Genomic DNA, 72,089 nt, shown 5'->3' on the forward strand with positions numbered 1-72,089 from the left:
TACAGACCACTGGTCCCTAAAGTTGAGTGCATCTTACAATCACTTGGGGGTTCATTTCTTTTTTATTAAAACATAAAAATAAATAAAACCATATCCACATCATAGCCACAACAATTTTTTATTTAATTGATAGGAAGTTTGGCCTGCATTTTTCCTGATGTTTAAGAGTTCACTAATGTGCAATTACTGTGGAGAACCAGTTTTTGGCCAAGCATCTGCCACGAGTTTCGAGCTCACTCGTGCAACGGCCTACAAAAACCCCCCCTCAATTTCCCACATGCATTTCAATGAGCGCTAACTAAACATGTCCTTTCCCCTCAAATAGATTTCCACCGTTCATTCGTTTTTTTTCTTCGTACACTACTATCCAGCTGGACGTTCACAATAGAAACGTCGATCCACCCAGGAACGACCCACGAGTTGTTCACAGTTTTCTGCACTCACCATGGTCTTTCTTTACTCCGTTAGCTGTACTGCTCTTTCCTTTGTAGCAATAAACTACTCTGCCCTTAAAATGTACCCTTAAAATGTGACGGTCACCTCCAGATGGTCACAACTGCTCTTTCATTACAGCTCTTAAAGTGCCTTCAAATTTTGGCCTCAACATTTTTATATACAAAGGATGTACCTAAGGGTTCAATTAAATATATCATGTATGCCCCAAGTGAGTTATAAACCACGTGTTAGCACATTCAAAATCACCGGTGGCACAGCTGGGTGAGTGTCCAACTCGTGATTTTGGCTCAGCCCATGATCTCACGGTTTGTGAGCTTCGGGCTCTGGGCTGACAGTGGGAGCCTGCTGGGGATTCTCTCTCTCTCCCCCTCTCTCTGCCCCTCCCCCACTCAGTCTCTCACTCTCTCTCTCTCTCTCTCCTGAAATAAAGAAATGAACAATAATCACTGGCATTAATTTCAATTGATATTGATTGTGAAGTTAACTTTATAAATCTAAAGTTGTAAAAATATAAAGCAGACACTGTTTTTACCTGTCTTTAACTATGTGACAATGTAATTACGAGTATGATTTCTGCTTTAGGTGGAAAAAAAGGTTTTGCGGCCAAAACCGTCGAAACACCACCGATCGCATTGTGACATCAGGGAAAAGCAGTGAAGAGATGCTGTGGGACAAAGGAGTGGGGGAGGGATCCACTGGATTCTTTTTTCTGGTTTAATCTGCCCCACATCAAACATGAATCAAGCCCGTGATACATTTACTGAGTAACAGACTTCAGAAAGAGATGAGAACAGGAAGGTACAGGAGAACATGGCAGTTCTCGATTCACACTGAAATGGTAGCCAATCATCCAATTTCTCCCCCAAACCCAACACAGCATAAACCAAGACCTCAAAACTCTAAATGATAGCGTCATTGAGAGTATGGATCGATGGGAAGTAAAACCTCTTGTCACTCTTCTGAATTTTAAAAAAATATTGATCAACTTATTTGAGGCATCTAAAGTAATCAAATTCAGAGAAACAGAAAGTAGACTGGTGGGTGACAGGGGCTGGGGGAGGAGGAATGGGAAGTTGTTACAAGGGGCATAGAGTGTCAGTGTTGCAAGATGAAAATTTCTGCCTGTCTGTTGCACAACAAGTGAATATAGTTAGTATCACTGAACTGGAAACTTAAAAATGATGAGGATGGTAAATTTTGTGTTACGTGTTACCACAGTAATCAATCACACAGTCTTGAACAAAAAGACATCTCAGCCCATGGATTCTTTCTTAAATACCCCGAAACCGGTTAAGTATCATTTAGTGGTCAAAAGTTTCTGAGATTGGGGGCACCTGGGTGGCTCAGTCGGTTGAGGATCCGACTTTGGCTCAGGTCACGATCTTGCAGTCTATGAGTTCAAGCCCCGCATGGGGGGCTCTGTGCTGATGCCTCAGACCCTGGAGCCTGCTTCCGACTCTGTGTCTCCCTCTCTCTCTGCCCCTCCCCTGCTCATGCTCTGTCTCTCTGTCAAAAATAAACCTTTTTAAAAAATATTTGGTTTTTTTTTTTTTTTTAAAGTTTCTGAGATTGGGACGTGTGGATGGCTCTGTTGGCTGAGCATCCGACCCTTGATTTCAGCTCAGGTCATGATCTCACGGTTTGTGGGACTGAACCCTGGGTAGGGCTCTGTGCTGACAGTGCGGAGCCTGCTTGGGATTCTCTCTTCTCATGCTCTCTGCCCCCCCCACACTCTCTGTTAAAAAAGAAAAAAAGTTTCTGAGATTATCTTAGTTGCTCTTTTATAAATTTTGCAAGAGCACATGTTTTTATCTGACTCTGTTGCCTCTTCCAGGACTTCACATAGGCACCCATAGTTCCTTCCTTTTTTTATTGCCTTGTAGAATTCCATTCGATTGACATACCGTAATTCATCATTCTACTGTTAATGGACATTTGGACTATTTCCCATTTAGGGTATCCCAAATAATGCTGCCATGGACATTTTACACATGTCATGTAGTGCACATATTTAATCTTGCTGCTCTATAAATACCCTGGAGTAAAAGCATTGGGTTGTAGGAAATCTTACATTTTACTTCAAATATTTTTACTCAATTTCAGGGCTTTTTGACAAGTCTATGCATATCCTTAGGTTTTACTACAGCCCTCAGGCATAACTAAATATTTTATCCATTTATTCACTTATAAATGCATCTAACTATTCAGTGTGTGTGTCAGAGAGAGAGCTAGGAGAGAGATGGAAATGAAAGAGTTCATTACGTAGAAAGCACAATGGATGTCCTAGGGCAGAATAATAAAACCATCTGAACCTGTTCCTTACCTTCATGAAGCTTCACAATCCAGTAGCTTGATTCAGTGTGGCTAACCAAGAGGCAAAAAATAAATTTAAAAAAAGAAGAACAGATTCAGCATTTCTAAATTTCCTGTCATTCACAGAGTCAATTACACTAGCTTAAACAAAGTGAAATGACAAAAATTTTTTTTGATCACTTCAGACTTTCTTTTTATTTAAAAAAAAAAAATTAACATTTACTTATTTCTGAGAGACAGAGAAAGACAGAGCATGAGCAAGGGAGGGCAGAGAGAGAGGGAGACAAAGAATTTGAAGCAGGCTCCAGGCTCTGAGCTGTCAGCACAGAGCCCGATGTGGCACTTGAACTCACAGACCACGAGATCATGACCTGAGCAGAAGTCGGTGGCTTAACCGACTGAGCCACCCAGGCACCCCCATGTCAGACTTTCTTACCTTTTATATAAACTGAACCATTTATTCCATTTGCTCTCTGTAGTTAAGCCCAAGAGAACCTTCATGTCTGAGGGGCTCCCTGGGATAAATTCCCCTCAATACTGGGAGATCAATACCAAGAAACTGGGTATTACACATCGCCAAAGATTCAAAGATTTTCATCATCTTAAAGACATAGTAAAACATATACAGTAGAAGGACCAGTAAACGGTGGGTCCAAAGAATTACAACCATCTGATTTGGTCATGGCTCTGTCACAACCACGATGTGTGACCCTTTATTACCCACTGGAATTTTCTGGGGCTCTGTTCCACACGTAAGAGAAAGAACACTCGAGTTATGTCTAGATCATATACTTCACGCTCGCGTTTACAGCTTGCACTTCTTGGATTGTCCGACTTAGAGTGCAAAAATTCCACTCAGAGAAACTATTTACAATACCCTGGACTAACATGGTCCTTTAACAGAAAATCTGATTGGGTTCACTTTAGAAAATACTGCATAATATTTTAAAAATGAAGTAAACTTCTGATAGTTTCCATTAGTAGGTAAGAATCCATATGTACCTGTTAGCGCATCTCATTTAATACAGGTTATGAAGGTCTAGTGAGCAATTAATTCCCAGGATGTCTTTTTTTTTTTTTACTTAGTATTTAATTATTTCATCATCTTTGAGAATAAATGTCTCCACCAAGGCTATACATTTTACGCAGACAACAAAGAAGGACCTAAAACTTGAACATCAATTATAGCACGCACACAAAAATAGTACATCCCCTTCCATATCTTCGGCTCTCATAAAGATGATTTTTCCTTATGTATCTTTTTCTGGATGCCATCTTCATTCAATAAAAAGCACATTTCTGAAGCATTAGTGTGAGTTGATCTTTATGCCAGTCAGTAATTCACATCATCTGCAAAAAACATGTTTGTATCCTTTCGACACCCTTTAGAGATGAAAGGAAGGAATTTGTGTGCTAAAAGGGTTTCATGTGCCCGAATCATGCAAATTCGCCCTGCCACTTCCTAAGATTTGCAGATGTGTATATTGGTTCCGCTTTTTTGTTGTTGTTGTTTTTTGTTTTTTTTAAGAGTAGGTATACAACGGTACGAATCTCAAATCAGCTTTTGTCCCACCTCCCAGTTCTGCATTCCGGGCCTTCGAAAATGATGAGAACGGATTTATTACTGAGGCATTGTGAAATTCTGAATGGAGTCTAATCTTTCATTTTAATCTTTTATGAGGCGACTGGGTAAAAATAAATCACAAATGCAAAAGATGTGTGTCAGAGTATGTCTGCACACATGTTTACATAACATATGCATATATGACACACTAATGGGCATCAGACCTCTCGGAGCACCGAAGTGACTTGAAAAAAAACCCTGGGATTTGGCAAAGACTAGGGAAGAAATTGTGTTTAATCAAATCTGGGCAACGTCACAGGGTTCTACAAAGTGCCTGGTACATAGAAGATGATTAAATGTTTTCTTATTATCACAAAATCCTGGAACCACTCTCTCCGTAAGCATATGAAATCAAGAGGGACTGTTCTAAGGTTTACATTTTCTTATGCCTGTTTTGCTGTATTTCTTTCTTATAACCACTTCACCCATTTGAGAGCAAATCACCTTTCTAAGGCACCAGAGAAGCATTTAATTCTATGGAAGAAATGTTGTTTCAGAAGATATCCACGTCTTGGAAATAAGCTGTCACTGTTTCCCAGTGGGTCTATGGTGGCCCTTCAAACTACAGAATTTCCTTCACAACTACAAAATGACAGAAAGTTGTGGGGTTTAAGAGCTACACCAGTGAAAAATAGTAAGACCACTGCGCTTGAGTAGAAGCATGATAAACATTGTGCATGACGGCAATAAATGCAGGGACTTATCATGAGAATGGATGTGGATAAATTCTGGCTTCCCAGGAGCCATCATGTCCAGAGCGAAAGATTGTATCTCCTTTGTGTGTCTCTCCCAAAGTAAGAACTAAAAGACAACAGAATCCCTCTGAGCCCTTTTCAGATTTTCTGAGTAGATCCTTTCCTGTCTTCTCCTGCCTAGCCATTCACACTGTTCAGCCCCTTTCTGGGTCATGAATAAAATCCACAAAACTGATAGGAGCACCACATTGCACTATTTGTAACTGGACAAGGTGTTGGTGGAACACAGAACAGGGAAAGAACACGGCATGGCTCGTATTGGATGACGGTTTTCTCTCTGGCCTGGTGCATAATTATGCTCCAGTTTTCTGAAGGAATCTCCCAGTGTCCCCATGGTGGCCCTTGACTGGGGACCAGCAAGTAGAAGCCATAAATAAGCAAAGGAAAGAGCTGGGGTCAGTAGTCCTTTCTCCAAATGCCTTCCCTCTCGACTTGTGAGAAACTATGCATTACCTATGGATAGTCACTGAAGCTACCTTGCGGCAGCTGAGTCCCCAGAACTGGGGAAGGTTGGAGGAGGTGGTGGAGAGTGGAAGGGAAGGAGAGGGAGAGAAAAAGGGGAAGGCAGGGTATGAAGTTACATCCACTAGGTATGCTCCCTTTCCAACAGTGGTTCTTGAACCGCTCTGCTGGGGTTGTTTGTGTTTTGTTTTTTGTTTTATTTTAGAGAGAATGCGAGCATGTGCATAAGCAGGGAAGAGGGGCAGGGGACAGAGAGAGAGAGAGAGAGAGAGAGAGAGAGAGAGAGAGAGAGATTGAATCCCAAGCAGGCTCCAAGCTCAGCGCAGAGGCTGATAATGGGGCTCAATCCCATGGCCCTGGGATCACAACCCAAGCCAAAACTGAGAGTCAGACACTCGACTGAGCCACCCAGGTGCCCCTTGAGCAGCTCTGTTGTTAAATAGGGTTTGACGGGGTGCCTGGGTGGCTCGGTCGGTTGGGCGTCCGACTTCGGCTCAGGTCATGATCTCGCTGTCTGTGAGTTCGAGCCCCGCATCCGGCTCTGTGCTGACAGCTCAGAGCCTGGAGCCTGCTTCGGATTCTGTGTCTCCCTCTCTCTCTGACCCTCCCCCATTCATGCTCTGTCTCTCTCTGTCTCAAAAATAAATAAATAAACATTAAAAAAATTTTTAAAAAAATAAATAGGGTTTGAGCTGGAAGGTATGTAAGAAGAAATATCAGGAATGAACTGAATTACTTAAACCCACTATTTTCCCTCATTATTATTTACTGAGATCTGTAATGCCCTCTACACGTACTTTACAGGATGGACTCACTTAATCCTATGTTGAAAACTGTGAGTCCTAATGTCACTTACGCCATCTTTTCTAATGGTGCCACCAGCGATGATCTCATCCATTCATTGTTAAATATTCAATAATAAAATAATCCACATTACTCCAGACTTTTCCACTCTAAGAATATTATAAACACAAGCAACTGCAGGAAAAAGAAAAAAAGTTGTAATTTGGAGTGCTTCTTCAAATTCAGTGGGAATTTGACAAACACTATTTTGAGGCTAAATATTGCTATTGAATATTTTTGGTCTCCTAAAGCTAAATCTTTCTTTGCCAAAAATGTCAACCACCTCATTTAAACATCCTTTTAAAAATCCATCTTCCTTTCTAGCATGTCCTCAAAGACTTCTGGCCTAAAATAAAAATGTACAGAAATCCCTTCCAAGAATTCTTTCTCAGAAGTACAAGTCTTACCTGCTATTTCCCTCTGAGCCCTAGGCTGTCTTGATTTCTATGGATCTGATTCATTCTTTCAGCTGCTTGTAGATCACTAATGACCACCTGAGCACCAAGCCAAGGGCCGCCTTGAGGCCATTATTACCCGTGGGCCTCTGTGGCCGCTCCGATGGCTGAGTAACATCTGCCTCTTACAAATCTTACCTACAGTGGCCTCCATGGATCTTAAATTGCTCAGTTTCTCTTCTCATTTTTTTTAACTTCCTCTTATAGACTTTCTACCCTCAAATATGGGAGCAGGCTCCAGGCTCTGAGCTGTCAGCACAGAGCCCGACGCAGGGATCGAACTCACAAACCGTGAGATCATGGCCTGAGCCGAAGTTGGGACGCTCAACCGACTGAGCCACCCAGACACCCCATAAGTAAATAAATTTTAGAAAGTGTACCGATGGCTTTACATTTATGTGTCTGTTATTCCTGGCCCATCTAACTGTCCAAATGGAAATCCCCTTGCATAACTGATTGTCATGCCAAATTCAATGTGTTCCAATGTGAACTCATCATCTTCCTCCAAAACCTGGCTTCCCTTTAAAATTAACAATCTAGGGGCGCCTGGGTGGCGCAGTCGGTTAAGCGTCCGACTTCAGCCAGGTCAGGATCTCGCGGTCCGTGAGTTCGAGCCCCGCGTCAGGCTCTGGGCTGATGGCTCGGAGCCTGGAGCCTGTTTCCGATTCTGTGTCTCCCTCTCTCTCTGCCCCTCCCCCGTTCATGCTCTGTCTCTCTCTGTCCCAAAAATAAATAAAAAACGTTGAAAAAAATTTTTTTTTAAATAAAAAAAAATAAAATAAAATAAAATTAACAATCTATTTCTGTCTATGGAATGGGGTCCTTGCTCTTATAAGTTCATTTTTACATCATCATTCTTCATCTACTTTTTCTCCCAATAATCTCATCCCAACCCGTTCATATATTTTTCTTTAAAAAAAAAAAAAAAAGATTTGTGTTGAATCACTTCTCTCCATTCCTATCGCTACACCTTCATAATAGATTACCATAGTTCTATAATTCTACATTTACATTATTACATGATTCTCCTGCCAAAACCACTTTGCCTTCCAAAATTTACCAGTCATCCTTCAACAGCCTGGCAAGGCTTCCTAGATCCTAGATCCTGCTCCAAAGCTAAATCCACTCTTGCGCGAATCAAACATGCTCTCAGCTAAGGTCGTTCTGATTCTGTGCGGTTAAAAATTGTCACGTTGGAAATAAACACAGTAGAGTCTTTATTATATGTCTTTACGCATGTTATTTTTTAGAAACTTTTTTTTTTTTGGGCTGAGAGATAATTTCATCTGCTTCTGTATAAAAATGATTTATTACCATAAATTTAATTTGTATTTTAACAACCCAAACATTGTATCTTTTAGCAGTTTCACAGCTGCTTCCTGTGAAGAGGAAAACCAGCCTCTTCATCTATACCTGTTCATCATTTTTATTTCACTGTCATCGTGACCCTTGCACTGAAACAGACACGAAACCTGGAGCATTCCCCCCATTCTTTCTAACATTCAAATGCTAGGCAAAAATGTAATTCGGGAGCCACCAACATATTATAATGCTTTTAAATTTTTTCTCTTACCACAGTATGATCTGGATTTCACGCTATTTACCAATCGGTCCGTCTTCATCTTCCTGGTCTCATTTCCACGTCCACTAACACCAGCCCTCCATTTCCCCAATTTCTCTCACACACCTTTCTCTCAGTCCTCAACCTGCCCACTGAAGCAGCTCTTCTCTCCTATCAGGATGTTTTCACACGTTGCCTCCTGAGCTGACTTCATTCTACCCTCATTGCGTCAATTACCCGGCATTACCTAACTCAGATCCAGATGGACTGACTTACAGGCTCTTACATTGCCATCCAGCCCATTCCTTTGTTGGCCCCTCCATATCTAAAACCCCTTGAATAAAGGTTCTCTGGCAATTAATTAGTAGTGAGTTAAAGTAAAGGAGGTTCATTAGTTTATTTCATCCAGTACACAATATCAGAGCATATTATTATTCAATGAATACCATATGAATCTGGAAATAACCTCAGGTTAATAGTATTCTAGAAGATCAGAGATATGATGTAGTCAAATAAGTATATCCTTAGGTCAACAAAGATAAGATATGCAAATGTAAGGAACACTGCCCAAAGCTTATTTTGTCCAAAGACAGATAAGCAAATATGTTTCACAGAAGGTTGCTCCTCCCTCTGGATCTCTAATTCATACCCCTACGCCATAGCCCCAACCCAGCAGGTTTCAGGCAGCATATCTACTAATGAAACACACTGTCCTAAGGCTCATGGTATTTCCTGTTGGCAGTCAAAACATTTTTGTAAACCAAATGCTCTAGACGGGTAGGTTAAATACAACCTCAGTATAAGCATGGCTACAGAGAAGACCCACTACAAAAACCTCTAAATTTATAACAGAATATAGTTTCTACTTGGAAAATCTGGCTCACTATGAAATGACAGCCAATTTGAATATTTCTTCCTAGATGTGATGTATCCGTGTTCCTCCATGTTCCCACAAAGCACACTGCATTACTATTCTGGGGAATTTAACTCCTTGCATTATAATGAGATCTGGATACAATGGGTCTTGCCTACCAGCTCTTAGATGTGGTACCTTGAATGATTCACCTAAGTTTTTCCGAACACCTTAGGTGTTCATTGCATGCTTCATAAATGAAAGAGAAAGGATGAGTGTTTGTAGCTGACGTTTCTTTTATGAAAACTTCTGAATTACTACTCATTTTTATCCCATTTAAAAAAAAAGATATCAGATAGCCATGCAAGGATATCACTCTCCAAAGCACATCAACATAAGATTCATTGCCATGACTTCAATCCCTAATCATTCTCAGACACTCTCCAAAAATCAGTGATCAGTGTCATGGCTACCTAACTACTGCTCTTCAAAGAGCCAAGCAGGAAATAAATATGTATTTTCATTTTTATACAACCTTTTGTTTTTCTTGGAATTTCTAATTGCCTGCCATTGTTTCCTTCTATCCTTCCTTTATTCCGTCCTTCCTTTTTTATTTTCTCTTTTAACTTTTTCTTTTTTTTTAATTTTAGTAGGCTCCACGCACAGCATGAGGGCTCAAACTCAAAGAGATTAAGAATCACGTACTCTACGGACTGAACCAAACAGGTGTTCCTCCCTTTTTACATTATTACCTTTTATTGTATCAATTATTTGTAATTGTATTTTGTATTTGTAATTGTATTGTAATTGTAATTGTATTTGTAATTGTAATTGTATCAATTATCACTATATAATCACGTTATCTTATACAACTATTTTCCTTGGGGCACCTGGGTGGCTCAATCAGTTGAGCAACCAACTCTTGATTTCAGCTCACCAGGGTTGTGGAACTGACCCCTGTGTCAGGCTCCACACTGAGTGTAGAGCTTCCTTAAGATTCTCTGTCTCTCCCATTCACACTCTCTTTTTTTTTATTTTTTTATTTTTTTACATTTATTTATTTTTGAGAAACAGAGTGAGACAAAGCGTGAGCAGGGGAAGGGCAGAGAGAAAAGAAGACACAGAATCTGAAGCAGGCTCCAGGCTCTGAGCAAGCAGTCAGCACAGAGCCTGATGCGGGGCTTGAACCCACAAACTGTGAGATCATGACCCGAGCTGAAGTCGGACACTCAACTGACTGAGCCACCCAGGCACCCCCGCACTCTGTCTATAAAATGAAAAAATAAAAATAAATTTTTAAAAAAAAGTAAACAAGATTATTTTTCTTTAATTTTTTTAGACGCCTCACTCCTGCGGGCCTTTACCTTCTCCTTCAATCTACACGGATTTCCCTACTGCTAGTATTATGGGATTCCCCTTTATGATTTTCCTAATTGGCTTCCACTTTTTTCGATATCCCATATCCTACTTTTTCTTAGTTTGTGCCGCTGTTCTGTTGTACCATTCTAAACTCATTATCTAAGAAAATGTTGGTGGTGGGGTGCCTGGGTGGCGCAGTCGGTTAAGCGTCCGACTTCAGCCAGGTCACGATCTCGCGGTCCGTGAGTTCGAGCCCCGCGTCGGGCTCTGGGCTGACAGCTCAGAGCCTGGAGCCTGCTTCCGATTCTGTGTCTCCCTCTCTCTCTCTCTGTCCCTCCCCTGCTCACACTCTGTCTCCCTCTCTCAAAAATAAATAAATATTTTTTTAAAATTTTTTTAAAGAAACACCAACACTGGGGCGCCTGGGTGGCGCAGTCGGTTAAGCGTCCGACTTCAGCCAGGTCACGATCTCGCGGTCCGTGAGTTCGAGCCCCGCGTCGGGCTCTGGGCTGATGGCTCAGAGCCTGGAGCCTGTTTCCGATTCTGTGTCTCCCTCTCTCTCTGCCCCTCCCCCGTTCATGCTCTGTCTCTCTCTGTCCCAAAAATAAATAAATTGTTGAAAAAAAAAAATTAAAAAAAAAAAAAAAAAGAAAATGTTGGTGGAAAGTAAATTTCCAAAATGTTTCCATGTTATGAAGATATCATGATTTGACCCTCACACTGGATTGATAATGGGACTATAGGATGAAAATCAATTTCTCTCCAAAACTTTGAAGACACTCCTCTATTGTCTTTGAGCGTCCAGCGTTTCTGATAAGAACTTCTAAGTTTTTATATGGAAATAGTATTCGGTTTACAAAATAGTTCCAAAGGTAGTACAAGTGTTCCTATATACCCTTTTCCCCAATTTTTCCTAATCTTATCATCTTACATAACAACGTTGCATTCGTCACAACTCAAACATCAACACTGGTGCAACACTATTAACTAAAACACAGACTTTGTTCAGATTTTGGTGGCTGTTCCACTGATGTCCTTTTTTCCTTGTTCTAGGATCCCATCCAGGACACCGCATCGCATTTAGTCCTCATCTCTCTTTAGTCTCCTCCACGGGAGACAGTTCCCCAGTCTTCCCTTGTTTTTCAGAGCCTGGACATTTTTGAAGAGTACTGGCAAGGTATTTGGTAAAACACTGCCATGTTGCCTTGGCGGATGTTTTCTCATGATTAGACTTGGGTTATAGATTTGTGGGGAGAAGGCCATAGAGGCCAAATGTGCCTCTCTTCCAGGAAGAATGTTTATGGAAGTCTGATTCTTACCCCTCGCAGACAACCAGATTTCCCGTTCTGGGGTATTTTCTGTGATTGCAAGTGATGTTTCCATGCGGCCGTCTTTATATTCTTGGTGCCAAGTCCTCAGTGAATCCTCTTTGATGTGACTGTTTGTATTTTTAAGCTTTGGAAAATTGCTTTATTTCTTCTTTGGGACTTCCTCCTTTATCTTTATCCTTACTTAATCTTATTTATAGGAGCATTTATTAGTTGTTTGCTTATACCGTATCTTCAGTTGCTTTCCTCTGTGAGTGAATTCATCTTGAGGACAATTTACTAACAGGGATGGTCTCTTACATGTCTTTACCCAAAGTTTACGGAGTGACACAAACAGATTTTTTTTTCTTTCTGATCTCCACACATTCGGAAATGAAATGTACGGAGGCACAATTTTGGCTTCGTTTTCTTCTTCTCTGTATAATTATATTGAGAAAGTTCTCTGTCCTATTTTGGCCTCTGAGTACTTGAAAGCAATGACTCATAATCTTCAGCATTCCTCATCTGCTTCTGCCCCGCAGCTGACAGGGTGGGCATACTGTATGTATGCCTTGGCTTTCTCTCCACAGCCTTAAAGGGATGGGAGCCAAGAGTGTGGTCTTTCTGACACCAGACCCCGGGAGCAAAGTGTGGCTGTGTTTGCACTGGCGAACGGGAAGATGGAGTACAGTTGACATTGACAAGATGAGTTTCGGTTACCAGCTGCTCAGCTGAGTCATTCCGGTCCCCGCAAGGTTCCCCGCCGCCGACGTGAGGTAATGTTTCCTTTGTCATCAACAACACTTCTCACAACCGAGTTTTAGGCCATTAGATAAAAGCTAATTTTATGATTTTCGTTTCCTCATTAAAATAGGTCATATGCAGAAAATGTAAATTGGAGACTGTCTTCCAGATTTTCATGTTGTGGTTTACTCTGGCTTCCCTAGTCCATATTGAGTTGCTTCAAAAAACATTTTTAACTGAAATTCTAGAGTCCCTTTCAAAAATCAGTCCATCAAATACATACAACTTGCTAAGCAAATTAAGGATTGGGAGTCTAATATAAATCTTAGGGCTTATAACTGGAGCCAACAACAGATTTTTACAGCTAATTCTAGATAACTGGGAGGCTATTTACCCAAGTTACACAATGAACCTACATGGTTCCTTTCTCCCTCAAACTACCATCCAGCTTTATCTTTATCACTATTAGTACTAACGTTGTAATAGGGAAAAGGTATCAATTTTCCTCCTTCTGGAAGCACTGTTTAAAAAAATTAATAAATGAGAGAGCTCAAACAAATGGCTGAAATTACATTTTAGATTATTCATGGATTACAGTAACTGCTTGTCAAATATTAATGACTACAGATGAAGCTGTGCTATATTTTTTTGGTGCAATAAATTTCCTTTTGGATAAACACATGGAAAGATTATTTTGTTAGTTAAAATGACACGCCACAAAGTTGCAGAAACAATGGCAATATTCTAGTACTAGGAACACTTGCTGCCAATATAGCATTTTTTTTTCAAAGTGTGACTTATCCTAAGCTATAAAGATGCAAAACTTCAGGGGCGTTTGGGGAGCTCAGTCGGTTAAGCGTCCAACTTCAGCTCAGGTCATGATCTCGCGGTCCGTGAGTTCAAGCCCTGCATCAGACTCTGTGCTGACAGCTCAGAGCCTGGAGCCTGCTTCGGATTCCATGTCTCCCCCTCTCTCTGACCCTCTCCTGTTCATGCTCTGTCTCTGTCTCAAAAATAAATAAACATTAAATTTTTTTTTTAAAAAAAAGATGCAAAACTTCCTAACTAGATACAAAGGCGCAGGCACCTGAATGTCTCAAGGAAGACTTCCTCTTATACCTCAGAAGCCAAACGTGTTACTGGGGTATTCACTCTCAAACTTGTCCCTACTCCTTATCCACTAGCTGACTGAATGAGATCAACATATGCACAGCCTCCAGAATATCAGGCTATACTCACTGAATCTTCAAGCCTCTAGGAAATTTTCAGTTCTTCAGAGACAAAAATAAACATGTAAACACCTGATTTATTTAGTCTATGGTGAATCTAGAATGTAAGTCCTTTAAAAGTAAAATGTAGACATTTTGGGGCACCTGGGTGGCTCAGTTGGTTGGGGATCTGAGTCTCGACTTCAGACCAGGTCTTGATTTCATGGTTCATGAGATCGAGCCCCGTGTTGGGCTCTGTGCTGACAGCACAAAGTCTGTGGGATTCTGTCTCTCTCTCTCTCTCTCTCTCTCTGCCCCTTCCCTGCTCATGCATGCTCTTACTCTCTCTCAAAACAAATAACTTAAAAGAAAAGTAAAATTCAGTTGTTTGATTTTTTTAAGAAATATGTGGCTTCTGTGTCCACAAATGTGCAGTGTTACACATGGTGCAGAAAAACATATGTTTGGAAATCAGTTAGATCTGTAATCAGCCTTTGCTCTTTTATAGATATTGGAAGCACTCTGGAAAAGCTGCATAATTTCAAATATCTCTTCCCAAGGATAAATGAGATGATTTGTATGTAATCAAATGTTTGCTGAGGACATTTATTAATGATCTATAAAATTAAGTGTCTTGTGCCATCTGGCATTTAGAAGTGCTCAATAATCACAGCTATTGTTTCCAAACATAAGAATAAAAAGGAGTATGTCTCTCTATCCTTGATAACATAAATGATAAAACACACACACACACACACACACACACACACAAATTTATCTCCCAGAGTGTTACTAAATTCTAAGAGTAGATTTGAAATAAAATTATCTAACAAAGAAATAGGAGTATGAAGTGAAATTGTGTTACGTGTTCACTCTCTGATAGAGCAGGCTTCTGAGGAGCTAGAGGAGATTCTTAGGCCTCATACATAACATCTGTCTTCTGCAAGTATTAAGGCTCTCGGCACTTGGCTCCCTTTGTCGGAGACAATCCGCTTGGTAAACACTCCCATTTCCCTTCATGCCTTCCTTGCTCCCCTTCATTCTCACAATGACCTGAAACTATAACAGAAATACTGTCAGGTAAAAGCCATTTTAATAGATGCTGCCATGAAAATTATAATTACTTTTAAAGCAGCAAAACTGTAATCCTAACAAGTAGTACTCAGAATGTTCTTCCTCAACTCCTTTAACTCCTCGGTGATCTTTTCTGAAGCTCTGAAAGGTTTCCCCTTTTAAAGAACTGACATATAAAATACATCCACTCTCCCACTGCAGATAAGAGCCACTTGAATCCCATCTTTTATTATTGTAGCGATAGATAAATGGAAAGATAAATGATGTCAAGCACTCACATGATCAGACCTATAAGGGGCTAGATATGGGAAGTCATAATTTTCCAGACCTCTCCAACATGTGGCCTGTTAAACATTCTACAGAACGAAACGCAAACACACAACTCTAGGAATTAAGGTAAAAGACGACAACAACAACAACAACAACAACTACAACAACAAACTATTTCAGTTCAGTGGACACACAGCTGTGGCCTCACAGCCCGCTCTCACTATACTCTGCTGATACTGGATTTGTCTAGGTGACATTTAATATTCAGCTCCTGGAGCCCTGGAAAGGTACATTGCTAAATTGTGTGGAGCTAATACTTCCATAAAAATAAGAGTTAACATTTTATTTTAAAATTACGTGTGTGCCAGCTGTGCTAATTGCTCGACGTAGATCATTTAATTCAATCCGTTCAACAGCTTAATGTTTTATGTATTATTATCCCTCTCATTTTGCATATGGAATCCAAGGTTTAAAAAGGCTGGGTTATTTGCACACCCATGTTCATAACAGCATTCACCACGGCTAGAATGTGGAAGCCAAGCCCCCCTTGTGTCCACTGATGGATGAATGGATAGGCCAAATGCTATACATGCATACAAGGGAATATTATCCGGCCTTGAAAAGTAAGAACATTCTGACACATGCTACATGGTGGATGAACTCTGAAGACTTCTAAGTGAAATAAGCCAGTCACAAAAAGACAAATACTGTATGATCTACTTATATGAGGTACTTAGAGTCATCAAAATCATAAAGACAGAGAGTAGAAGAAGGGTGGTTTCCAGAGGCCAGAGTCCGGGGACCACTGAGCTGTTGTTTCATGGATGCGGAGTCGCATTTTTGCAAAATGAAGAGTTCCGGAGATGGATGGAGGTGATGGATGTACAAAGAGTATGGAGGTCCTGAATACCAGTGAATTACACACTTACAAATAATTAATATAGTATCTTCCATGTTATGTGTATTTTATCAAACCTTTAAAAATTGGGGGGAAAAAGGGCTAACCTAAGGGTACACAATTAGCACTTGGGCAGTCTAAACCTCGGACCCACCTCAACATCACGGCCTTATGCTGCCCTTCTGCAGATAACGCACCGCCCCGAGCTTGAGAGGCTCCTCTCTCAGGTGTCTGGAAGTAAACCATTTCCCTGGAAAGGAAGGAGCCTTTGCAAGAAAATCTGGCTCTCCAGTAAGCCAAAGAGTTTTCTGAAAATACTTAGAATGTTGCTTTTTGAATTTTGTGGTGCCTATGTAAATTGCATACCAAAGGTTGCCTGTGTATCAGTGAATTTTTACAATTTATGATACAGAAGATCATACTGCGTTATTTAGGTTTTGAAAACTATGCTCCGTATTTGATCATCTGAAACACTATCTATTTTACTTCGATCCAATAAATGCTTACTGAGTGCCTACTGTGCGCCAGGCACAGATGCCAACATAAGGTATCAACAACCCTTAGGGTCTAATGGGGTAGTAGAGACCATGATGTGTGTGCTTTATTAGTAAGTACACTGAAAAAAGGAACCCAAAAGGACAATCACCTCACCCTGGTGGGAGAGGAGAAGTGCTCTAGGTCTGCTGACACCAGAAGGACACGTCTTCAAGGATGAGTAGGGGTGAACCACAAGGACAGGGAAGTTAAACACATGCCAGAGTGAGACGTCTGCGTGAGCAAAGGCGTGGGCCAGTCCTCATACATTTCTGGACGTGTCAGGAATGCAGTATGGTAGCAGGAAAGGCTGCCATGAAGGCCATGAAGGCTATGGGAAGGCTAGAAAGGTAGGAAGTTAAAAGTATGCTGAGCTATGCTAAGAAGTTAGGCTCTGTAATAGACAGAAACTGCGTACTTACTTGTTTAACGTTTATTTATTTCTGAGAGAGAGAGAGAGAGACAGAGAGAGAGAGAGAGAGAGAGAGAAAGAGAAAGAGAACAAGCAGGGGAGGGGGGGGCAGGAGGCAGAGAGAGAGGGAGACAGAATCCAAAGCAGGCTCCAGGCTCTGAGCTGTAAGCACAAAGCCCGACATGGGGCTCGAATTCACAAACCGTGAGATCATGACCTGAGCTGAGGTCAGATGCTTGACCGACGGAGCCACCCAGATGCCCTGAGACTGCATACTTTTAAATGAGAAAGTGCCCTGATAATTTTAAAGTCGACGAAATATCCCTGGGGAGAATGTGTGCACGAATCTGAAAGGAAGGTTAATGCAGCTCTCCTTTGCTTTATTCCTGAGTATGTGTGTCTGGCCAAAGAGAGCTGTATAAAATGGGAGACTGATGGAATGATTTCAATGCAGGGAAATTCAACTTAAAGGACATAATGGAATGGACCAATGGGAGAGGGAATGCGGCATGGGCATCTTGTGTTCACCTCAGAAGGGATAAGGCAGAGGGGGAGGGTGCACAGATGGCTCTTCAATTAGGCCATCTCTCATGACCTATAACCACACCCCACAAAGTACAAGCAATCTTCTATCAACTGGACCACCCAATTGTGCCCACCCACGTCATTGAACAATTCAGAGAAGATTCCTTTAACATATGCAGTCACTGTTGAACCCTCGCTAACATTTTTAAACACCGAACCTTTGTAAAAAGACTTCTAAAAAAATAAGCATGAAACTAAATCCCCCCGATACCTCACGTGACATACAACGTGCATAAATCTAGAAGGTGCATCTAGGCAGATGCAAAACAAATTATGGCGGCCACAGGCTCCAGGACCTTGATATAAGCCTTGGTTATATTCAACACTCCATTTCTCTTCTCTTATATTTCTCTCCTGTGAATATGCAGGTCTGTGATCTCTATCATCCGTATTCTGTGTATTGCACAGATGGAGGATATTCCGGAGTATTTTGGCATTTCTCATCCGGTGCCTAGAACGGTGTTCTCTGCACACAGTTGTAGGTCTAGGAATTTTTACTAGTAAAAGCAGAGCCTTACACCTCATCCAAATTCCTCAACCAAATTCCCATAGTAAATGTGAATTTCTCCCTGTAATTTACAGTTTACAGCTAGAAACTGCTGAATGGACTTCATCGTGGTTTGTGGGGTCAGCAAGGTGAGAAAAGGAAGGCACACACTGAGGACAGAAAGAAGGTGTGGAGGCCAGGAGGAAGTCTAGTGTGGGGGACTTTTTATGGGAAGTCTGTATTTGGTTTTTGTTCTTGTTTTCCTTTTTTTTTTCTGTTTTTTTTTGTTTTTTAAGAGAAGGTGGCTATCTCCTCACATATAATCAACTTCCAAATCTCCAATTTTTTGGCGTATACCCTAAAGCCGGTAATTTAATTATTTACTGCCAATTCATTCTTCCTTTATTAAAAAAAATTATACTGAACAGAAAGGAAAAATTAATGACATATAAAGGCAAATATGGAATTCGGACCTCAATTTTTTCTTTCTCAGTTTTTTCTTTCCTCTTCTTCCCATCAATTTATCCAGCCTTATTTTCATATGGCCTGTAAACATATGCTTGCAGACTGCTTTCAATCAGCTTTCAAAGTTTTCCCATTCACAGAGCATTCTGGACATTCACCTTTCCCCTAAGCATAATCCTCCATACACACACACACACACACACTCACACACACACACACACACACACACACTGTTCTATCTTTAAGTTCCCATGCTATTCATATGACTATTCATATTTCATATGACTGATTGCTCTCGTTTATTAACGACGTGCTACTTTACTGAGTATGTGGTCTGTATTAAGTTCTGTATTATGTACTTTACAAAACATCATTCAACTTAATTATTTAAAATAATTTAGTTAATTGCCTTATCTTGTGGCTTTTTTTTTCTGTATGAGGGCATGAAGACAGAATTTCTATCTGATTTTTCTTTCCCAAACATGATAATGTCTTCATATACATCCTTTCAGACACCAAGCACACAATTAAATATTTGATATGTGCCTAAGTGAACAAAACAAGACCTTAAAAGAGCTTTTGGTTTTTATTCTTAAACCAAATATTCTATTGATAAAGTTTTGGTTATACAGAGAGATGCACGTTCTTTATTAGATACAGAAATTGGCAAATATTTCCCCCAATCTGTGGCTTGCCTTTTTTTTTACTCAGTACCTTTTGAAGAGAAGTTTAATTTTGATGACCTCCAATTTACTTTTTTTTTTTTTTATCTTGCTTTTGGTGCAGCAAGGCATCTGTATCTAACCCATTATCAAAGTCACAAGGCATTCTTCTCTTAGAAGTTTTATGGGTTTTAGTTTTACGTATAAATTCATGATAAATTTTGAGTTAATATTTTATATTGAGCAAGGTACAGATTGGAGATCTTTTTTTTTTTTTTAGATCCAATTATTTCTACATTATTTGCTTAAAGGACTATCCTTTCTACACTGAACTGATTTGTAAAAACTCAGTTGTCTACACGTGTAGGGGTCTATTTCTGGAATATGTAGTCCCTTGATCTATTTGTCTATCTCTATGCCAATACATAACTATCTCCATTACTATAGCTTTATAGCAAGTCATAGAATCAGAAATTGTTAGTGCTCCAGCTTTGTTCTTCTTTATCCAAGTTATTTTGACTATTTAGATCCTTTGGATTTCAAAATTTATTTTAGAATGTAATTTCTACAAAAAAAGAAAGAAAGAAAAGAAAAGAAAAGAAAAGAAAAGAAAAGAAAAGAAAAGAAAAGAAAAGAAAAGAAAAGAAAAGAAAAGGAAAAGAGAAGAAAAAAGCCTGGAGTTCTGATCAATAAACAGAGTTGTGTTTCTTTCCTAACCTTGATGTTTTTTTTTTTCCCCCTTTTTCTTTCCTGATTCCATTGACTAGAAAGTCCAGTAAAAATGCTGAGGAGATGTAGGTAAGAGTGGATCCTTATGTTGCTCCTCATTTGGGTAAGAAAAGATTCAACCTTTTACCACTGAGTATGTTAACTATAGGGCTGCTTTTGTTTTTGATGACATGTATCAGATGAAGACATTTCTAACTTTGCTAAGAGTATTTTTCAAGAATACCTTCAGTTTATTAGTACGAAAAATTGTGCTGGTTTTCAAATATTAAACTGAGCGTTATCTCCTAAGATAAATGTTTCCTGTTCATTATGTATTATGTTTTGTATATAATTGGGTTTGATTTGCTAAAATTTTGTTTAGAATTTTTGCCTGTTCGCTTTTAAATGACATTATTCTTGTTTTCTTTTCTGGCAATATCCTCAGTTATGGTATCATGGTAAAGCTGGGCTCACAGAAATGTGTTGGGAAGCATTTTTCCCTTTTAAAGTTTCTGGAAAAATTTAAACATAATTATTATTTTTTTATTTTTTTATAATTTTATTTTTTAATTTATATCCAAATTAGTTAGCATATAGTGCAACAATGATTTCAAGAGTAGATTCCTTAATGCCTCTTACCCATTTAGCCCATTCCCCCTCCCACAACCCCTCCAGTAACTCGTTTGTTCTCCATATTTACGAGTCTCTTATGTTTTGTCCCCCTCCCTGCTTTTATATTATTTTTGCTTCCCTTCCCTTATGTTCATCTGTTCTGTGTCTTAAAGTCCTCATATGAGTGAAGTCATACAATATTTGTCTTTCTGTGACTAATTTTGCTTAGCATCATAAATATTCTTTAAATCTGTGATAGAGAGTTACACTGAAGCTATCTGAGCTGGAATTTGTCTTTGTGGGAAGATTTTTAACTATGTTGTAAAGCACTTTTGAGTGAATATTGACAATTTATGTTTTTCAAGACATTTGCCCATTATTCCTCCTAAGGTATCAAATTTCTTAGCACTCAGTTGTTCATGATATTCTGTTTTGGGGGTTTTGGTGGTGGTGGTGGTGGTTGCTTTTTATCTCTTAGTATCTATGGTATCTGTACTGATGTCACCTCTTCTTTGATCTGTTGTTTTGTTTTGTATTTTGGTTCTTCCTTTTTTTTCAAATCATTATAGCTAGATATTTATCAATTTTATTGATCTTCTTAAATAACCACATTTAGCTTGTATTTTTTCTATTTTTTTTGTTTTCTATTTTGTTACTATTTTGACTTTCATTATTTTCTTCCTACTATTTACTTTGTGATTAATTTGCAAATATTTTTCCAATTTCTTAAGTTGGAAAGTGGAATGACTAATTTGAGGCCTTTCCTTTTTTTAATATAGTGGTTGAGTATGATTCATTCCTAGACCACTGTTTTAGTAGTATCCCACTTCTTATTCTGATATGTTGCATTTATATTAAATTGAAAATATTTTCTAATTTCTGTTTTGGTTTCTCACTTGACACACAAGTTATTCAGAAGTATGTTATTTACTTTCCAAACAATTCAGTAATTTCCAGAAATCTTTGTCATTTACTCCTCACTTAATTTTATATTCATCAGACAACGTATTTTATATATGAATTATACTAAATATACAAAGACTTGTTTGCTGTCCAGAGTATGGTTGACCTTGGTAAATGTTACATGTGAAATTAAGAATAATGTGAATTCTGCAGGTGTTGAGAGGAGTGTTAAATATTAAAATATCAAAGCATAATTGTAAAATTATCTAATTCTCCTTTTATCAATTTTTACTTAATGAATCTTTTTTATCATGGTAAAAACACAACATAAAATTACCATCTTACCCCTTTTTTAGGTGTACACTTCAGGAGTGTTAAGTATATTCACATTGTGGCAAAACACATCTCCAGAATTTTTTAATCTTGCATATACCCACCAACTCTACTTTCTGTTTCTGTAGTATTGGCTATTCTATGTACCTCATATAAATGGAATCATACAGGATCTCTCCTTTTGTGACTAGATTATATCACTTGGCAGAATGTTCTCAAGGTTCATCCATGTTGTAGCAGGTGACAAGACTTCCTTACTTTTTTTTCCTGAATATTTATTTTTGGGAGAGCACAAGTAGGGGAGGGGCAGAGAGAGAGGGACAGAGGATCCATTTTTTTTTTAATTTTTTTAATGTTTTATTTATTTTTGAGAGAGAGAGAGAGAAAGAGACAAAGCATGAATAGTGGGGGGCACAGAGAAAGAGGGAGACACAGAATTTGAAGCAGGATCCAGGCCCTGAGATTCAGCACAGAGCCTGACGTGGGACTTAAACTCACAAGCTGTGAGATCATGACCTGAGCCAAAGTCAAAAGCTTAACTGACTGGGCCACCGAGGCACCCTGAGGGACAGAGGATCCAAAGTGGGCTCTGTGCTGACAACAGCAAGCCCAAATGTGGGATTCAAACTCATGAACCGTGAGATCATGACCTGAGCCAAAGTTGGACGCTCAGGTGCCCAGGACGTCCTTCCTTTTTAGGAGTGAATAATATTCTATTGTATATGTGCACCACATTTTTGTTTATCCATTCATCCCTCAATAGACATCTGGGTGGCTATTAAACTTTTCTCTCTTGTGACTAGTGCTCCTCCGGGTGTACATGTATCTCTTTAAGACCTTGCTTACAATTATTTTGGATATATGCCCAGGAATGGAATTGCTGGATCATATGGTAGTTCTGTTTTTAATTTTTTGAGAAATTTCCATACTGTCTTCCACAGAAGCCGCACCATTTTACAATTCCATTAACAGTGCAGAAGGGTCCCAATTTCTTCATGTCCTCACCAAAACTTGTTATTTTGTTTTTGTTGCTATTGTGTTTGTTTTCTATACGGGCATGAGGTGATACCCCACTGTGGTTCTGACAGGCATTTTTCTAATGATGTTGAGCATCTTTTCATAGGCTTGTTGGCCATTTGTATATTTTCATTGGAGAAATGTCTCTAAGTCCTTTGCTCATTTTTAAAAATCAGTTTATTTCCATTTTTGTTGTTGAGTAGTAGAAGTTCTTTATATATTCTGAATATATACTCTGGATTATCTCCTTATTAGATAATATGATTTGCAATTTTTTCCCCACTGTAGATTGCCTTTTCATTTTGTTGATTGTACTCTTGGATGCATAAAGGTTTCTCACTTCAATGTAGTCCCATTAGTCTATTTTTGCTTTTGTTGCCCGTAGTTTTCAGCTTGTCTCTAGAGTTCTCACGGAAGTATTCTGATATCATTGTAAACCCAGGGCCGCAGTGGGAGAAGGAGGGCCTGTAGTTTCCTCATCCACCATCACACTGATGTCACTCCATCCTTAGTGAATTTTGAAGTCCTGTTATTAGGAGTATGAACATTTGAAATACATCTGTTTGATGAATTCAATCCGTTATCATTATGGTAAAATTCCTTTATCCCTGACTATATGTGTTCCTCTGAAATCTGCTTTCTTTTGATATTAACATGCTGCTGCAGATTTATTTTGATTAATATCAGTGTGGTATATTTTCTTCTTTAATTTTTTTAATGTTTATTTATGTTGACAGAGAGAGAGAGAGCATGAGTGTGGGACAGGCAGAGAGGGAGGGAGACACAGAATCCAAAGTAGGCTCCAGGCTCCGAGCTGGAGCCTGATGTGGGACTCAAACTCAAGGACCGCAAGATCATGACCTGAGCCAAAGTCAGACACTGAACTGACTGAGCCACCCAGGGGCCCCAGTGTGGTATATTTTCAATTCTTTCCTTTTTAATATGTTTGTCTTCATATATAATAGCATATTTTATTGGCAGGATGTGGTTGGTTCTTGCTTACTTTAATCTGGGTATTTAGACCATATACATTTAATGGTATTATTCATATGCTTTTAACTCTTTTATCTGATTTTCATTTGTCCCATGTATTGTTGTTAACTTTACTCCTTTTTTTGCTTCCTTTAGATTAACTGTAAATAATTTTTTATGATTACATGTTATCTTACTTGGTGGGTTGATAAAACGTTGTGTTATATGATTTCAGGTGGTTACCTTAGGGCTTATAACACATAATGCTAACTCATCACAGTCTACTTTCAGGCGCTATTATATCACTTTCTCTATAGTCTAAGAGCTTATAGTAGTGGGCTTCCTTTTCTCCTCTCTAAAACTTCATGCTAATGCCACCATGTTTTTATCATTTCTAGTGTTCTTAATACGTTTACGGAGATTCGGAGTTTCATCTGGTTTTATTTTTCTTCTACCTAGGCTTCTTTTTTATATTCCTTTTGGCGTAGGCCTGGTGGTGATGAATTCTTTTGGTTTTTGTGTGTCCAAATAAGTCTTTATTCCACTTTAATTTCTACAAGACAAATATTGCTAGATATAGAATTCTTGCGGGATAGGGGTTTTTCTGTCAGTACATTAAAGAAGTCAATCCGCTCTTTTCTCACTTGTAACAATGCCAATGATAAATCCGAGATCATGATTACGTTAGTTTCTTTTTCTCTCTGGTTTCACTTAAGATTTTTCCTTTTTCACTATTTTTAGCAAGTTGATGATGATGTTTTTGGTATTTTCTTTTGCTTTGGGTTCTTAAACTTCTTTGGTCTACAGGTTTATAGTTTTCATTAAATTTTGAAAAATTCTAACCATTATTTCATCAACATTTTTTCCTCCCATTTTTCCTTCCCCACCTCCCCTTTGCCCTCTCCTTTACAAACTCCAGCTGTACACATAGTTGGCCACTTGAAGCTGTTCCATAGTTCACTGATATTCTTTTAACTTTATGAAATTGACTTCTTATGTCTTTGTTTCATTTTAGATGGCTACTATTGCTATGTCTTCAAGTTTACATTCCCTTTTGGCAATGACTGACATAATGTTAACACCATCAGTACATTTTTCATCTCAATCATGGGTAATCTTTATTTCCAGGAGTGGAAGACTGGATTTTGGTCTTGCATCCTCCATATTTCTATCTACTTTAACACATGAAATACAGTTATAATAATTGTTTTAAGGTCCTTGATGACTAATTCTAACATCTGTGATTTTTGGTTTCTTTTCAAATGCTAGATTTTATTATGGGTCATATACACCTGCTTTTCTCCATGCCCAGTAATTTTCATTAGATGCCAGACATTGTGAATGTTTCCTAGAGTTGATGTTAAATACTTTGTATTCTTATAAGTATTCTTGATCTTTGTCTTCAAACCTATCTATTTATTAAAGTTTATTTATTTATTTGAGAAAGAGAGAGCATGGGGGAGGGGTGTGCTGGGAGAGAGAGAATCCCAAGCAGGCTCCATGCAGCCAGCAGGGAGCCGGACAGAAGGCTCAATCTCACGAACCATGAGATCATGACCTGAGCCTAAATCAAGAATTGGATACTTCACCAACTGAGCCACCCAGGCACCCCTGTTTTCAAATTTAATTAAATTACTTGGAGACGCTTTTTAACATACTTTGGTCTTGCCTTTATGGTCTGTCAGGGAATTTGAAGAAGTACTCAATCCACGATAAATTGTTTATGCCCAGTGAGGCAAGACCTTTCTAAGTACTCTATCCAACAGGTAGTAAATTATGAAGTTTCCCAGTATAGCTCATGGCCATAAGTGCTATTCCTTTCTCTGTGTGACTGTCAAACGATTTATCTCTAATATTTTCAGATGATTCTTCCTCCTGCCTTGATGGTTTCCTCTCATGCAAGTGCTGATTGATACTCAACTGAACACCAAGGAAGAGTCTCATAAAATCTCAAGAGTTTCCTGCCTCTCTCACTCCTCTCTCTCCTTGACCTCCCTTACACTCCCTCTCTCAATTTCTCATCTGTCTGGAATAGTGTCTTGAAAAGTCTAGCTGCCTTGGTCTCCTTCTTCTCCACTCAAGGATGACACTGGATTCTGGCTGGGTTCTTTTCCCATGTGCCATGACCTAGAAACTCTCTTACAGTTTTAATCTGGGGAAACTGTAAAACCATATTGTTTATATTTAATCTCTCAGGGATCACTGTCCTTTGTACCCTGATGTAAAGTGTCTCACAAAGCACTGTTTTATATATTTTGTTTACGTCCTTAGATGTTTATAGTGAGAGGGTAACTCACTCCTGTTATTCTATCTTCTGGAAAGCTTTTTCTTATATGAGTGTTTTTGTTTTTGTTTTTCCATTCCTGATTAAATAGTCTAGTATATAGATAACACCATGTACAACCATGATATTTTCTTTTATTGTTAAATATTTCACTACTTTCTTGATTAGATAATGAATCTGCATCCCATTTGGGTGAAAAAATATTTGTGACTTTTAAGATTATTTCATTTTAAAGATAACACCAAACGAATAATGGCAGGTGTCTCGGAATTTAATTTCATTGCATTGCTAAGGACCGATGGGATGCCATTTGCAAATAAGAAAACTAAAAAATAGCCTTCTTTTCTAGCTCTTTAAGGCAATGAATTGGTGACAATTAAATAGACTTGTTTTGCCAAATAAATAAACATAAATAAGAAATCAATGCCCATTGACACTGGTGAGAAAAGAATAATTCGTCAAAAAATTATCTCGGTACAATCTTTCTTTTGTTCTCTAAAATATTCATGCCAGCAAAAACATACAAGGGGCTGATGAAGAAACACAGTTTATTTTTTTCTCTTTTAAGAATATTAAATATATTTAACAGTCTGGGAATGTGTAATTATTGACAAATATGCATCTACTTATTAGCAAGTTTAGATAACTTCAAGAATGACCATTGTGAGTAAAAGACTTAGGTCATAGATTTTAGGATCACGTATTTCCAAAGATTCTTTGGAAAATCACCCAATAAAACAAGCTCTTCCTGAAGGGGATTAGCTTTGGTATTTTGACTTCTTTTTTGGTCCTTTATGATGAATTGGGAGACAAAGGTGGGAAATGGGATTCTTTTCTGTTGATATAAGTTGTTTTAACTGATGATAAAATATCAAGAGGTTTTTCTGTGCTTATATTAGAAATGAGCAATGTACGATGTTTTCTGAGACCTTAAATACTTTCTACTGCAAGAACCCTAACTGCATGCAATTTTGCTGGGAAACTTTTCCAGTGTTGTCTGAAAGTACCATGATGTCTGGATCTTGGTTTGTTTGGATGAAAGACAAAAGGAATGATGTAAGAGATGCTATTGTGAGAAAAGGCCATTATTAACATTTCAATGAAACTGGGTAGGCTGAAAAGGTTCCCATCTATGTTGAAACAGTTAGCAGAGTGACCTTACTGTTTTCCACCGGAAAATTTTATGTGGTCTTTAATTTATTGCATATAATTTCTTCTATAATTCCAACAAATGATTATAAGAATTAATTAAAAAGGAACAACCCCAGTTATATCACTGCTATTGTCTAACATAGAAGCCAATAGCATAGATACAGAACAAAGATTCCATGTTCACGAATCACATGCATTGAAAGGGCTGTTATTACATATCATCGGAAGAATTGCTCAATGACAAGTGAGGGAGAGTATTATTAGTGAGATTTCGTGCAGCAGAGCCATGACAAAGGATGTAAATGAATGGTATCATGTGTTCCCATGTGTTTATATCACCAATGTTTTTAGAGAGAGAGTAAAATTTAAAGAAGAAAACGAAGATCCAATTTCTGTCTGCTATAAAGGAGAAAAGTCTTGACACTGACTTTCCAACTGAAGAACAAGTATATGAGGGGAAAGGGAGACAACATTGAATGACATATTCTTCATTAAAACTTGTCACAGTTTAACATCTGTGTTTATTTTTATGTAACATCCTGCATCAAAATACACTAACGCTAAAAAAACAAAAAACAAAACAAAACAAAACAGAATGCTCCAGGGGCGACACTTTAATAAAATTCAACTTTCCTTATTTTCCATCTTTACTTCGTTTGCTTTGTTCATTTTCCTGCTCGAACAACTAAAATTTAATAATTACTCTTTAATTTTTCTTTGAAGATTAAGCTTCTGAGCTTCCATTCGGAATTTCAAGATTCACTGTAGACTCAAGGCAACAAAATTAAATGGCCCTGTTTTGCTCTGTTTTTTTTTTAATATTTTATATGAGTTTGTGTATGTGTGTGATATGATATATACACACGTGTGTGTGTGCACGTACGTGTTGGATGATGTAACAATTATGACTAAGACTTTTGGCTAAGAGAGCACTATAGAAAAACAGTTCTAACTAAATGTTTTTTTGAATTCTGGCTACGTATTGTTCAGTATTCAAGAAAGAAATTAAATTAAGTGTGATTTCCTTATGCTCCAAAATAACTCTAGCATTTTGGAAAGCAGAGGAGTCACAGCCTTCCTAGGCCTAGCTACTATTCAATGCTTAGCTAAGGGGAACATTTCAAATACAAAAAGTCCCATCAAGAGGACAAAGGCAGGAGGCAAAATGGCAGCACCACTGTTTTACATAGGCCTTTCACAGAATTATTTTTGAGCCAAGTAATTTCATGTCAGCCAAATACTAACTGGTGGTACAACAGAATTGTAACATGATATATTTTCTCCTCAAGAAATGCAGAATGTCTTTCGTGGTTTATCTTTCAGGACTTTGAACTGGGGATTGCAAGGGGAACACAGCACCAGTGAGAATGGAAGTTGGGAGCCTGCCTTGTCCGTAGCCCTCTGAGCACTGGCTGCTTTTCTCAAACAGGTGCATTCCTGAGCCTGGAGACGTGCTTAATCTCCTCACTTCTCATCCCCACTTCCAGACAATTTCCCCTCCCTCCAAGTCTAGCTGGGAATAATATTGCTGACTCTGCCTTATAGTCCTTGTTGCTGTCATTTACCAGGTCTCTCTTGCCTTCACACGTAGAGATTTTAATACTTGTGTAGATGATCCTTGCAATAACTGGACACTCAACTCTTAAGAAGCCTTTCCTCCAAAGAACTTGTCCTCATGCAACTCACCACTCCCCCGTAGCCATTTCTAGATCTGGTCATGACCGAGGGTCAAACATTCTTCTCTACTAGAACCCTGGGTCCCACAATCCTTTGACTTTAAATAAAACTACCACTCATTAGTGTGTGTGTGTGTGTGTGTGTGTGTGTGTGTGTGTGTGTGTATACATATAGTACCACTCTACATTCCTATTCCTATTCAGAATAATTTCCATGGCCAAGAGATACAATCAGTGCCTTCTATATATTCTCAACATCCATTTTCCCCTCTCTCTATTGCAGGTACTTGTAAGCCACATTCTAGCCTGGATTTTATCCAATTTCTATCTCCTCCATGCCTCACTCATACAACAACTTGTGGAACTAACCATGACTGGAAAAACACAAACATTGGTACTGATGAGTCACACTTCCAATCCATGTTGGTAACCCTAAACAGACCCTCACACTGCCTGGCAGGCATAACCATACTGTATCTCCTTAGTGCCTTCACTTTCCTTCTCCCTCAAGTTTCTTTCTTTTTTTTTTTTAATTTTTTAAAGTTTATTTATTTATTTTGAGAGAGACAGAGACAGTGTGAGCAGGTGAGGAGCAGAGACAGAGGGAGAGAGAAAGAATCCCAAGCAGGCTCTGCACTGTCGGCGCAGAGCCCCACACAGGGCTTGAACTCATGAAACCTTGAGATCATGACCCAAGGCGAAACCAGAGTCAGATGCTTAACCGACTGAGTCGCCCAGAGACCCCTCAAGTTTCTCTTTCATACATTTTCTTCTGTCCTCAAACTTCCGGCACCTTCTCTCCTATTCTCACTCATCATTGGTTTTCTTGATTCTTACTTCAGTTAGAAAACAGAAGCAGTTAGAAGGTATTCCTACAGATCCCGCCACCTGGTGAATGTGAGTCTGTACATTCTGCCTTCCCCCCCCTTTTACGGTGGCAGCCCAGCCACGTTCCTGGTAGAGGCTCCCCCATCATGCCCTCGATGCTGTCTTCTTCGACACTTAAGGGCATCACTCAAGTTATTGTCTCCTTTCTCCTCTACATCAAGCGCAATTTCCTTCACTAGTAAATCATTCTCATCAGAGTATAAACACGCCATTGTTTCTTGCATCATAAAAGAAAAAAAAAATCTTACCCTGTCTCTCACATTCTCACCCTCCAAATAGTAGATTGCCTCAAAAGCGTTGTTTGTACTGGATTTTCTAGGCTTCACCTAGTTTCATTCTAAACAGATTCACCTCCATGCTATGATCACATCTACTACTATGAATGCACTCAATGACCTCTACATTACTGAAACCTAAGATCAAAATCCACATCTGCGCTGTCGGAAGAACGGGACACAGGTGGGTATTTTTAGAAAAGAGGAATGGTCCTCAAGTGGTAGAAATTAGGAACAAGAACACCTATTCCAGGGCGCCTGGATGGCTTAGTTGGTAGAGCATATGAGTCTTGATCTCAAGGTCATGAGTTCAAGCCCCATGTTGGGCATGGAGCCTACTCAAGTTAAAAAAAAAAAAACAATAATAATTAAAAAAAGAACACATACTCTACTTCTCTCTCCTTCAAACACACTCTTTAGTTAGGCCCCAAGATACTACCATGCCCTGGTTCTCCTCTCACCTTTACCAGCTTATCATCTCTGTTTCCTTCCTCCTTTACATCTTTATAGGAAGTATATCCTTATAATACGGGGACCCTAAAGGCTCTGTCTTTGGACCTCGTTTCTCTATGCACTCACCCTCATGTTTATAGTTTCTAATGCTTTCATATTAATGTTGTGAAACTTGTGCCCCCCCGTCCTGACTTTTCCTTAGAATTCCAGACCCACATGTCTAACTCTGTATCAAAATTCCTTTTATTCAAAGATCCATTCTCAGCGCTAGTTAGTTCTTTGGCTCAATGCCTGGATGTTCAGTTTGCCCTTCTCCTTTCACCTCCATACTCTGGCATCTCTGTGCCCACCTTGGATAGTGTGGTAGGAAGAAGAGTTGGTCACATCTGTGCAGTGCCCTCAGAATCATCACAGGTTTCTGCTGAAGAGTAGTTGGTCTATTTGGCCCTGGACTAGTAAATCTCTAGCATGTGTTTGGAAAGGTAGATTAAGGCCAGTATCCCCTGATACAATCATTCCCTACCACCTGCCCCCCCCCAAGAAGTATTTCATGTCTGCTATTTTAAAAACAGATCTGCAATGGTTCTATTACAGTTTTACAATGCTCTAGACACAATGCACCCCCTTATCATCCACACATGATATTCTACTTTACCATCGCAGTCACCAAACTCACTGATTTTTAAATTTTTTTTATCATTATTTATTTTTGAGAAAGAGAGAGAGACAGAGTATGAGCGGGGGAAGAACAGAGAGGGAAGGAGACACAGAATCCGAAGCAGGCTCCAGGCTCTGAGCTGTCAGCACAGAGCCCAGTGCGGGGCTTGAACTCACGAACCGTGAGATCATGACCAGAACTGAAGTCGGCCGCTTAACTGACTGAGCCATCCAGGTGCCCCTAAATTCACTGTTTTAAAATACCCTCAACTTTATAGTCCTAAGACATCTGCATCGCCCCACTGGAGGTAGACAGTGGAGGGAAGGGAGAGGAAAGATGACCAGAGCAAGCGAGTTCCTCACAGAACTCACTGTAACTCACTTAGCCTAGAATGCCTACCCCACAGGTTTTCAACTCTTTTGGTATCTTCAAGGCACTGTCCTTACTTTGGTTCTGGTGTCCCCACCCCTAGCAAATGTCACTTCTCACACAAATCTCTCCCTTGCAAACAGCCATAGTTTGTCTTTCCCTTCTGCCTCTGGTGGGTGAGCTTGGCCAAACACCACCTCGGTTAGATGAGAGCAGGTAAATATAGCTACACAAAAATGCCTGACCATTCTGACAGATCACACTTGAGATCTCTTGTCAGAAAAATCAAAGCATGCCCTTGGCTGTGCTGAACAACCCCACGTTTCATTACACTCACTAAAGAACTACTTCCTGACTTTTTCCCACTTCTCCTGTCTCCAACAGCTTTCCTTTGTTCTCGCATTGAGCTAAGGGCTCAGCCTCTTACTTCATTGAGGAATTATTAGCATTCAGAATAGATTCAGGTTATAACCTGAATAACACCTTCACCAGCCTACTTGGGTCTGAACCATATACATACTCTACCTTTGCTCTCAAAATTGCAGGTGCACTGCATGTATTTCTATCCAGTAGTCCTGGAGAAGCGGACCTCAAACCCCTTGTACAAGGTCAAGACCTTTACATTTGAAGTTTGCATTCTTTCTGCTACTTCATCAAGTATTCCATTTGATATTTTATATACTCATTTTTATACATTGTTAAATCTTTCATCATAAAAAACAATAACAAACTATACTTCCCTGGACACAAGCCATCTCCCATTTCACAACTTAGCAACACCCTCCAAGAGCTGTCCGTATCTGTTGTTCTACTTCTCTCTGTTGTTTATGCATCAGGGAGGTAACACCCGCCAATGCCTCCACTTGGAACACATTTCCCTTTGAACCACACCCAGCCCATCACATCACTTCTTTGTCCAGCTCTCTGATCAGAATACTGTTTCTTTAGAGAAGCACTTTGATCATCTTTTTTTTCCCAAGTATTTATTTCTTTATTTTTGAGAGAGAGAAAGAATATGAGTAGGGGAGGGGCAGAGAGAGAGAGGAAGAGAGAAAATCCCAAGCAGGCTCTGCACTATCACCACAGAGCCCAACTCAGGGCTCGAACTCACAAACCATGAGATCATGACGTGAGCCCAAATCAAGAGTCAGATGCTCAACCGACTGAGCCACCCAGGGGCCCCGGTCATCTTTTTAATAAGCCATCCCCATATCCCAAGGGACTCTCCATTACTCTTGAATTCTTCTTATCATTTACCACCTCCTAAAATCAATCTCTCTCTCTCTCTCTCTCTCTCTCTCTCTCTCTCACTCCTAAAATCAATCTATTCCTCTCTTTCTCTCTCTCTCTCTCTCTCTCTCTCTCACACACACACACACACACACACACACACACCTTGTATGTTCTTTTTTTCTATATCTCCTTTAGAATATAAACCTCCTGAAGGCCAGTGACTTGGATTACTATGTTCAGGACTAGAGGAGGACCTGTCATCATTTCAGCCTATACTATGTTTGGTAAGTGAATGAATGAACCAAAAAAATTCTTATATTTATTTTTTGCATTGAGATGCTACCAACAATTTCATTTGTAACAGGGTGTTGACAACCCAAAAGTTTGAAAACTTCTGTACCAGATGATAAACTCCCCTCTTCACTCTTTTTCTATCAATATCTTTTGGTCTTGGCCACATTGCATTCCAGCTTTTTGGTTATAATTCTATCAAAGAACTTGTCCAAAATACATAATTAAATCCATTGTATAACAAAGAAATTTTTTTTTAAAATCTGAGTACTCCTAGCATATTGATACTACAGCCTCAATAATCTGCACTTGGAAGAATTATTTTTAAAAAAATTTTTTAGCATTTATTCATTTTTGAGAGACAGAGCACAAGCAGTGTGGGGGGCAGGGGGTTGGCGGGGGGCAGAGAGAGGGGGAGACACAGAACCCAAAGCAGGCTCCAGGCTCTGAGCTGTCAGCACAGAGCCCAATGCAGAGCTCATGAACTGTGAGATCATGATGTGAGCCAAAGTTGGATGCTTAACCAACCAAACCACCCAGGTGCCCTACTTCGAAGAATTCGAAGAAGAGTTCGAAGAACTCTAAAGAGTGAAGAGTTATTTTGTTATTTGGGAGGACATTAACTGTTTTAAATGAGTTGTTATCCAAAGTCATCCGCACCCGACATTACAGGTGAGATCTACTGGAGGCAGTCCTGGAGACCAGTATTCATATTCAGGCTTATCCTTTCGCATGTGAATTTGGGCAAGTCTATTTCAGAAACTTCTATAAAATGGAAGAGTAGACATCATAGTGGACAGACTGCAGGGTGGCCCTCATGTTTTATGCTCTGTCTCTTGCCTTCCCCTTGAGTGTAAGGGGGACTTTTGACTTGCTCCTGACACTGCACAAATCATGGGATGTCACTCCTGTGATTTGGTTTTATGCTACATTACATAAGACTTCCATCTTAGCAGATTGGAGGGAGGTAAATCTGGCTGGCTTGATGAAGCTTGCAGCCAGGTTCGGAACACTCACATGACAAGAAACTGTGGGCTGCCTTTAGGACCTGAGGGCAGCCCCTGGCCAACAAGCAGCACAAGTCTGGGCCCTCAGTCACACAGCTTCAGGCAAAAAATTCTGCCAACAACCTGAAACAGAGTGGAGAGAGATTCTTTCCTAATCGAGCCTCCAGATGAGAACACAGCCCAGCTGACAGCCTGACTGTGCAGAGAATGCAGTTAAGTCATACCTGTACTCTTGATTTATAGAAACTATGAGATGACTGACATCTATGTTTTAAGCCACTAAGTTGCGGTACTGCTTTATGAGACCAAAAGGGCCACCATACTTAGAGTTATAATAACAGATAAGATAAAGGAATGAAGAATAACGTTGATCACCATGAAGATACCCATCGTGGTCTATGGAAAGTCAGTGGAGAAAGATCTCCCTTTCCACTCACTGAGGCTACAAGGTAGAAATGGTTGCAGGGCCCCAGGGTGGAAACTAAACTTCATTACTTGAATCACCAGCGCAATAACATTAAAGGAAACAGTAACAAGCCCTTGTCTTATTTCTAGTTAACATTTACATCAGAAAAAAAATTGTTTTTTACCTTACCTGATTCCGAAAATAGTATTTTTTGCTCCCCTGCAGGATTTGTAAGCACTTCTTACAATCATAAGAAATTATTTGTGTATTTATATGCAGAATGACCATTTTCCTTTGAGATGGGGACAAAAACAGCATCTGCTGTTTTGATAACTGCTTAAAATTAGTGATTTCTCATGGCCCCTGGGTGGCTTAGTCAGTTGAACATCCAACTCTTGATCTCAGCTCAGGTCATGACCCCATAGTTAGGATCAAGCCCCGCATCGGGCTCTGTGCTGACAGTGTGGAGCTTGCTTGGGATTTTCTCTCTCTCCTCTCTCCCTGCCCCTCCGATGATTACTCTCCATCTCTCAAAGCAAATAAATTAAAAAAACAAAAAACAAAAAACAAAAACCTTAGCGATTTCTCAATAAATGTCTGTAGAACTGAGAAAGACCAGTTGAATGCTCTTGAATGCTCACAGGGTAATTCAATGACCCCATTTCCAGCTCTCTGCTCAATCCTCTATGGATCCTATGGAGAAGTTTTGCAAAGCATCATCTCTATTTCTGGTCCATGAAAGCGTGCTCAGCACATTTTTTGGTGTACAGGATGGCAGTGATTCCAATTAGCAATAAAGGTGATCCTGTAGATAATATACAAGGGGGGATGTGAGGCTACGACTGTGCTCAGGTCCCTGAGCCACTGGGTACTGTTTTTTGTCCCCAGAAAGCTTTAGACAAAAAGCTACAGACTTATTCAGAACCTCTGGCCTGATAAGGGCTGCTGGAAATTCTACACAATAAGAACAGTCTATACATAGATCTTTTTTTTTTTTTTTCTTAAGCCACTGTTCCCTTCTACCACCATGACAGATATTATCTTTGATGTCTGGGAGTTATACTTACTTATTTTTATGTTACGGGAAGTCTAAATATAATCCTAGAAATCAGGGGGAGAGATTAAGAGTTTATTTTATTCCCCTCAAGAAAAATGTCCAAATTTGTAAGTAGAGATAGCAAATGTTGTTACTGTCCTTGTTCACTAAAACATCCTGGAAGACTTGTCAACACATCCTAGTTTTGTTTTGTTGTGTTGGGTTTTGTCTTACTACCCTCATCGAAGGAAGGCCTTTATGCTCATCCCAAGCCTTCTGATGCAGGAATGCTTGCGATGGGTGGTAGGGGAATACATATCCCATTATTAGTAACAGCTATAACCAAGGAATGACTTGTAAAATTGGATAATTAGCCTCTTTCATCTTGGCGAGATTAACAATATACCATCCCAGAAATGGGGGTCAGGAGATAAGCCCCTGCTTTGCTTGAACCAATGTGACCCACCAGTGGGGAAACCTCAGCAGGATAAACCATTAAAGGTACCTGCTTTCATGGATATTGAACTTTACCAGGACATTAAATCTAAGGCTTCCCATTTTTCAGTTTATTAATAGATTCTACTTAACATCCCTGACAAAAACAGTGCTAAATCATCTATGCTTTTCTTCAGAGCACCCAATGATTACCTCCAAGAGAAGACTTCTGAACCTTGGCGTTACCATGGAAATATGAAGCGGAGTCTCAGAATCCGTTCACTTTTCCAAACCATCCAAATGTTCCTGTTTTAAAATGTCATCACTAGTAAATCTACTTTGTTTCATTTTAAAATGTGCACAGCAGTAATCCAGGGAAGTAGTAAGCCTTTTATTAGCCTCCAGTATTGCAATCCTAAAAGTACTTATATATAATAAATATATATTATGTTTATACATTTTGTCCTAACAGAAATGTCTATACAAAGCAATTTTCATAGTTTTTGTGATAAATTTCTATTCTACCACATTAAGAGCTGGAAATGATTTTTTCTTGGAAAGTTGACAGGAGCTGAACAAAATAATGCATATATTATTAAATATATTTTTATATATTATTAAATATATATTATATATTATTTAAAACATATATATGTGTGTGTGTGTGTGTGTATATATATATATATATATATATATATATATATACACACTATATATTTAATTGTTTTCCCAAGTCCATTTACTCTGAAAACAAAATGGGTCAATATATATTTGAAGTAAATGAATATATACAACATTTTTACTTTTATTACTCCCCATGTCTTCTCTGCATTTTTATGATGCCTGATTAGAAAGACAGAAAATAAATAAATAAAGGAAAATGATTTTAGTCCCCATTCTCTACAGCTTATAAACTTCTTCAACAATGTTGAACTCCCATAAGAATGAGGATCATTTTTACTAAGGATACAATAGCTATATTCCCCAGAGCTATTGTGAATAATTTTATAGATCATAAATAAAAAAATATTTTTAATGTATGCAAAATATGGCACAGGAAGAACTACAGCCATATGTACAATTCACAAAAATAAATCACGTCATTTCTGGCTGTTAATTAAGTCTGTTTAAAAGCTTTTCTCTCATATTTAATGCATCTTTGAGAACAGCAGAAAAAAATCTCATTGACCAAAATGTGCTAATATGCAGTTAATTTAAAAGAAAGATGGAAATTTTTGAATCACGATCTAAAATTAATTACTGATGGGGCAAGGTCTTTTTTCAGTTTGACAGAAATAGCCAATTATAATTTTGTACTTTAAATGCTGTTTCTTTGAAGCACACAGGCTTCAAAATTCGTCCAAAGCAACCTTATTTCTCAAAAGCAAATTTACCTTGGAAAACATGTCTTCCCTTTGTTAGCTTACCAATGGATTAAATCCTCTATAAAACAGTCTGTGGTGGGTGAAAGAAAAATAATTCCTTTTGATTGATTTTGAAACATATTTCAGGACTTGACGAAGACATGTTCTCTAGAAAACCCAGAAACCTTAACTCGCCGTGATTTTCCTGAAGCTCCTGTCAACTTCCCCAGAAAACGTATTTTGAGTTCTTCATGTGATAGAACAGAAACTTTCTCTCTAAGATTTATGAAAAGAGAGGGACATAGACACTTGTGTTAGGACAGAAGGAAAAACTTCTCACATACTGACAGCTTATCAAGCATCCTAACAAAAGGTGTGGTTTCTCTCTTCAACTGGTTGTCCACAGTTATCCTGATGGGGAATCTCCAACCATGTGCAATCTGGAGGTGGCCCAGGAGCCTGTCTCTACTCAGCTCAGTGAGTCATAGGAGGGAAGACAAGAAATAATCCACAATTCAGAGACTGTGGCTGTTGAAACCAATAGAACGTCCTGCTGTCCAGCTGGTTCGGCTGCAGGGCGTCCCAGCTACAGAGTCACAGACCCCAACATCTAAAATGCTCAGACCAATGTGGCTATTCCAGCATAAGAAACCTCACAGGGCTGCTGTTTTTCAGATTTTTCACTGTGCACAATTGTCAAATTCTGTACTACTTAATATTTTAGCTTGTAAACGGAAAGGTTAGAAAGGCATCCAACTGAAGGCAGGAGGAAAAGAGAGTTTGGGATTTTTTTGTTTTTGTTTTTAAGATGACTATGTCTGAATATTAGGCTTATTATGCTTATTAGGCAACATTGTTCTAAGTAGCTCACATATTTTTACTAATTCACCCCTGCAACTAAATGACAGATGAGGAAATGAAGGCAACAGAGAGAGGCCGATAATTAGCCCAAGGACACATCTAAATAGGAGAGCATTTAAACCCAGCATCCCAGGCTTGGGGACAATGTGGTCCACAAATCCATTACACTTTCCTTCCGTGGTCAAATAAACTAATTTAATTTAAAAAAAAATTTTAACATTTATTTAGTTTTGAGAGACAGAGCACAAGTGGGGGAGGGTCAGAGAGAGAGGGAGACACGGAATCTGAAGCAGGCTCCAGGCTCCGAGCTCTCAGCACAGAGCCCAATGCGGGGATCCAACCCTTGAAGCGTGAGATCATGACCTGAGTCAAAGTTGAACCCTTAACCAACTGAGCCACCCAGGCACCCCTAATTATTATTATTATTATTTTTAATTTCACTTAATTGAGTAGGTCTGGCATTATTCAGGTCCAACTTCAAAACTGGTTCCACAACCTATTTTATAATATAGTAATTGGGTATTGAGCAATTACCTAGGCTTTCTCTAAATTCATTCATTCATTCATTTGAGCATTCAAAATGATGTCAGACCCTCTGCTGAATCTGGGGCTATTTTCTGCACCCAGACAAGTATGATTCCTGCTCTGAACTCTGCACTCACATTCTAAGGGGAGAATAAGAACCAGCTGTCATACATGGGATGAACATAGCAAAAGGGGAAGCACATATTGATGTAATGCCAAGAAGCATGTGGGGGTGGGAGGAGGGCTGAGAAGCAGAGGAAGGGTCAACAGCAGTGAATGGGGATTATGCTGAGATTTGAAGGCAGGGAGAAGTTAACTAGTCAATGTTGTGGGGAGTGGCTGTATCCCAGGACTTAAAGACCAAAGTGGCTGAGTGAATAGGACCAAAAGGGACCCAAAATTGGGCTGGCAAGAAGGCCAGGATGGCTTATTCCGGGCCCTGCAGCTGAACTGAGGACTGGGGACTTCATCAGGTGGGCAATGGGAAGCGATTCAAGGCTTAAGACCTGGGGAGGGTCCTGTGCCAATTATAGGTCTTAAAAGATGTCTCCGGTTCCAGCAGCAGGTGAGAAGAACAAATCCATACACCTGCCGGGAGACTATGACGGTTGAGGAAGTTCAAGATGGTGGTGGCTCATCCCCAAGGGGGAAGGATTAGACAGACGCTCAGTGTGTACAGTGAACAGGGCAGGTAGAAAAGCAATCAAATCAGCTGGGGGAGGGAAAGACAGAAAGAAGCCAGTGACACTTTCCTTGTGGACAGCATTCACGTATTACTCTGTTCCTTTCTGGATTAAGTCTCAAAACATGATACAGGCCAAAGGACTTATAAAACCACTTCCTTGACTTCTGCAAATATTTCTAATATCAAGTGTTTTTAACGTTCAACGGATGTTGGACATTCCACATTCAACATCAACGGATGTTCAACATTCAAACGGATCTAGGTTTGTGTTCCCCTTTCTGTAAGTAAAGGCCTCGTGGAAGAAAAGTAAAATACTTTTGATTGTTGTCAGAAGACCCTCACGACGCACACAATTAGACTAGTTTTACATTCTCTTGCATTCCAATATTTACATTTATATTTAACTTTGTAGGGATGAGTCAGAGCCTCACACGTGGTTGTACCGACTACACCACACAGCCACGCTCTGCCAGGACAACAGCTCTGGAAAGGGCATCACTGATTTACTTTCGTGGTTGTTTAAATTAACTGTAAAAGATGATATGGTTCTTCAGCACTATTGAGTAATGTTGCTCAGACTTTGCTTGGGTGTCACTCAACTTCTACAGTAACATCACTAGACAAATGACTTACTTCTAGCCTAAATAATGGCTAATACGATGAAAATGTCATTTCCTCAGTCATATAGACAAAATATTCAAGATTGAATAAATATTAATTGAGTCTTTGAGTGCACTGAGATCAAGTTGTTCGTGCAAAGGTAAGAATGGCCAACCTAAGTGGAGCGATTCCTTAATGCCGGGCACCAAACTAAGAATGTCACACATGTTAACTCATTTACTTCTCACAAAAATGTAGATGGTATTTTTTTTAATATTTTTAATTTGACAGAGAGAGAGAGAGAGAGAGAGAGAGAGAGAGAGAGAGAGAATCCGAAGCAGGCTCCAGGCTCTGAGCTGTCAGCACAGAGCCCAACACGGGGCTCGAACTCATGAACCATGAGATCATAACCAGAGCTGAAGTCAGACGCTTAACCAACTGAGCCACCCAGGTGCCCCTGGGCAATAATATTTAGATCTTTATTTTGTGGATGAGAAGTGAAGATCTAGAATTTAATTGTCCTGCCCAAAGTCAAAAGCTAGGAAGCTACGGAGAGAGCATTCAGAGCAACCATCCTGCTTTGACAGCCTACATTCCCAGAAAAACACAAAGCTTCTCCATGGAGAATCACTCCTCTGCCCAGACAGGGAAAGCAAAGTTCCAAATGTATATCTGAATGAGCACACCTTAAAATAATCCCATTTAATGTACATATACCATGTCTCTTCCCTGGGAACGTGAATACGATAAAGAAGATCATCTAAAATAGAGTAGCTGCCGCGACTCGAATTAAGTCTATTGCCATTTGGTAGATAACCTTCTTATCATGCAGAAAAATACCAGGGCAGACAAATGGAGCACACAGGAAATGAGACCATCAGCAAAGAAGATAAAGAAGTTTGCACAAAGCACCTTTTTATAAATGGATGGCTGTCAGTTAAAAATCAATTTCCCGTGGACAAGACTAAGAGCAAGCAAGAGGAAAGTAAACATGTTTAAACTATTGGAGAGTCCATAATTTAAATATAGACTCTTCTGTTGAGTGGTAGTGTGTATTGAATCAGTTCCACGGTGGCGATAACAAACGTCACGCTGCATTTCAGGAGGCACGAGAGACAGGAAGCACGGGGAAGAAGAACGAATGCATCATTGATGCTGAATATTTTGGGTTGCCTAGAGCAAAGGCGGTTGGGGCTGCATAAAAACAGATCTTTGAAGATTTAATAGATTCCTCATTCTCTGTCCGTTGGTCCTTTCAGATTTGTCAAGAGTGAGCTCTGTTTTTCCTTACACTTAGTTTTTTTAACTATGGCTTTTAGGGCAAGAAAAAAAAAAAGATCGGGTCGAACTTAAACTAATGGGCAATAAAACTTGAAGATTAGAGATGCTGTTTTATTCAGCAGCTAGGTGAGGATCTGCAATGAATTCGAACTTTAAAAATGGATGTTTTTCTAATGACACAAGCTGTATCACCATGACATGTTCTTAGAAGGGAAAGATTTGAAATTGTTGACATTTGCATGATAAATTGGAATGTGTGGAATAGGCAAGGGAAAGAAAATAAAGGCATAACTCAAAATTAAAGGTTACTTGTTAATACTAAAGGCAAAGTTCTAGCTGAATTGGAAGGGGCGGGGAGCGGGGGAAAGGGTTGCTAATTATTTTTTTTGCCTAGAGATGGAATGTGAAACCCAGTGTAAAAAGTTCATGAATGAGGCCCAAGGATTGGCATTACAGCAAATTCAATGATTTCTGAAATGCATGCTTCTACAAAGAACACACTATTATTCTGTCTAGACTTCATGGCACAGTAGAATAAACAAAGACTGACAGCATCAATATATTTCATAAATACATTACTGGAATTTACATTATTTCTGACTATTAATATTTTCTGAGCTACCTTAGTAAAGCAATATGCACATCTTATAAAATAAAATCTATTGGTAATGTCATTTGTTAGCAAAGAAATAGTAATGGCATTTATTTCTGAATATATTCATCTTCTTAAGTAAACCTAGGAAATCTGAACTTGGACCCATAGATAATTCATTAGGTTCAGTCCATAGGTTTGCTTTCTTAGAGTCTTCTCATACGTATAATATCCTAACACAGTTTTTGTAAGATTGCTTCAAGGGATTTTTTTTGTCCTGAAAGGGAAGGGTATATCTCATATAAAATAAACTATGATGGGTAACTTGTAAAGCTATCGATCGACACGGAGCTGAAATAACTTCTAAAACATTTCTTCTGGAGATACACACATTTTTGTAACGAAACCACTAGCAACATATGGAAATCCACCAACAGGCCTCAATTTTTTCAGTCTAACATTTCCTAGAGCTGTGGATACAGAGAAGACAACTAAAAATATAATTTTTGAGGACCATTAGTCACTCTCAGGAAATCTATAAATACCAATGGAAAGCAATGTGGCATAAACATTCTGCCCCACAGAAAAGATGAGCCATGTTATATTATATCATGTCATGATTTGCAATGTTGTGTGATATAGACATGCTTCACCGGGTTTTTTTTTTTCTTTTACTTTTGTTTTTAGGAATCACTAAAAAGCAAATAGTCCTTTGGCTGAAAGGTCTGTGGAGGATGTAGGAATGCCCCTCGCCCCTCCTGCCCTGCATGGGGGAATCTCCCGGGAAGGTTCCTTCCTGTTCTCACTGGAGGATGAGGATTTTGACTGCTCACACCTATGAAGTTCTTCCACAAATACGCCTTCCTATGAAAACAAACCAAAAAAAACCAAAAAAAACAAAAAAAAAACAACCACAAAAAAAAAAGCTGAGCAAAACAAACAAAATAAAAAAAATAAAAGGAGCTGAACAAAACAAACCAACCAACAAAACAAAAACAAAACAAATAAAAAAGGAGCTGAGCACATGGAGTGTGCTTCTTTTGAAAAAGAAAAGAAAAGAACTAGCTTGATTTCTCAGAGAATTGGGGATACTGAGGAAGCTAAAGTTCACAGATACGATAAAATCACGTATGCATCTATGCGTGAGTGTGGCTAGTCATGAACCAGGTTATTTGTTACCTCAGAACATGGTGTTGCTCTAGTTTCTTGCATATAGAAACTATAATAAAAATATTTAGTCTAAAATAATTAGTGATGTGTTGTGCCATAGGATATTGCCAATATTTCTTCACAGAACAGCAAGCCCATACAGTTCTTAATATTAGTTATTTAGAGGTGTGGTAGGTACAATAATATACTGTGTTTAGTTTTTCAATTTGTGCTCATACATGCTGTTTCTTTTATTACTCCTCAGGAATTAGTTTTTAGAATACGCTCTCCAAACTCCATTCATGATTTAATAAGTGTTTATACTCTTGGGTTCAAATCTATCCTGATTCTCTTCCTGAAAACCATAGCCCCAAATTCATATTGTGCATATAACAAGATACAGGTATGAGAAGAAAATTGTTATTGATCATTAAAATACAAACCAAAGGACTTAGGGAATTGATTTCCGACTCATCAATTAAAACAGCAGTCCCAAACCATAGCCTAGTGACAAAATCCAACCCAATGCCTGTTTATATAAATAAAGTGTTATTGGAACACAGACACATTCATTCTTTTTCATTGGGTCTATGGCTGCTTTTGGGCTACACAGAGCTGAATAGTTGCAACAGAAACTCTAGCCCTCAAAGCGTAAAACGTTTACTGCCTGGTTCTTCACAGAAAATGTTTGCTGCACCCTGATTTAACACATTGGTAACATTTGATAACTGGAAACCAAACTCTAATACTTATATATCATGTCAGGGTAGACTAGGTGATACTGAAGTGACACGAAACCCGAATGATCATGGTTTAGAACAGCTGGTTTCCTGCTCATACTGATGCCCATCACTGGAGTCCGGGGCTTTGCCCCATGCAGTCATCAACCTCACTGGAGGGTCACATAGCAGGCGTGGATGGAACAGCTATCTGGAACCGTGCCAGTAACCTTGGCGGAGGAAACAGGAAACACAGTGTCTCAAAAACACACACTGGTCCTTGAAGCTTGTGATGGAAAATGACATAGGTCACTCACACATTCTTGATCTAAGTCTGTCACATGGTCTGGTAGCACCTGAATTCAACAACGTAACAAAGGGGACGTCCTCCAAGGAGGAGACGTGGGTACTGAATCACAGCCCTGTCAACGACTATAACTTCCTAGAGGATGTTATGCCGGCCTCGAGTCTTCAAAAGGCACAGTAACCAGTTCGGCCAAGAGGGACGGGGACACTTCTACTCCAGACGCTGCACGTGTTACAGTCTGATGGGAGAGAGGAGAAAGAGAAGCAAGAGAGAAGACTGGATGTGTGTCCAGGGCGGACCCTGGAGGGCCTTGATACAATATCAAGGAACTTCACCTTGACGCTAATCATCATGGGAAGCCAAGAACGATTTTCTTTTTTCTTTTATGCCACAGACCTACTTGGCGATAGCTGATACAGCAACAGAACTCTTTGTAAAACTGCATGAAAAATATTCACGACTTGGTTTGTACCCACCTGAGAATGTTTATTTTTTAAAAGCTCTACAGTGAGACTTTGATAGGAACCCTAGATTGAAAATGATGACTGAAAAGGATGCATCCAGCATTTACTGCGATCATAGGTGCTTTCAAACGTACTCAGATGGAAGACAGATCTATGCCCTTCATTGCACACTCTCCATGGTCGGGCCCTTTTACTTCTCAACAGAACGTTCATTGCAAGAGGCCCGTCTCCTCAGTTAAAAATTCATTGATGTATGTCTTCTTCATATTCAGTCCTAATTTTATTTCTAATTAGAAACCAGAGTGGAAGTAAGATAAAGAATATATGATAGATCTTGGGGTATCTGGGTGGCTCAGCCGCGATATCTCAGCCGGTGAGTTCCAGCCCCATTATTGTGCTCTGTGCTGACAGCTCAGAGCCTGGAGCCTGCTTCGGATTCTGTGTCTCCCTCTCTCTCTGTTCGCCCTCTGTCTCTCTCTCAAAAATAAATAAACACTAACAATATTTTTTAAAAAGAATATATGATAGATCTTAAAAAGTCGAAAGTATGCTTAAAATATCCTTCCATTCACTCTCAAGTAATCTAAGCGTTGTTTTTTTTTTTAAACCCCAAACTCTGCTCAAACCAGACTTTTTTGGGAAAATCTTACCTCTTGTGAACCTGTGGGTCTGCCCTCCCCGGGACTCTGGCTCTGGTCTTCCGTCTGTTTCTGCTTGGCGCCTAGTGACCCATCTTCTTAACAGCCCATCTTGGGCCGGGTCGGGCTCCTGGCCCTCCGCCCTGCAGCCCTGTCTTCGGGACACCCTTGGCCAGCGGCTGGAGCCTGGGCCCGGCGGCGTCGAGTTTCCCAAAAGGCCAACAGGGCACCCCTGGAGCCGCAGGGTGCTGCTAGGTGGCGTTGGGTGGGCGGGGGCAGTAGGTGCAGGTCCGCATGGAGGTGCCAGAGGTTGGGCTCCGATGAGCTGAGCCGCAGGCGGGGCTCAAGAAAGGGCGGAATCCGGCAGGAGGCGCTGCTCTGCACGCACCCTTCCCCGGAGGAGCCGGGTCTCCAGGGACCTCGGGAGTTACACCTGCTGCCAGAGGGTCCTAGGAGCAGAAACACCTGCTGCCCTGCTGCCGCGGCCCCTCCTCGCAGGCTCATCTGTAAGGACTCTGGCTCCTGCCACTTGTCACGTCCCCAGTCCTTGTGGGCGCCCGGCCCACACTGCGCAAAGTCACAGGCAAGGCCCGCTCAGGTGCAGGAGTGCCGCTCTGTGGCGAAGACGGTGCCAGGACCGGCCCTCTGCGGCGGGGCAGTGAAGTGCGGGGCAGTGAAGTGCGCATGCGCGGGCCGCCCAGGGGGCAGGCGCCCAGGAGGGGGTGGGCGGAGGATGCTGGGAGCGGGGGCAGCGCTGGCGCAGAACCAGGGGTGCCGGAGGCGTCCAAGGCCAGCCAGGCGCACGTGCTGGCCCATTGCACAGCCTTGGCGCCGCTGGTTCCTCCCGTCAGCTTGGAGCTTTCTAGAATTCATCCCAGAAGATCCTCGCTGACTGTTTCTCCAGCCTTTCTTCTCCAAAACCGCCTCCGGAATGGAGGGCTACCGACCCTATGCTACATACGGGGTCGGATAGAGGGTCCATCAGTAATCCCACTGCCTTGTCAGGGTTTTACCTCAAATGGGCATGCAAATCAGTTCTGGTCAAATAACCATATAGGTAGGACTATTTGTATGCTTCTAGAATGCCCTGGCTCTTAAGAAGATAGGTAGGTAGGTAGATAGATGATAGATAATAGGTGATGGATAGGTAAATGATAGATAAATATTTCTTTTTATTTATTTCTTCCTACCTTTCTTCCAGTCCTTTCTTTCTCTCTTTTATTTGTTTTTGCTAAATTCAATGCTACCCAATAGATTCCCCAGGAAGAGGTAGATGTTCTGTATCCGTGCTGTCCCATGTCATGACTAATAGTAGCCACATGTGGTTCTTGAGTCCTGAAATGTGGCTAGTGCCACTGAGGAACGGAACTTGGAATTTTATTTGATTTTGATTCAATGTAAGTAGCCACATATGTCTAATGGTTGCCCCGCTGAAAAGCACAGCTCTGGATGGTATCATGCCTACATGTAAGGCCGCGGTCGTATTACAAGCCTGTGAAATGGGACAATACTGATGGTAAAAAGGAGCAACAGAGGAAAATCCACATCCTTGATGCATCATTGGAGCCCCAGGGGCCGCCCTAATTCTGATTCTTTGTTAGATATTTATAAAGGTCTTAGATTTAGGTTTGGATTCTTATTGCATGATCTAAAATATCCTAGCTAATACAGATGGGCCTTAATTTTATACCATCCTATATTCTCCAGCCTTGTGCTAACGTGTAAGCAATTTCACTATAGGAGTCTTACTCTACCTTTGCGTATCCCACAATGCTTGTGATACACAACGCCTACACTGCACGTATTTGTTGGGAAGCACACAGACCAGGTTGAGGCCCTTTTCTGGCATTTTCAGCAGTGGGCTCTAAGGTGCGAATTGCCTTGTGAGAGTAGCCAGTATATCTGGTAACCAATCGTGAGGAAATACAGAGTTCTCCCCAATATTGCTCTCAACTGCTCTCCCGTAAGTTAAATGTGATTGCTGTCGAACAGTCTTCCCATCGTTTACAGTAGTGATTTCTTGCACTATTTTGACATGGTTTTCTCCTAAATAAAAATTTACATAGAAATTCACTGTAAAAGAGCAGATGAACGGATAGCTGCTCGGCGTAGAGGTGGTGGTCAGAAGCTCCACATCATTCCTCTCTCTGGCTTGACTTGACCCCCTTCTGCAGACCTGGAGGTACCTTCTAACAAGCCCAGGGCTGCTGTGCAGAGAGCTCAGTCTGAAGAACTGAGATCTATATGTAAATTTCTACCTTGGTAAAATGCAAAACTATAAATAAGGGTAATTAAGTTCTGTAAGGCAGTAAGCCTTTGGTTATGAAATGAGCTAGCCAATGTTTTCGTAATATGTAAAAAAAAAAAAATTACAATGTATGTTCAACATTTAAAAGAGTAACAGGGGCGCCTGGGTGGCGCAGTCGGTTAAGCGTCCGACTTCAGCCAGGTCACGATCTCGCAGTCCGTGAGTTCGAGCCCCGCGTCGGGCTCTGGGCTAATGGCTCGGAGCCTGGAGCCTGTTTCCAATTCTGTGTCTCCCTCTCTCTCTGCCCCTCCCCCGTTCATGCTCTGTCTCTCTCTGTCCCAAAAATAAATAAACGTTGGAAAAAAAAAAAAAAAAATTTAAAAAAAAAAATAAAAGAGTAACACTTCCCTTGCTTTGTTTTTCATGCTGGAAGCATTGACATGAGGCCATTGGGAAATTGCTGTGTGTGAGCCTAAATTTGTAACACTTGGTTTCCTAAAACACACATTTGTTTTGTCCCCACTTGCCTCCTTTCAAATACTTTTTTAAGCTGCCAGCGTAAAAATGATGTATACTTGACAAAATATGGAAAGGTGAACAAATTTTTCACCTAAAACTCTATTGCTAACAAGTGCAACACTGTCAATATTTCTGTATATTTTTTTCCAATCTTATTCTATATCTATATTTTTGCAGTTGTAACCAAATATGTTATATTCTTCTAAACACATAATTAAGAACAGTTTTTCTGAACTATATTAGCTAAGAAGACATGTTTCAAGTATGTTTAGATATAGCTAGCTATATCTAAACATACATTTACATACATACATATGTGTGGGTGTGTCTCTTTTAATGGTTACTTCCCTTGGAAATAACAAAAATCGGGAAAAGAATAGGAGAAAAACAGAAGACTTTGAAAAGAATGATAATTCCATTATCTTCTCAGCAATAAATGGATTGAACTTTGAAATACATGTAAGTTGATTGATTTAAATATAAATAGCCATACAATGAGAAAGAATGAAATATGGCCTTCTGTAGCAACGTGGATGGAACTGGAGACTGTTATGCTAAGTGAAATAAGTCATACAGAGAAGGACAGATTCCATATGTTTTCACTCCTATGTGGATCCTGAGAAACTTAACAGAAGACCATGGGGAGGGGAAGGAAAAAAAAAATGTTAGAGAGGGAGGGAGCCAAAACATAAGAGACTCCTAAAAACTGAGAACAAACTGAGGGTTTATGGGGGTGGGAGGGCGGGGTGGGTGGGTGATGGGTATTAAGAAGGGCACTTGTTGGGATGAGCACTGGGTGTTGTATGGAAACCAGTTTGACAATAAATTTCATATTAAATAAATGAATAAATAAATATAAATAGCCATATGTGGCTAATGGCTACCATATTGAAGAGCGTCATTCTAGAGAGTGGTGTCATACTTGGATACAAGGTCACTGTCATGCTACAAGCCTGTAGAAGACAACACTATGATGGTAAAAAAAAAAAAAAAAAAGAGCAATGGAGGGACGCCTGGGTGGTTCAGTTGGTTAAGTGTCTGATTCTTGGTTTTTGGCTCAGGTCCTGATCTCACCTGATTGAGGTGATGCATGAGATCGAAGCCTGAGTTGGGCTCTGCGCTGTCAGCACAGAACCTGCTTGGGATTCTCTCTCTCCCCCTCTCTCTCTGCTCCTTGCCCTCGTGTGTGCTTTCTCTCTCTTTCTAAAGTAAATAAATAAAATAAACTTAAAAAAAAAAAAGGAGCAATGGAGAAAACCCATGTCTTTTGCGCATCACTGAAGCTCTATATAAACCAAGCCCAATGGCTACCCTAACTCTAGATTCCGTGTGAGGTGTTTATAAGGTTCTGTATTATTCAATCAGGATTTCAATCACATGAACCTGAAAAGCATCCTAAATAACACAAATTCCCCTCTTAACTGTATCGATTGTGCCCTATCCTTAGGGCCTTATCGTCCTATATTTATCAGCACTAAACATTAGCATTCAAAAAAAAAATCTGCAAAAGTTGACTAACAAAAATAACGGAAAACTAAAAGCTGTGTGTTTGCTGCATGCAAGATATTATAAATCACTTTTTCTTACTATCTCCCTTCATCCTCACAGCAATCAAGACTTGGGATTCCCACTACCCCTAATTTGCAAATGAGGAAATATTAACACAGTACCTGCTGGGGCTATGGTCTCCAACACAATCAGACTCAAAGCCCAGCATTTCTTGCATTTCCCACCAATGTTATGCAATAAAACACGATTTCAGGTCTTTGCTCGTTTGTCTCCTTCTGGGGGAGGCTTTCTTTGTATGCCCGACTTAGAATTCCTACTGCTGCCACTCACAATGTCCTCTTTTGTGCACCGCCCTGCTTTTTTTCTCTCTTCCGTACTTCATAATATCTCACATAGAATGATATGTATTGTTTTCTATATTTCCATCATCGTCTACAGGAAGATGGGCTTCATGAAGACAGAGATTTCCTTTCTTCTATTTTGTTTACTGTTATCTTCCCAGTCCCTGCCTATAGACAACATTCAAAACGCATGTGTTTAAGGCATGAACGAATGTTCTACTTTGCTCTTCTTGGATTAATAGTGCTATAAACTTTTAAAATGATGATCAATCACTTTTCTTTTTTTCTTTTGAGTGATGTCTATTTCTCCTCTGAATCTGGCTCAGTCATGGAACTTAAGGCCCAGTTGCTAAAGACCAGGTGTGGCAAATGATCGCTTATCTGTACTATCTTCCAGAGATTTCTTCTCGTGCCCAGCTGAACTAAATTTCCGGTACCTCTTTCTCTGGATTCCAATCCTCTGGCTCCGTTTCTGGCAATTGATTTTTAGGGTATCCTGACTATGCAGAGGGATTTGGAAACACTTTTTCTGGTCTGTGGAAACTTGGTGTGGGGCTCACTCTGGGTCTCCCCATTGTTGAGCTGGAGTTTACCTGTGAAAGCCTTGGCAGGTGGGGCCAACCCGCACAGGCCCAGGAAGCTCAAGGCATTAGACAGTTACTTGTTTTGAGCCTCTAGAATGGCATATTATGTGTTAACCAGTATTTTCTTCTTGAAAAAAAAGAATCTGTATTTGTTCTCTGTAATAAAAGAGTAACTTTTCATTATTTATTGAAAACACTTCTCTCAGTTCTAGTATTTATAAGTTGCCACATGGATTTGTATCTTAGGGTTTTTTTTCTTATCAACTCTGGTTTCTTTCTTCTAACAAATTATTAGATCTTTACAGTTCATTCCTAACTTTAACCTCTTGTCAAAATATGCACATTTTTTTTTAAATTCACAGTTTATCCTAGACTAAAGTTTTAATTCTCTCTAGTAAGAAGTGTATTCTCAGATTTCTGAGTTAATAATAATAATAACAATAATAATAATAATAATAATAACAATAATAAAAGGCATGAGTTGCCTATCTGGATTCCTCAATTTATTTTTATTTTATTTTTTTTTAATTTTTTTTTCAACGTTTTTTATTTTTGGGACAGAGAGAGACAGAGCATGAACGGGGGAGGGGCAGAGAGAGAGGGAGACACAGAATCGGAAACAGGCTCCAGGCTCCGAGCCATCAGCCCAGAGCCTGACGCGGGGCTCGAACTCACGGACCGCGAGATCGTGACCTGGCTGAAGTCGGACACTTAACCGACTGCGCCACCCAGGCGCCCCTGGATTCCTCAATTTAATGGAAACTTACTACATCTGTCTCTAGCAACTGCTCAACATTTTCATGTGTAAGGGATTTCCATCTCAGGGTTAAAAAAAAATCTATAAATTAAAGAGTCCTCTTAAATATATATTTTTTTATTTCTGCAAATGCATACCAGGCATTATGTTAGATTTGGGGACAGAGCAGAGAGAGTGACACAGTAGCTGGCCCATGAGTCTTTTCCTTCTAGCCGTTACATATTTATTTTTGCGAGCATATTACATATAAAAATGTGTGCCAGGCGCCGCCGAAAGGACACCGACACAAAGACCTTTCAGGAAGAGTCAGGATCAAGTCTTCACCCTGCTCTGTTACTTGCACACCGCGTGGCCTAGTGGAAGTTTCCCGAACTTCTCACGTGTGCTGGGTCTCAAAATTATGTTCAAAAAGAAATTCTTCACCTGAGTCCCCAAACTAATCCTGCCTCAAAGTTTCTCCTATTGGCAAACGGGATCTCAATTCTTCCAGATGCTCAAACAGAAAACCTTGAAGTCCTTCCCAACACCTCATTTTCCTCTTACACAACTCATTCAATCTATTAAGAAGATACACCATCAGCTTTGTCTTCAAGACAGGTCCAGAATGTAATACTTAAGGAAAATCACCACCCCTATTATATGATAAAAGGCAACATCATTTCGGACCTGGACAACTGCTGTAATTTCCCAGCTCGTCTATCTGTTTCTACCTTCTTCCCCTATGGTTCCTGTCCACAGGGCTGCCCGTTACCTTTTATTGTTGTTGTTGTTTTTAATAGACCTTATTTCTGAGAGCAGTTTTAGGTTCACAACAAAATTAAGTGGAAAATACAGATATTTCCCATATCCTCCCCCACACCCCCGACACACAACAGCCCCCACTATCAACACCCCCACCAGACTGGTGCTGTGGTTACAATCCATGAAGCTTCACTGATGTATCATAATCTCCCAGAGTCCGTGGTCTATATTTGGGTTCGCTCTTGGCGTTACACCTGCTATGGGTTTCAACAAATGTATAAGGGCACGTAACCACCACGGTCATATCATATAGATCCTGTTATCTTTTCAACGTGGGGTTGAGTCTCTAATCTGCTCAAGACTCTTTGATGGCTTGCTCTTGCTGGTTCTCTCCAGATGCTTCCAGATGGGTGCCTTCACCTCCCCCTTGGCCACACTGCTCTTCTGCAGGCATCAGCTCAGCTCGCCCCTCGCATGGCCACTTGCTTTCACTCCAGCACCACCTTGGCAGAAGGACAGGCGTCACAGCCAACCCGGTTCTGCTGGAAGCCACTTTACTCTCCACGCCCTTGTTCTTCTTTCTTTCTTATCTTCCCCAAATATTTTATGTATTTTTTTTTCTTTATGTGTCTGCTGTCATTTTGTTCTGACAAATGTAAACCATGAGGCTAAGGACTTTACTCTTTTTGTTCGCCATCACACTGAATAAATCAACTTCTCCGTGCCTCCGTTTTTCCATCTGTAAAATGGATGTCATAATAGAAACCACAGTCTCGGATTTCTACAATGATGAAATAATGTCCCAAAGCAGATCAAGTTCTGCCCAGCGTCACTTGCTCACTACGTGTTAGTTGTTACTATTTTTGTCATTTGGAAGATCAGGTTGAGAGCTCACGGTCTTTTCCTCTGGCTCTTTTTCCTCCTTTTAAACTTCAGTCTCTTTAGACTCTTTCAAACTAGTGTCTGGACCTTATGAATCTCTGCCATTCTATGTATATTAATAGCTCTACCAGGCCCTAAATACTTAGCAGCTGGCATCTTAAAACACATTAATATAGTGTTTAAAATGACAATATTCTTCCAATAGGGAAATTGAATGTGATTTAAAATAGTCTTATAATAATACATAACAATCATAATAATGCCCACTTTATATGGAGAAACTACTATGTGCCAGAGACTGTTTATGTGTGTTTTTCTAACGCTTTCTAACACTTACAATGATCTTGCAAGGCTGAGATTATTTCACCAAGTTTTAAGACTAGGACATGGGTTGTTAGAGTAGTTAAGGCCACATTGCCTCTTTAGACCACAAACCCAGTAAGAGGTGGGCTTGGGATCTAGTAGCAGGATGCTTTGGTTTCAAAACCTCACTCTTTTTACTATGACATGAAGCTTGGGCAGTGACGATGGGGCTTTAAGGGAACATAACAGTAACACGCACACATGTGAGGCGCACATAGGCTGGCATGGGCTCCACAGGGCAGGTCTGGCCACGAGCAGGGACACCTGGAGGGCCTCGAGCAGCCACACCATACATATACATATATATATAGTGTATAGAAAAATAGAGACCATCTAGTCCAAGCAGACAGATACATCCTGTAATATAATATATACAACATTTAACATGCCATCATTTGAATCTCACTGGCTGCCTGAAAAATACCTGATTGGTTAATTGCATTTAGCTTTTCTGTTTATTGTTTTTTACACTGTGTGTGAGTGTGAGTGTGTGTGTGTGTGTGTGTGTGTGTGTGCGTGGTTCATATGTTCTTCCTCTCTCTGACTTGGTGCTAGGCTTTTTGCAAAGAGAAATATCCATTTTGGGTGTTTTTCTCTTGAAGTGTATATTCATATTTTAGGAAGTAACTGAGATTTTTCTTGGTTAAAGCAGTATTAGGAAGGTGGGGGTAAGGCGTTCACTTATCTTTGCCTATAAAATGAATTCTATGCAGTTCTTCATTTGTTTATATTCAAAGTCAGTTTTCCTCCCTTATACCAGGAGAATTCCACCCTTCCTTTTTGCCTTTTGGGGGCACCTGGGTACCTCAGTCAGTTGAGTGTCTGATTCTTGATTTCGGCTCAGGTCATGATCCCAGGGTCGTGGGATAGAGCCCTGTGTCAGGTTCACTGCTGAGTGTGAAGCCTGCTTGGGATTCTTGGGATTCTCTCTCTCTCTTTCCCTCTGCCCCTCTCCCGAACTCGTGCATTCTCTTTCTCTCTCTTCCTCTCTCTCTCTCAAAAAAAAGTAGATGATAACAAAAATGAGTTACTAAAAAAATAAAATGAAAAGGTTAGTGATATCCCCCCCCCCAAAATCCCTAGTTATACTACAAAACCAGTTATCAAACTATTTAATCCTTAATGTAGGAAAATCCTTCTTGAGGGTAGACACATTTTGGGTTTTGTTGCCAGCTGCCTAAAGACGCACACTAAAAGTCTCAGTTTAGAACAGGCTTCCATTTCACTTGTTTCTTGGCAACCCCACATGAGGGTGGGTTTGACTGTCAAAAACCACACTTTGCACACAAAACAAAACAAAGCAGAAAGATGAGGTTGTTGCAATTGTTTCCATCTCTAAATCAGGAAACCCAAGGCTATGGGAGCAAAGAGTTCTAAGTTGCTCACAGACTAAGGGATTTTTCTGGGATAACTATGGAGGAATTTGCCTTGTGCAGCTGATTGGGTGCCTAGTGATCTTTCTTACTTTGGATCAGATTAGCTGTCAGATGAAGAAGGAAGTCCAGTTATGTCCTGACCAGACTTGATGTTTGGAGATTGGAGGATGCCCTCTACCAATTTCTGAGAAGCGCTGTAACTTCTTGTGAAGTTGGGTGAGGGTTCCTTCATGCACCTGCACTGACTGTCTCCATCATGTCCTTGACGTAGGTGACTCCATTTCTGTTTTGGTCTATAGAAGTCATAGGTATGAAATAAATCATGTCAAAGCAAGGGTCGCACGTGGGGCATTTGTAGATATCACCTGACATAAATCTTCCTGACATGTAAACCAAGCCTTTTTATACGCCTTTTACAGATGAAGAAATTGAGTTCTAAGTAGGTTGCTTAAGTCACAGAGATAGGGATGTTGCATAGACTTAAAATTGGTTTTTCCCCTTAAACCATGGCACTTTAAGGGATGGCTTTTTTTGCCCCCTGGCCTGATTGTTGAAAATACATAGTATACACACAACAAAACAAGATCAAACAGTACACAAGTGTATAAAGTCCAACACCATTCCATCATTTCCAAATCTACTTTGCAAAATTTATCATTGTTATTTAATATACAATTTTCTAAATTTTTCAATGTCTAGACGACTGGAGTTACACCAGGGCTGGGCCAAGGTTTGCCTGCACATGTATTTTGCTTGGCTAATGCCATATTTTTAAAGCATTTAAATGAAATGAAAACATTAAACACACACACAAAAGTATACATTAGCACCTGAATCTAGTCTACCTTGTCTTTAAGAAACTTAAATATCTGACTAGGTGGGACACTGGTTCCCACAGGGCTCCAGTCGGCAGGCACTGGGGATGATGTGCCCCAGTCCACACATCCCCCTCCCTTCTAATGTGCCCAGTCACCTGCCCTAAGCCACACCTGGTCTGATATTACCTGGGTGGCCCCTGGGAGCACTTTCAGCTTGAAACTCATATATTTATTCGTTAAACTGCTTTTTCCACTTATGATTCTATTGGGACTGTCTTTCCATATCTTTCCTTCATTTCTTAAATACCTGCCCACTAGTCCATTGTTTGGCTACAATATCCTTTATTTCACCCTCTCACTATTGAAGAAGAGTTAAGCCTGTTTCTGATTTCTGCTATTGAAGAGCTTTAACGATTGTCCTTATATGTGTATTTTGCCACTTGTGTTTGTGTTGCAATAAAATATAGTCCTAGAGGTGGCGATGCAGGGTACAAAGGGATGCGTGTTTTGTCCTCTGAGGAACTGGCCAAATAGGCATCTAAAGTGTGCACTGAATATATTACATGTAAAAGCATCTATTCCCCAGGGCTCTCGTATGGATCAAGTCACATATTAGTAGACACTCAAATTTGGAACCATTTTGGGAAAAGCGTGCCTTTCAGCACAATGAAAGAAACAAAGTACCATAAACTTTATTTCAAAATGCATTTTAAAAACACTTACATCCACACTGAACTTTAGTCAAGATGCCATCATGGAAGATGGTGCAATCACTCTTAACTGTAAAGTAAGACAGTAACGAAGAAACCGCAGGAAACTGTTCTGCTGTGCTTAGATCCTCTTTGGTAAATGCCATAAAGAACTCAAAAGAAATGAAGCATTGCTATAGGAAATTGTACTGAGGGTGGCTTTTTAATTGTTCCTCGCTTTTGGCCTATTGTTTGAATAATTTTAAGGAAAAAAAAATCCCTCCTGAGAAGGAAATATAATAAATACCACTTAGGAAATACAGAGATATAAATATAATTATGAGAAGAATGTGCTATTTCTGCCAAATTACTAGTGGAAAGCTAAAAAGGAAATTAAAGCTTTTTAAACCCCAGCAAAAATGTTCACTTTACAAAGAATAAATCCTGCTTAAACCTAACTTGAAGTGAGATTTGTGAAAGACTGACCTGACATTCATCTCCAAAAACAAGAATGAGAGCGTGAGCACAGAAGTATTTATGACTTTGCTCTTACTAGAATGTGATCATTGATCTAAGTATTTTTCTATGACAACAGAGATCATGGCTGTTCTTTTATACATTTCCTTCTTAACAAGTCATTTTAAACTGTGTGTGTGTTTGTGTGTGTGTGTGTGTATTATATATGCATGTGTTTATATGTGTGTTTGTACACACATATATATAAACTAGAAACTGTATGAGGAAGATACATACGTATACATCTTCCTCAAGCAGAATATAAAGATTGACCGTTAGTTTCATTACAGTTTAAATAAATTTCACTCTTTATTTTCCAAAAGTAAATTCCTTGTCCAATGACCAACTACGCAGAAAACCAAAGTCGATCTTTATCATATAAGAGCACCTCCAGGGGTGCCTGGGTGGTTCAGTTGGTTAAACATCTGACTCTTGATTTTGGATCAGGTCGTGATCTCATGGTTTGTGGGCTTTGTGCTGACAGAGCAGAACCTGCTTGGGATTCTTTCTCTTTATCTCTCTCTCTCTCTCTCTCTGCCCCTGCCCACTCCCTCTCTCTCAAATAAACTTAAAAAAATAAAAATAAAAAAGAGAATACTTCCATGACAAAGATTTTAAAATAGAAGTGTAGAAATTCTCTACCCTGAAATAGATCAACTTTTCCATTTCTTTCAAATCACTACTTTCCTTAACCTTAATATGCCCCATTTTAACTTTTCAGTTCTCATTTCTCTCTGAGTAGGTAATGATAGTAAGTGACTTTTACACACTTTGGTAGAGATTCAATGAAAAAAAATCAATATATTACTTATGCCTATCCTTGATCTGCCAAGAGAACGTTTTACAGCCTTCCCTTCCCCCATATCCGTTGCAAAATGGGCCAGATCAGAAAAATATGGGAATAAATACACCACTTTACAAATGAGAACACATGTTATCCTTGTCCAAGTGGGCTATAGATCACATTTTGCTTAAAATATCCTAAATTTAAAATTCTCCCAATAGATTGAAGCAATGTAACATTAATTCATTCAACAAACACTTGTTAAAGATTTACTATGGGCTAAGCTTCATATAAGGTGTTGCAAATAATATTAGGAACTATCAGGTCATTTCTTCTTAAAATATGAGTAAGAAAGTACATGTAGGTAACTATCTGGAAAGCCCAAATTTTGACCCAGACAAAAGAAAGGGACCACTGACAAATGTAAAGCTCTCCACTTAATTTAAAAATAATCTGTTTCGTATGTTCACATTTAGAAAGAACTGAGAACTGGCTAACACAGAACTCCCTTAAAAGTGTCTGTCATCATCCCAGACTGAGCCCCAAGATGTTAAAGTGCAATAAAAATATTTTTTAATGTTTATTTATTTTTGAAAGAGAGACAAAGTGCGAACAGGGTGGGGCAGAGAGAGAGGGAGACATGGAATCCAAAGCAGGCTCCAGGCTCTGAGCTGTCAGCACAGAGCCCCACTCGGGGCTTGAACCCACAAACCTTGAGATCATGACCTGAGCCAAAGTCAGATGCTTAACGAACTGAGCCACCCAGGCACCCCAAAAATCTTACAGTAAATAAGAAACATTGGCCAGAATCAACTGAGGAGGAAGTGTCTATGTGCCCAACACACAGTAGATACTCAACAAACTGTTGGGAAATGAATCAATACATGAACTGTCTTCAAACATGGTTGTAATAAATACCTGAGGAATAAAGCAGGTTTGTTCCCTATTTTCACTTTTGTAGGGTGGAAATAAATAACGTGAAGAAGAACTGAAAAGAAAGCAGGTTCCTCAACCTATGGTCCTGTTTTGTAAATAAAGTTGTATTAGAACTTAGAACCATCACACCTACTTAGTTACCTTTCTCTGTGGGTTCCCTTAAAGACTAGATTATTTACTATGTGGATCTTTACCGCTATTCCCTGCCACCAGCAGCATTCTAGCAGGGTCCATGGTAACCTTGTTACAATAGTGCTGATGAGTGTGTAAAATAAAGGGGTGCAGCGTTAATAAAGGGGAAAAGGAGAAACATCAACATTGCATTTCATGTTGAAGCTTCTTCATTCTTTATTATTTTTTTAATGTTTGTTTATTTTTGAGACAACACAAGAGACAGAGTGCAAGTGGCCAAGGGGCAGACCGACGGAGACACAGAATCCCAAGCAGGTTCTAGGCTCAGGGCAGTCAGCACAGAGCCCGACGCGGGGCTCGAACTCACGAACCGTGAGATCATGACCTGAGCCCAAGTCGGACGCTTAACCGACTGAGCCACCCAGGCGTCCCTAGAAACTTCTTCATTCTATTGCAGCTTCCCCTGGGCTTATTTTCTTGCTTTCCTACGTAGGATGATTTTCAAAAAATATGTGTTTCTGTGATCAACCACATTTAAAAAGGACTACACATCGTAAGCTCTTACTGAAGATTCTTAAAAATCTTTAAGCACCTTTTTACTTTTATTCTGATGTGATCCATGGGCAAGGAGCCAGGGTCCCTTTGTTTAACCCATTATTTGCCAATTATATTTGAGGAAGGAACTCCTGTTCTCAGAGCACTCTTTAAACTCACTAGAGTGCCAGCATATATGGGACTTTCCTTCAAGAAGATTGCTTCCTTTGTCCATGTAAAGGAACTGGTAGCAGTGTCCTAAGTAGTGTAGATATGCACAGTGGAAGATGACCATAAGGACAAGAATACATGACAGCCATGACTAGAATACCAATAAAGCACATGACAAAGTATGGATCAACTTGGTGATTAGAAGTTTGTCTATACTAGGACAGTGTTTTTCCAAGCAGCCCATGGACCTTCGGCGTCAGACTCACCTGGGATACTTGTTAAAAGTACTAACTTTGGGGCACCTGGGTGGCTCAGTCACTTGAACATCTGACTCTTGATTTTGGCTCAGATCATGATCCCAGTGTCGTGAGATGGAGCCCCACATCGGGCTCTGCACTGACAGTGTGGAGCCTGCTTAGGATTCTCTCTCTCCTGCTCTCTGCCCCTCCCCTACTCAGGCTGAGTCTCTCTTTCTCTCTCTATCTCACTCTCCCTCTCTCAAAATAAATAAACTTAAAAAATCTTTTAAAAAACTGTTAACTTCGTGGTTCCACTCAAGACACAAATCAGAATATTTGTGGTGGTGATGTAGATCTTGATTTTGACAAGTCCGCAAGGAATTTTCACATTCCTTATTATTAAAGAACCAAGGCCTCCAGAAGATCAACAGAGATCTCTGGGAGACAATCCCAGGGCCCACTTGTCCATGATATTCCTATTTTCCACAGAGCTTTGGTAAAGCCGTATATCATCCAAACATGAAGCCCTACTGTCTTGACACAATATCAGTGAAGGGTGTAGGCAGATTAATGTAACTCTGGGAAAACCACAAAACAAATATTTGCACCTATCAGAGCAATCTCTTTATCAAATTATAAGAAATCAAGAACACTTGCAAAGAAGTTTCAGCTTCATTTCGCATATTTCCGTAAAGCTTTTCTTGAATCCTTCAGTCTTCCAAAATGTCTTCCTCCCTTGAACTTGATTGTAATTTACTTTCTTTCTAAATATTTATATTGCACTGAATATGATAAAAATCGTTTATTTTATATTTGATAATTCTTATCGCCCCATTGCATATACTTAAAAACATGTTTGTACATTGTGGGACACAGCAGGGACAATTAACTCGGTTTTATGAAATACATGTGATGCATTCAATTTACTGAGAGCTAATCCCAGGTAGATAGTAACATATGTATCAACCTTGGCAAGCTTTGTTCATGGCTCCTGTTCATGTCCGAGCTATTTCCCCATTTCTGTCTTGTTTATAAACACGGGTTTCCATGACTTTAGGGAGATGATCTTCGGGGGGAAGAGTGATTCCAAGGTCATATAATATTGGGAAATAGTGGCTCAGCGGTGAAGCTGGGAAAACAGAGTTTAGAGTCTGCTTGTTTCATTAATCAGATAGGCTCAGGCAGCAAATCCCCTGCAGTCACAAGGTACAAGTTGAATAACAACAACAACAACACTATTGTGCACAAAAAGGAATGTTTCTCCGAGTGGAGAACGTGGTAAAAATTGTGTATCCCCAAGGTCATAGAAGCAACCAGGCATCCCGAGCCTTAATTAGGAGAAGAAGGTGTCGAAAAGAGTTCTCTTGAGGTGCTAATACGACGCGCATGTGTCAGGCGGGAAAGGTGTGGGATCGGTGATGAGGGGACGTGGTTTCTGGTAGCTTGCTGCATGGCAGAACTATAAAGAATGGAGTGAATGTATAGATTCAGAAAGGAAACAATATCATAAAAACACGAAGGCACAATTCAGTAGTGGTGGGGAACCCTTTGACAGAAGATCAGAGAGAGCTCTAGGGTAAGACCAAGAGGAAACCCCAAATATACCACTTAGACATTAGTTTTTCAAGCAAAGATGTAAGTGGGGGTCCACATTCCTATGGTCCAATAGAAAAAAAAAAAGCCCAGGACTGCTCTCAAAAAGATCGGGGGCCACCACTGGGGGCAGCAGTCGGTGTGGGTGTGTGGAAGGGGGTTACCTCGGCAGTCCACCTTGGTGCTCAGATCATGATCCCAGGGTCACGAGATCGAGCCCTACCTGGGCACCAGCCCACTCCTGCAAGAACGTCTTTAGTCTTCAGACAATTTTTCCTGGGTTTGAAGGAAACTTTGGTTAATAATGAGAAAAAAAAAAGGGGGGGGGTAAAAGCTGAATGTCTCTTTAAGGCTCAAAACAGTCTATCATAAAAAGTAAATTCAAGGGGTCTGTAATTTCATAAGGACAGGAGCCTGCCCCATGGCCATAGTAGGCACACGGGAATTACATTTGCAAGAGAATATAATTTTCCACCAAACTTTCTCACAGAAGCAAAACTTAGTTATGCCTTTGAATACCTTCTGCGCTGAATTCAGCACAGGCAGCCTGAGGGGCTGCAAGTTACCACCACTAACAAGGAAAAGCTCGAGAAAGATCCAAGGGTTTTTGATTATCTCTACGTATTTCTATATCAGTGTCTACATTTTTACTAGATCTAGATATTTTGTAGATTCTATATGTGTATATCGGAGATAGGTTAATATCAGCCCTCATCTGTCTATGGCTTCTACCTACTGCTCCTTTCCATAGTTTTCCGCACTTCTGTTGGATTGTGGCAACAGAAAGGGATACACTGCAGAGTTATCTGGCCGGGCGGCTTACAGTTTGGAAAATAACTAAATGTCTTTGCAGTCGGCTGTCCATATTCCTGGGATGGAGGAGGTCGGTGCCCTATTTTGGCGACCACACAAGAAGGAATGGGTTCTATCAGCTAAAGTACTGAATTTTCCGAGCGAGACCTCCACGTAGCAGATTACAGTTGTTTGTCGTTGTGTTGTTTGCTTGCTTCTGATGATTTGCTTCTCCCGCCCTCTTTCTGGGCTCTTTCAAGGTCAGCAGCTCCTGAGAGCCCTCCTCTCCTGACTTCCCCAGTGTCTGCTCAGAGTTGTTCCCAGGGAAGCTCCGGTTGCTGATCAGAAGTAGCAGCTCTGCTCCTCTCATGGTACATTTACTGAGAATTTGAGAGCAATCAGATGGATCATGAAGAGTAATGAGCTCTAATTTAGAGTGAATTGAACAGGCAAGATGCTGTCTTTGCCTGAACGTATCCTTCAGAAACCTTGTTTTGTGGTTCGACCGTTATTGCCCTAGGACCCTAACACCATCTAGGTTGATCCTAAGCCACTGCGCTCTCTGACTACGACAGCAAATGTATTTCCCCTCTCTAAAATTAAATTTAGTTAAATTTAATTTTCATTTCTTTTTTTTTCTTTTTTTTAGAATTTGATACCAACTTTTAAGACGCTAACGTTCAAACTGTATTTGAAAAGGAGACAATGAAGCTTTTTAAAACACTAAGATATGCCTGCCAGCTTAGAGATGACCCTTTCCGGGGGTGCCTGGGTGGCTCAGTCCACTGAGCATCTGACTCTTGATTTTAGCTCAGGTCAGGATCTCATGGTTCGTGGGGTCAAGCCCCGCATTGGGGGCTTGGAATTCTCTCTCTCCTCCCTCTCTGACCGTCCCCTGATCATTCGCTCTCTTTCTGTCTCTCAAAATAAATAAGTAAATATATATTTTTTAAAGATGAACCTTTCCCTTCCATTTCTACCTCACCCACTGCTGTGGCCCTAGTAACTTTTGCAGAACCACAAGATGTCTGAGTGATGCTGCTGTGACATCAACGCTTTTTCAGATAAAGAGTATTTTGTGGGACTAACACTAGCATTCACGTTGTCTCCTGTAGAAGTCCTGGTTAGAGAGTGAAAGCTCAGGTCTACTCAGAATGTTCTCTCCTATTTACCTTCCTATGTGCCAGAAATAGCCTTTCATCAAAAAATAATTTTAATTTTTTAAGTATTTATTTTAAGCCTACACATCTGTGGCTGGAATGAACCAATTGAGAGAAACTAGTTTAATCATTCTCATCAGATAATCGTCTTATTATATTTATGTTTTGCTACGATTTTTCTCATAAATTCCAACTCATCCTTCTTGCCGTCTCAGAAAAATCTGTTGAACTTGGAGAAAATCCATGTTCTGAGTGAGAATATTCTGTCTGCCAAATGGTGACGGTTGGCATTTGAAGAAAAAGTAAACAGAAAGTGAAGTAGTGAGATAATTATTTTTATGAAAAGTCCCAACAGGAACAATATACCAAAGTTTGTTCTTCAATTACTTTAGACTATAACTAGGCAATCCGAAGAGGATGACGGGAAAGATGATTCCAGATTTCTATTTGAGTTACACTAGTTCCAAAATGTAAAATTATATCATATTCTCCCAGATATTAGTGCAATTAACCGAACAGCAGATGCCATTCTTTATGGACACTTGCTTATGCACTGAATGAGAAAGACGCAATTATTGGCTTGATCCAGATGGCCATGGGAAGTAATTGAGATTCAGAAATAGTCAAATTTCTGAAGAAATATGAAAGAGATACTGAATCAAAAACAGATCTCAGAAAAAGATCATGGGAAACAAATTCAAGCAAGGAATAGGGCTTTAAAAACTGTGTGATTTTAAAAACTCACATTACATGATTTCAGATGGCATGGATTTAATACCAATGTTGCAACTGCACTTTGTTCATTAGATACTGTATTAGTCTAAGATCGTAACACTATTTCTTCAGAACCCCTGATTCCCAGGGCACAGTCAGATCCAAAATGATAATAAATATGTGAATCAGTAGCTCCAAATTTTCACAAATCTAACAATCATTCATTTCCAGAGTATGAGATGTGTCCCAAAAATTCCTATGCAGTTTCTTGTTCTATAAAGGCTCTGAAAGCATGTCTAGTTATTCTCAAGAAATCTCAATATACCAGCGTGACATTCTTGCCACATAAGGCCAACCCTGTGTCAATCAGGACTACTGTTTGGAACAACAGAAATGAACTCAGTTAACAGAAACAGAAAAAATAAATTATCATAGGGGTGCAGATAAATCAGAGCATCAGTAGGGAGCCTGGAAACTCAGATTTGAGGACCCAGGTTCAGAATGATGGTTAGCTATAACAAAAATCAAGGTCACCCACAGGAACAACTGAGGTAGTGTGTGGCTGTGTTAAGCTCTAGACCACCGAGAGTGTTATCTCTGGAACGTGGGTGCTCCCAACTCCAGTGGAATAAATTCTAAGTGCTGCTTGCCATCACAAATGGAAAAACCCAAGTGGGGATATTTGCATGGACATACTTAGGTCCCTTGGCCTTACTGGAGCTAGACTACATCTTGGAGAGCAAGTATCTACTCATCTGTCCTTTCTCCTTCTTCCTTCCTTCCTTCCTTCCTTCTTCCTTCTTTTCTTGCTCCCTCCCTCCTTTATCTTTCTTTCTTTCTTTCTTTCTTTCTTTCTTTCTTTCTTTCTCTCCTTCCTTTCTCCTTCCTCCCTCCCTCTTTTTTCCTTCTCTCTTTCCTTCTTTCCTTTTCTTCCTCCTTCCTTTCCTCCTTCTTTTCTCCTTCCTTTCATCCTTCCTTCCTTTCTCCTTCCTTCCTTCCTTCCTTCCTTCCTTCCTTCCTTCCTTCCTTCCTTCATTTCTTCCTTCCTATCTCTTCTTTTTTGATGTAAGGTAGATTCAGAAAGCCGAGACACTGAGCATCCAGAGGAATGAAAGTGCTCATGAACAAGTGGTGTCATTTCTCCACTGTGCCCACCCAGTGGTGTGGTGAGGCAGTCTCTCAACTGTGACCATTTTCCAGTTCAGAAAATATGACACTATTGACTGAATTTATATTGCTTTGTTTAAGAAAGTTTTATGACATACAATTTCTATTATTGTTGTCAAGGTTTTCTGTGTTCATTATGAAATAATTGGAAAACAGACAGGCAAAGAGAAACAATAGCACTCATAACTCATCCAGCTGGAAATAACAAGGGGTCAACGTTTTGTTGTGTTTCTCAAGATTAAAAAAAACTTTTAGGGGTGCCTGGGTGGTTCAGTTGGTTAAGCATCTGACTCTTGGTTTCAGCTCAGGTCATGATCTCATGGTTCATGGGTTCGAGCCCTGTGTCAGGCTCTGCCCTCAGTGTGGAGCCTGCTTGGGATTCTCTCTCTCTCCCTCTCTCTCTGTCCTCCCCCCCCAAATAAATAAACTTTTATAAACTTTCAAAATAAAAATATAGTTGTGTATGTGTCTAAATATATATGCAAATATACACATATGCCACACACACACACACACACACACACACACACACACACAGTTGGGTAACTTGAGAATACAAAACAATAGATCTCAAAGATTTTTCACATTTCACAGTTTTTCTACATCTTTTCAACCTACATAAATTCCATCAAATTACTGTATCATAATTCACTTAATGCATCCCCTATGGCTGCCATTCAGCGAGCTCTCTTTGTATGTTTTTCCTATGATAAACAAGCCTACAACGAACATCTTTATAGAAATTGTGCAATTATGTTCTTAAGACAAATTTTTAGACTTGGTTCCTCACAGGATCAAAGTGGGACTCCTAATTGTCTTTTATCTGAAAGCAAAAGCTCCAGATTATCTCACTGCGACAGAGCTGGCATCCTGTAGTGAACAGCTGCTGACTTATAATGGGATCCATCAAGATGAGAGTCTAAGTTGTTTCCCCTCTTTGCACTGTTTGATAAAGATAAGGCCCAAGAAGAAAGCAAACCCCTGATGGCCAATCAGATTCCCAGAATGGAGTCCAGTCATTAGGGAGCAAATTTAGGACCAAAAAATTCCGTTTGCCTCTCTCTACCCACATCCAATAATGTCCAAATCCTCTTTATCTGTCCTTTAAATGATGACCAAAGTACTGCCATCCACGAAAGCTTCTTAAATGGGAGGGATTCCTCCCTGGGTTTCACTCCCTTTACATGTATTTCCTGCCACCTCCCCCCCACCAACCCGCCCACCCACAAATTTTGGCTGGGGAGGGTAGTTACTCTACACCCTGTTCTCTATGCCCTCATTTGCTCATATTCCACAACTAAGACTCTACCTTTTTACCTACCATTCTTTGTTAACCGACCTAGAAAAAAAAAAATCTTTATTTTGATCGCAAATATAACGTGTGCTAATTTTTTTTAAAGCTGTAATTACAGAAAAGCATGAATAAATACAAACAAGTATAAATGAACATGCTCTGGAATCCAGTCCTTACGCACAATCGGATTTCTAAGTGCCACTGTTCCCCAGGAGTGTTTCTTGGGGGCCCCTATCATCTCTCAATCTATACCAGTCTTTCTAGTTAACATTGGTAACCAACAGAGTCAACCAGTAATTTGCAAATGATTCAAGCCTCTTTCTGGATTTCGGATGCTTCTTTCAAGTGCCTACTGTATCCCTTTGCCTGAAGGATTATTTTGTTCAGTGTCTGTGCCTTGGCTCTGAGGCTAGTGACTCTTTTGATCCCAAGATGCCAGCCAGCACCTTCCAGTGTTGCATTCACCCTCATGCATACCTGCCTGGTGGGAAGTGTAAACATCTTCGTCTTGGTTCCCAGTGTGCCCTGAGGTTCATTCTGGTGGCTTATCTACAGATGATATCTTGATAGGATCTTGATTAAACAAAAACAAAAACAAAAACAAAAACAAACAAAAAAACCATGCAAATTGGCTTGTCTTGATCACTTGTTCCTCCAGTTGAAGAAGGAAGAGACTAGCTTTCTCAAACCACACAGCTGATCATGAGGAGGAGGTGACCTGTCCAAAAACTGTGACAAGAGAAACGGATGCTTGGGGCACTTAGAAATATTTGAATTCTTAAGCATAGACCTCAGACCTTCCAGTGTTCCTTTGCAGTTCCATTTCTAATCTGAGCCCAAACTAGACTGCTCAGTGTTCTCAGAACTAGGATTCATTTTTTTTGTTTTTTGTTTTTTGTTTTTTTACTATACTTCTAAGGCTTAGCCTAAGTTGTTCTCTTAGCTTAAATGTTATTTGCACTAGACAGGTTTCCCTGGCCCTTATCACTTGTCCATCACCACCCCAAATAGATATAATTGCTTTTGAATCCATATTTCCATGGCACGTTGCAAAAAGCTCCGTTAAGGTCTGGATCACGTAGACTTGCAGAAATTCATGTTTACGTTTCCGTCTCTCTTAGTCAACTGTGAATTGCCAAGGCTAAGTCTTTTCAGCTTAATAAACCAGGATGCCTAAGAAAGTGCTTTGGCGAAAATGTAAACTCAATAAACATTTACCAAATTCAATTTTTGTACACTTAGCAACAGAAATATTTCAGAGTTGTGCATACTATTCTCGTTAATCCAATCAGCTTCAACCATACATCGTAACCATGTGAGAAGGTTCGAGCTACTGCAGTATCACTGACATACAAAAGCATTGCAGTTATTGGTTGGTAAAAACAAGAAAGCAATCTGTACTATGAACAGGCTCCATCATATTTATAGACCATTTTCTTCTAATCAAACGTTTATTGAACATCTAAGCACCGTGCACAATGCTAGAATCAGAGGTTGTTGATGTTTTCTATAAACGTTGACAATAGTGAGATTCTCTTCTCTTAAAAGTTGAGTGTTGTGGGTGGCCATCCATCTGCAAGGCCAAGCAGAAAACACCCCGAGACTGTGATACCGTGATTTTGCTGTGCGCAGACGAACGCTTCTAAGTTGCAATGCACTCCATTAATTAAACAAGTCTGTATGTCCATAATTTAATTTGCTGAAATAATTCACACAAGGTATGGGAAACTGGGTTCCCCTGTTTCCCATAAATGTAATTGATGTAATGAGCAGCTTTCTCTTTTGAGTCACGATGCCTTACAGTAATACCTGTCTCATGTGATACCAAGCTCTCTTGGAGTTGCACAGAGAAATAATTTTCTAAGTGCAATTCAACTCAATGGAGATAGATATCGCATCGCATCAGAGACTTCAGAAGTAAAGAAAAGTGAAAATTACTTCAGTGAACTTGGTGGGTGGAAAGAGTAAAATCTGAGTCAAAGAATAATTCACGTGAACTCACACAACATATTTCCCTTTCCAGGTATTTTCAAAGTTGGCAAAATTTGAGAAGGACAGAAACCAATCTTAGACTGAAACATGGAATATGTTACACTGTATTTTGATCAGCAGTTTTCTGAGCACTTCTACATGCATCACCTTGGTGTTTTATACAGCAAGCTTATGAATGAGATGTCTGTTATCACACTCCCCATCATTCCCCTTTGCAAATGATAAGACAGGAGATTTGAAGGATTGCGTAATTTGAAACTACGCTGCTTCCACGATATAATTACAAGATTGTGTTAGCATTTATCACGGAGTCAAGATCCTACTAGATGCTCAGTATTTACCCAGCATATGGACCCAATAGCATAAAAGACCACTTTTATCATGACACGTATTCCTACAAAAATTTTAGCTTAATGCTGACCACCATGAGGTCAAATATCCTTATCAGTCCAATTTCCTCGAAGGTGACAGTCACAAATGTTTTGACTTTTGGTCTCGTTTAATTTTAAAATGGGATTTTCGGGCCTCCAAGATAAAATAACCAATAAAAGAGGAAAAGAGAGTTTTTGATTTTCTCAATGCACTTTCTACCTCCCCCTCCTTCAGGGTTTACTTTCATTCTTTTGTTTCTCCCACTGACCTTCCTGTTGGTGGTTTTTTTCCCAGTTAATTATTTGTAGACTGAAGATTTCAAATGCAACTCCTTTCTTCCCTTCCCGGGCTACCTTGTGAACAATCATAAAGAAAAATAACCAGGGAGCTAATAAATGTCATTTTTTCCATGTTATATAAAGTATTTGTAAAACAGTAAGCACTGTTCAAGTATCCTTAGAATTGGCCATTTAAGACTTTAATATCTGGCACTGAGAAAAATAGTACTTTGAAAGCTTTCATTTTATACCTAGGCTATAGAAATTTCAGCACCTACTGATAGGTTGTGAACATTTACAAGTGAATGAAACAAATTAAATGGCAAACTCCTACCCGTGTTTGAAACATAATATTTTAGTGGCTGCTTTATTTATCAAATAAAAATAGAACACTGAGAAACTACTCAATTAACTTAGTTTTATGATTCTTTGAAACAACTTGGCTAACAATTGCATTATAGGGAGGAAGATATATTTTATATTTTTTTATTAATTCAATCTATTTCTCAGATCTCTGAGGTCTTATGCCAGAGTCTCACAGAGACTATATGTTTATATCTGCATATCTGGCTCTGTATCTATTACCTCCTTCCTTTCATGAAGGTTGTTTGGAAATGTGAACCTGGGTGTTTTTCATCTACAATACTTCTTTTGTCTCGCCTCTGTTGCTCCAACTCATTTTAGTTAACACTTTAGACCTTACAAGGCAACTAGCTCGGAGAAGGAATGATACAGCCAGAAAAAGTCCATTTCAAGCATCATTTGAAAGAATGGTTTCATACGCATGGCCTGTCGATGTGAAAGGACTTTCAGCATAATGTGTCTGCATGTGCCATCAATAGGAGACAGTTTCTTGCCCCTGGGCTGGGAGTCTCCTGGTTCCCATCACCAGCCCCATCAACAGGAATTGTGGCAAGGGGACACATATCAGAATCTAGATAGGTTTATAGAATGTGAAAGTAGAAACTGCATCCTGCTTCATCTCAGAGACAGAAGAAGGGAAACAGCAGCCTTGCAAAGCTCTTGGAAGGACTCTGGAGGGGACACCAAAGGTGCTAAGTGTGGCGTCAAGGCACCGGGGCCTTCAATGAGCCCACAGCATTCACTGGTATCCCAGAGTACCCATGGAAAGCAGCCAGTGTTTCCCATACTCCCAGGAAGGGCATGCACATCAGCAGAGACTGGGGCCAGCACGTTTGCAGAGGGCTCGGGGTTGCGATGAGGGACTATGCTCGCAAATAACACCGTGGGCCATTGGTCAGATGGCTTGTGAAATCAAGTCATCGGAGCAGGTGCTCACAAGAGCCAGACAGGACAACATATCTATGGAGATGTTAGGGTGGTCCACATAATCTAGATCAGACATTCAGCCCCCTTCTACCCTATTATAAAAACAAAATAAAAAACAGAGTTCCTGGTGTCTCGGTCGGTTAAACGTCCGGTTTGTGAATTCAAGCCCTGCGTTGGGCTCTGTGCTGACAGCTTGGAGCCTGGAGCCTCCTTCAGGTTCCGTGTCTCTCTTTTTCTCTGCCTTTCCCTTGCTTGCCCTCTGTCTCTCTCTGTCTCTGTCTCTCCTTCAAAAATAAATAAAAATTAAAAAAATATATTAAAAGATAAATAAATAAAAAACAAACAAGCAAACAACTCCAGAATTGTAGATCAGACCTAGGGAGGAAAGGAGATTAGATGGAACCAAACCCTAATTAATTCTGTAAAATACCTTCTACTGAGGGAAAGGAGCTCCAAATAGAGATGAGTTTGAAAAGATGAGCTTGTAAAAACTAGCATACCCAAGTTTTTTCTGTAGAAACATTACCTATTTCAGATATATCCAAGCTAAGCAGTACCATAAAGTAGTGCATGATAAAGTTCCTTAAGGATACAAATCAAAGTTTCCTAATAGTTCAAGGAGAAAGTGCAGGAAAAAGAACTTGGTAAAAGTGAAGAATTACCTTAAGAGATAAACCTGGGACAAAAACTCGATGGAGTTTGCATGGTATACTAAAATGATTCGACTTTTATACCATTCAAATAATGAGAAGTAGGTTGCTGAATAGGGGGTTGTCATAATCATATCTACGATTTAGATTAACTTTGAAGAAGTGTCATTGTTTTTAAATGTTCATTTATTTTGGGGCGCCCCAGTGGCTCAGTCGGTTGAGCATCCAACTTGCGCTCAGGTCATGATTTCACGGTTCGTGAGTTTCAGCCCCACGTCGGGCTCTGTGCTGACAGCTCAGAGCCTGGAGCCTGCTTTGGATTCTGTGTCTCCCTCTCTGTCTGCTCCTCCCCTGCTCGTGCTCTGTCTCTGTCTCAAAAATAAATAAACATTAAAAATAATAAAAATAAATAAATAAATAATTGTTTGTTTGTTTGTTTGTTTTGCGGGGGGAGAGCAGAGAGAGAGGGAGAGAGAGAATCCCAAGCAGTCTGCATGCTCAGTGCAGAGCCCAACATGGGACTTGATCCCACGACCAGGAGATTATGATCTCAGCCAAAATCGAGAGTCAGACGCTTAACTGACTGAAACACCCAGGCACCTCCAGATTAATTTTATTAAAAAAAATGTGAACTATGAATGCAAGATTTAGAGATTAGAATATTAATTGAGAGGTTATCGCACGTGTCCACGCAGGGGATAATAAGACAGTGAGAGTAAAATATGAGAGGTAGATCTCACAAAGATGGGATTAACAGCATCAGATTTGACTGGTGATTAATTACGGAGAAAAAAAGTTGTCAGAAAACAATTCAGACTTCAAAGACTAAGGGTACATACGTGGTATTAATGAAGGAGAGGTGTTGACTAGTGGTTAATAGGATGACATCAAACACTTTTAGTTTTAAGAGAGGGAAGGACACCTATGATAGCAGGTAAGAAATAAATCAACAGGAGAAACATCTAATAGAGATGATAGTCGAAGACAGGGAGGGAGATAGGATTGCTGAGGGCAACAGTACAGGAAAAGAGATTTGCCTATGTGTAGGGAACAAGAAGAGAGAAGAAAGAGCAGAGATGGGAAAGTAGAGAGGTGGGAAATCAGCAGAATGTGAAGATGCCAAGAAATCCAAGTCAACTTTCTCTCATGATCGTGGAGGAGTCAGTCAGTTGAATAGTCAACACAGCTCACTACAACACTGATGGTTCTTAGACGTATACGGATAACATAGAAGCTGGCAAGTGTCTTAAAAGCAATTGGCAATAATGACAATGACTCTGAATTATGCATGTTCCTTCTTCTGGATTTTCCAAGAAGACTAATTCCTTTTTTTTTTTATGTTTGTTTTAATTACAATGTCTATGCATAGTGTTTCATCCTGAAATTTTTATTTTCCAAATGGTTTTCCATTTTAAAAAGACTAAATAA

Source organism: Prionailurus viverrinus, chromosome A1 (assembly GCF_022837055.1).
Source record: "Prionailurus viverrinus isolate Anna chromosome A1, UM_Priviv_1.0, whole genome shotgun sequence".
NCBI lineage: Eukaryota > Metazoa > Chordata > Mammalia > Carnivora > Felidae > Prionailurus > Prionailurus viverrinus.